General features: G+C 30.2%; 1 long non-coding RNA gene across 2 annotated transcripts; it reads left to right on the forward strand.

The window, feature by feature from the left end:
- Window positions 1-218: 218 nt before the first annotated feature.
- On the forward strand, window positions 219-33,330 carry LOC147803292 (uncharacterized). Of its 2 annotated transcripts, XR_015428846.1 has the most exons (4): window positions 219-1,741; window positions 2,727-2,856; window positions 17,763-17,836; window positions 32,983-33,330. It is a non-coding gene; the product is annotated as an uncharacterized LOC147803292 (long non-coding RNA). The 2 variants fall into 2 exon arrangements; XR_015428847.1 differs by lacking the exons at window positions 17,763-17,836; window positions 32,983-33,330 and adding an exon at window positions 7,590-7,875 and having other exon boundaries at window positions 222-1,741.
- Window positions 33,331-56,299: the final 22,969 nt, after the last annotated feature.

A 56,299-nucleotide genomic window follows, 5' to 3' on the forward strand; every position in this document is an offset into this window, starting at 1 on the left:
TACAGTGTTTTACTCTTTTTTTCATTTTCTGCTTCGTGTTTTCCATTTCGGTGTGTTTTCAATTCATATTTTTAGGTATTTTTCATTGGTTTTCTTTCAGTGTTTTACTTTCTTATTCATTTTTTGCTTTGTATTCTCCATACTATTTCGGTGTGATTTCAATTCATATTTTTAGGTATTTATCATTGGTTTTCTTTCAGTGTTTTACTTTCTTATTAATTTTTTGCTTTGTGTTTTCCATACTATTTCGGTGTGTTTTCAATTCTTATTTTTAGGTATTTATCATTAGTTTTCTTTATGTCTTTTACTTTTTTTTCATTTTTTGTTTTGTGTTTTCCATTTCGGTGTGTTTTCAATTCATAGTTTTAGTTATTTATCATTGGTTTTCTTTCAGTCTTTCACTTTTTTTTTTCATTTTTTGCTTTGTGTTTTCCATTTCGGTGCGTTTTCAATTCATATTTTTAGATATTTATCATTGGTTTTCTTTCAGTGTTTCTTCATTCTCTTTTTCAGTGTATTACATTTCTTTGTATGCTTTTCATCAGTTTTTCTCCCATGTTTTTCGCAATTCTTTGTTTTACAGTTTTTTCTCAGTTTTGTTTAAATTTAAGCTTTCTATTTTTTTTTTACTACATCTGATAAATTCCATCCGTGATTTCTGTCCTCGTATTTTTCAATATTTTTCATTTCTGACTTTTTTCATTTTGTTTTTTTTTTTCATATTTCTAATTTTCAAATTTTATCCTGTCAAATTTTCAATTTATTTTTTCGTTTTTTCTAGTCTTTTTCAGTTCTGGTTTTTTACAATGTATTTACCATTTTCTTCTTCGTATCAATTGCAGTTCAATTGTCTGGTCGTGTTTTGTCTTCTCTTTTTTTTATCATTTTGTTTTCAAAATTTTCGTTTCTTTTGTTTTCTACATCCAGTTTTTTTATTGTTTCAAATTAATGTCGAATATGCTAATCAGCTATTTCAATGCCAGCTTCAATGCTACTATGTTTTCAAATTGTATACAAAATGCTTTTTAATTTCTTTAATTATGTGTTATAATTTTTTTAGCGGTGTATTCAATTTTATTTGCCAATTTCGTGATCCAGTTTTTCGATTCGTGACATTTTCATTCAAGTATAACTGTTTATTCAATTCGTGCTTTGACACCTAATTTCGTTTTTCGTACTAGTCTTTTTTTTTTTTTTTTTTTTTTTTTTTTTTTAAATGTGACAAATTCTACGATCCATGTGTTTCGTCTTCTCTCTTTTTCTAATTTTTTCCTTACTTTTTTTTAAATTGGTTTCAGAATTTGTTTTCAATTTTGATTTCTCTTTTTTTTTATTTAGTTTTAGCTTTTCATTCAATGTGCCTACCATATTTTTCTGAAGTAATTTTCAGTTTGTTTTCTGGTTTTTATCTAATATGTTTCACAGCACTTCATTCAATTTCTCTCATTTTTTTTCCCTACAATGTGATTTTCAATATCATCCCGGTTTTTGGTTTTGGCATTCATAGATTCAAATATCCACTTCACATTTTCTCCAATTTTTTTCACGCTTCCTGTGATCAGAAAAAAAACAGTTGATTTAAATTCTAATTTATTATATTTCAGCTTTTAAAGATTTGCTCACAATTACCCGACATATAGTGTATGCTTGACTCACTGGAATCTGACAGATTGACTCTAACAATGCCTGGCTCCTTTTCTTTAAGCAGAAGAGGAATTGTTGCTTTTGAAAGATAAAGACTGTAAGTAAAAAGTTCCTTCCTTATTTTTCTTTCTTAACTGTTTCATACATTTTAAATTTGATACACCAGTTTTTTTAATAACTTATTGGAGATAATAGCTCTCTTAAGATCTCCAAAAAAACGCATTCTTTAAAAGCATCATGAGCAAAATTTCTTCTTTCCTTCACGCAAAAATTATTTTGAGTGTAACCGGATACTATTCATTGTCAATTTGTGTTTGGTCACTTTATCTTTATGTTAAGATTGACTTTTTCTCTCTCTCTTATAAGCTTGGTCTGTTAATGGAAATATCAGAACTCTCTTCGGGTCTCTCTTCCTTAAAATTCAATTTTTAAAAAATAATATTTTACAGATTTTAAAAATTATTTGTTACGCTATTTTTGGTTATCATCTTTAATTTATAATTCTTGCCACTCTGCTGGGACATTCAGCATTAAAAATAAATTTCAATTAGTTAATATTTCATTTAGAAGAAGAAGAAAAATTCACATACTTGAATATCTTATTTTTCTTTTACACCATAATAAAATAAAAATTTAAATTTTACTTATACAATTAATAAAGCATATACTGTGATATATAATGCAATAAAAATATAGTGATTCTTTAAAATAATTTAGGTATTAATTATAATTATAATCATACTGAATCAAAAGTGAAAAAAAAAATGTAATGAAGACACTAAATTTTAATATTACTTTAATTTAAGCAAATAATATGGTAAACTATTGAAAATTATCAATGAATTGAAATAACAAATATAAATATAAATAATTCTGTTATAACCATATGAGCGTGAATTATTCAAAAGTATTCACTCTTAAAAATTTCAACTGGTACAGAAAAATTCAACCTTCTTTTGGTTCTTTCTTTCATAGATTCAAATATCCACTTTACATTTTCTTTTCAATTTTTTTTTCGTGATTCCTGTAATCAGAAAAAACGGCTGATTTAAATTCTAATTTATTATATTTCATCTCTTAAGGATTTGCTCAATTGCTCGACATATAAGTAAGAGCCTGACTCTTTGGAATCTGCAGATTGATTCTAACATTGCCTGCCTCCTTGTCTTTAAGCAGAATAAGAGGAATTGTCGTTTTTGGAAGATAAAGATCGTAAGTAAAAAGTTCCTTCTTTATTTTTCTTTCTTAACTGTTTTATACATTGTAAATTTTATCTACCAATAATGTAAAAAATTTTTTTAATAATTTATAATCTTCCAGACAAAAGGATTTTCCAGTCCCCCCCGTTTTCTTTTTAAAGAAGAAAACATTTTTGAAAATGATCAAATCAGAATTTTTAACTCCATATAAATGCTATTGGTAATGAAGTTTTACCACTTTAAATGAATAGGTTTTCTAATAAAAAAGTTGGTTTTTATATTTTATTACTTTAAATTTAAGATAGCAATTACTTTAAATTCAAGATAGATGCAAATTAATCTAAATTCGAAGATAATTTAATATTTAGAGAATAAAGAAATAAATCATCAAACTTTGTCGAATTTCTTGCAAAAAGTGAAAAATAAAAACAACAAAACCAGTTTGATTGTCTGATAAGAGTAGGAAATATTCATAAGAATCAGGTTTCAATTACTCTGTTTTATTTCGGCAGTCAAACAGGTTTAGATTCCTTTAACCTCGCTTTCCTTTTTAAAGTGATTCGCTGAACTCCGATAGTTTATTTTGTTTCTTTCTTCACTAAAATATTAACTGACGAACACTAATTCTTTAATATTTTTTACTTCAATTTTTACAAAGATTTCAAAAATATGTATTAAAGTTGGTAATTACGAAACACTTTTTAATATTAATTTTCTAACAATTATACCATTACGATTATTCCATATAGCTAATAATACAAATTATTTCAGAACGATTGCTCTTTATGTATATTTTTTTATAATTCTTCTTAAAATTTAGGCAAAATAGTATATAGCATTAACATATCTAATATTTCACAGAAGAGAAAAATATCTAAAAATCAAAACATGTTTGAACGCGATAGAAAAGAAAGTAGTTTAAATGTGATTTAGAAACTCCTAGTTTAATCAGATACTGGTTTTGATGTTTTTTCCTCCCATCTTCCTTACTTTTGATTCAACAGTTTTTGATCGTATGTTTTCTTTCCTCTTCGCTTAAATAATAATGTGAGTGCACTAATATGCATACCTATTTTTTTCATTCTTGACAAAAATTTTGAAATCAATATTAAAGGTGATTATGGAAAACTACTACACAACAATCCTCCAAACTTTACAACTCTTTTTCAAACAATGCTTTTCAATGTTACTGTTTTAAAAAAGGAATAATTAACTAATATATTTAATTAGTTTTGCTGAAAAAAAAGTTATACAAGCGTAGATGAAATTTGCAATAGTGTACTTCAAGAAGAAAAGCATGCTTACAGTTTTTCCAGTAAAACTAGGAGATATACAATGAACATATACAAGGTGGTCCCGAATTCATGGTACAGAATTTAAGGATGGGTACAGTATATTGTAACAATCATTTATTGTACGCAAGGGACGCGGTAAGGGGCAAACAGGAGAAATAAAAGGAAAGAGAAATGGAGTTATCGGTTGTTTGCGTTGCATCATGTTGAACGGCTGCTAGTAGAAGTCTAGCAGCCGTTCAACATGATGCATCTCAGTAAAGGAAAGCCCCATTCTCAATTATACTAACTTCTACAATGGGCGACTTTACGTATGTCGAAAAAGCCGACATGCATTGAATGTGCGGCCGTGCAAAAGGGTTAACGGCAGAGTTGCGCTACGAATATATCTCGCACAGTTTTGGTATCGACGAATACCGGCTCACAGAATTTTTCTGCTGTTACATCGCCAACTGGTTTTTTCCACGTCACCAGACATGAAGCTGGTCAACGAAAGACTGTATGCAGTTCAATCCTGGGAGAAAGCATCATGAACTTTGTGGATGATAGACACCAGTTAAGTACAAAAGCTGTTGTTCATCACATTGGTCTGAGCCATGAGACAGTTTATAGAGTTTTAAGCGAAAATCGCTTACTGCTTGTCTAAGATAGATACTCTTCCAAACATTTGTCTGGAGCTGTGGCGGTAACTATGGTAACGAGGTATGATTATTTCAAGTAGGGGTGCGGGGTCCCTCTTTAGGACTGGTTTCGGCGAGAGAAAAGGAGACCTCTTCGTCGAAGCTACCCTCCCTAAAATGCCCTCTTCTTGTTTCCATTGCAGCAGACTTTGTGGCGGGAAGAGTACCTATCTTAGACAAACAGTACACCCCTTCCATTTTCAGCGAGTACAAGCTTTGAATCAGACAGATAATCCTCTCCGCCTGAACTACAGCCAGTGGGGGGTACAGCAATGCAGGGGTGCCACAGGCTACTAAAATGCAACTATTTGCTACTATTTTCGGCTTTAGGCGACAATGGCGACTTTTTTTGCTTGAAAAGGCTAAAAAAGCAACTATTTTCAGGAATAGGCGACTATTAGGAGACTTTTTTTACTCTTGGCAAAGTTTTTTCGCAAAAATGAAAGTTACTTTTCAGAACATTAACAAAAGAAAGCAAACTTTTATACTACAATCATTTATGTCCTAAGAGGCAAAAATTTAAATTTCCATTGGATTTAATAAAGTACTTGTTATATTTTCTCTCTGAGGGGCAGTTTTGTTACTTTTAATTGTTTTTTTCCTTCTATTAACATTCATATTTTATTGTAATACGACTTTTATTTAGGTATCTATTTTCTAATATGTATACCTTTTATATTTGTACAAATTTCTTTTTAATTGGAGCATAGTTAGGACTGGGCGATAAATCGATGTATCGCGAAATATCGATTTAACGCATATATCAGTAGGCCGATGTAGTGACTTTAGGCGATGCATCAGAAATCTGATTTAAGCCGCCGGAATAAGATTACAATTGCGGTTTAACGATTTAATATGCAAGGATCCTTGACCAGGCTAACGCTGTTACCGTACTAACGAAGACGATTTTGATTTCGTCTAGCTGCAGAGATGTAGATAGCGTTTTGCTAATAAGATGATGTTAGTTTCGTGATGTTGAAAGACGAAGAGCGAATTGAATCAGAACTCCCGGTTTCGTGCGAGGATCTGCGTTGTAATATAGAACGCAATGCGTAGTTTCTTTATGTCCATTTTTGTCTTTGGGATTTTGCGTTTTTTGAGGATTATTTTCAATGGAACTTAAGTCATTTTGCGATCGTTGTGCATTTTATTTCGTCAGAAATAATTGTCTGGTTTCTTGTAAATTATTTTCAGTGGGACTTTTGCAGCGATCGTTTCGTTCTGCATTATTTCATAACGATTCTTGTCAATTATTTTTAGTAGACCTACTGTTACTTTGCGATTGCTGCACAATCGCTGTTATCTTAAATTTTCGTTCTGAACTCAACAGATCAAATCATTGATTTTTTTCAATTATTGTTTATTTTAAGCGATACCATTTAATAGGGGTATTTTGTATTTATAAAAAGCTAGTTTTTTTTAATTTATTAAATGCAGGTAAGTATAATAATTTGATTGTTTTTCAACCCATAAATGCTCAGTCGTTTTTTATTATAAAAAAAATTAAAACCAAGCTTACCTTTATTTAATTTGCTTTTTGAGAAAATGAAAACAAAGTTTTTTAAAAAAATTTGGCTATTAGTTAAAACAATTTTTTTTAAAAATTAAATAGAAAGTTTAGTAATGTTTTGAGGTTTTTAATAATTTAACATTAGTACTTAAAGTATTTTTTTTAAAATTTCAATTAAAATTCTTTCAATACTTGTTTGTTTTATAATTTGTTAGATATTCAGTATCATTTTTAAACAAATAAATCTTTAGTCGATTTTATTTTCAAAAATGAAAATAATAATAAATAAGTAAAAATATTTTTACATTTATTAAGTACAGAATTTGACCATTAGTTAATACTACTTTTTATTATTTTAAATAAGTAAATAAAAAAGGGTCTAATAATGTTTCAAAAGCATGTTTTTTTTTTTCAACATATAATAAATTTTTTTTTTCTTCTAAAGTGAATATTTCTTTGGTTTATTTTCCACTTCCGTTTTTTTTCCTTCTAATTTTTAATGCATGTATGTAAAATAATTTGTTACAGTATTATTATTTTTAAACCAATAAATCTTAAATTATTTTTAATTTAAGAAAAATTAAATAAAGCTTGGGTTTGCGTTTACTTTGACTTCTTTATTAATTTAATTGAAAAAATTAAGCAATGATATTGATGTCATAGTAGAATAAGTTTAAAATTAATATTTTCTTTTGTAATAGATTTATTCCTTTTTATTTATTTTTGATTGATTTAAAGATCTCCCACAGGTAATTTTTGAACATATGCTACATTGCGATACATTACTATATCGTGATGTCTAACTGACGATTTATCACGATTTAAAATTTCTGACATCACCCAGTCCTAATAATAGTATTTGACAATTAAGCTATAACTTTAGTTATTTGGCTACTATTTTTGATAAATTTTTGTTCCTGTTCAGGCAACTATTTTCATAGTTTGAGGCGACTATTTTCGTGCTTGAGGCTACTAAAAGCAACTATTTTTGTTCTTTTTTTACTGTGGCAACCCTGCAATGTGCGCTGCAGCCGTACTTCATACTTCATGTACTATTCAATGAGGCGACATTTACAACTCAAAGGTGTATTTAGTGCGTGCAGTTCCCATGGGTGGGCAACCAAGAATCCACATTCAACGCGACCACATGCGTATCAATAACGATTCTGTATGAATGCGTGGGCTGGTATTGTAAACGACTTTTTGATTGGCCCACACTTACTACCGACATGACTTAATGGCGAGTGTTATCTGATTTTTCTAGAGCAAGTGTTATCAGAACTACTGCAGGATGTTCCGATCGAGATTCGTAACTGCATGTGGTTTCAGCATGATGAGGCGCCAGCCCACTTCTGTTGCTTTAATATCCGGAGCTGCTGCACGTGTGCGTGAAATAACTGACGTCCTTGAACGTGTGCGCCAATCGCTCCACCGACGCTGTCAAACACATTATGATAGCAATTTTGTCAAGTTATTGTAAACATTACACTTGTCAACGACGCTTTCAATAAACAATTTGTCTTTCCTTTCGACTCTTATTTTTTGTGTTTGCGTCACTTGCAGCCATACATTCCTATACAATAAATGATTGTTACAATGCCCTGTACCAACCCTTAAAATTTGTACCATGAATTTGGGACCACCCTACAATATTAAAGATTATATCTATAAAAATACCGCAAAATACTTAATTGCAAAAAAATAAAAAATTACATTCTTCTATTATTTAATAATATTTTTCTAATAGCTTTAACTCAAAAATCTTCTGATATAGATTAATTTTGAAAAAGACACAGAATATTTTTTAAAGACTATTTTGTCCTTCCGAGTATGAATCCACGTCCTACATAAAATTTATTCTTTACAATATTAGTCGAAAAATGCTGAATTTTTACTATAGCCTTTTCAAATGATTGATGCAATAAATAAGTAAAATATAAAAGTAATTGCCTTACGTTTTAACTAATATTAAGAGATTTAATAAGGATTTAAAGTGTTTGATTCGAGTATAAAAGTTTCACCTTATTAATAAAAAAATAATTGTTGAATGTTCATTTCATTGCAACAAAAAATACAAAATATGTAAAAAAAAATTTAAATGTCATAAAAAATATGTTATTTACTCTTAGATGGTTCACATATGATTATTTATGCATAAGGATTAATTTACGATTATGATTTACAATTAATTGGCACTAGTATATGTATATCTTGCTAAGGAAGTCAATTCTAAGCTCACAACTGTTTTATTCGTCAAAAATATTAAATATGTCCTATAAGGTTAAAAAGAATTATTCAGAATGTTATTTTATTGTATAAAAACACTAAAATGCTTATAACTGTTAACATAATTACAAGCTGACAAGTAAAACGCACCTGGTAACCAAAGTAAACGCATCAGTGCACCTGGAAAGTCATGAATTTCGGTAATGAACAAAATTTGCCATAAAATGTCATGATTTAACTATTTTTTTAAAAAAAAATCATGGAAATTCATGGATTTAGATCGCCGAAAAATCTAATTTTTAAAATGGAATTTATCCCCCCCCCATTTCATGGCGTTCCGAATATCTGAATTTGTAACAAAAAACCCACTCACAGTCATATTTCATTAAAATATAAAATGTTTCTACCATGTTCTTTAAAAATAATGCTGTTCTTGAAAAAATGAAAGAAAAAACATCATTTCTAGAACGAATTATCTTTTAAACTTCTGTGATTTCAGAATTTTTTTATTTTTTTATTTTATAAATTTCAAATTCAAGCTGAAGCAAGCCACTCATTGGCGAATTTTATTATTACAAAATGAAAACAGAAAAATCCGGAGTATTTCTTTCCTTTTCGATGAAAAGTATCTTTAGAATATAATTCTGCAGAAAAAAGTATTTGCTTTTGTATTTTTTCAGCTATTTAATTACTTCAACTCTTTCAATTATCTGTTTTTTTTTTTAAATCTATAAATATGAAGATGCAGAGTATAACAAATTTGGTTATACATGTCATTTCAGTTGATGTTACTTTAATGCTATTTTAAATTTATTGTTGTGTTTTGTTGGAGAAAATAGTAACTTCGTGAAGTCATGAAAGTTTCTTGAACTTAGTCATGAAAAGTCATGAATTTGAAAATCTAAAATGTAGCAGATACCCTGTTGTAGAAAAAGGACTGTACAGCCTAATTTTAAAAATACGCTTTTACTTATTTCATTTATATCAACTGTCAAAAAAATGAAAGAATAGGAATATTTCAAATACGGGCTCCTTTTTCTTCCTTTTATTATTAAACATAATATAAGATCATAGCGCAATCATACGTACTATACAAAATTCATTCATACGAAAAATTTCATAACCGAATTAGGTAAACATTTTAAGACCACGTTAAGCAAAACCTTTTACATAATTAGATTTAAAAATCACAGATATTAAAAAAATGCAATTATGAAATTTATATGGAACCAAAAGAATACAAACAACACATTTAAATACAATGTTCACATCCTTGTTTTTTACTCTGTTAAAAATAGAACAAGTATGGAATTTCGATTACTAATTCTTACAGTTAAAAAAATTATTCTTCCTAATTTTAATTTGAAGGTTCATATGCTTTGTTTGTAGTTGGTTTTGTGAATTCTGTACTAATACGAGTTACAGAAAATGAAAAAAAAAAGCATTTCTACGGAAGTATTATTTTAGTTAAATGTGCAGAATATATTATTTGTAAACTATTTTAAAAAAGCAAAATATAGTTACTTTCGTTTAGATCGATCCTTTTGTTTAGACATAACCATTCAGTCTGTGCAAGAATTTTCTAATATATTTGGAGACTTCCTCCATCTTTAGATTTAATTGTAAAAACACCTAATAATCCTGATAAAATTTTGGTTTACACGTCAGGCAAAAATATCTTTGTTATAAGAGTTTCGGCGTCCATCTATATTTTACTTGGTGCATAGCGCTTTTAAAACGTGTTTAAAGGTGCTTATTTTAGATTTTCGTTTTTTAAAAGCCCTTAAAGGTGCTTTTTTTCATTGAGAGTTTTTCAAAAATGCTTAATTTTCCCTTTTCAAAAATAAGATTTTTTTCTTTACCATGTCTATTTTCGCCACATATGATGCAAAAGCGTGCTTTATCTCATAGTTCTATTCAACGTTTTCACAATTCATTCCACCACAATCTATTTCGGCTTACCGTCGTCCGTAGGATATGAAAGTGCCAATCATTTTACTTGTTTGATGAAAAACTTGGGAAACCGCATGTGCCCCTACTGATCCGGGTTCGGTAAGATTCTTGCACTCTCATGGGCAACTCTGTTGCATTTTGTAAGATATTCTCAATTTCAGGCTTCATTTTCCACCCTCTGAAATCGAACCGAAAAATCTCTCGATCTTTTTATGGTGGCTAATATTATCAGGAAAAAGAGTTCTTTGTCAGAAACTAGTTACTTTATCATGATCGTGTAGTGTTTTTGAAAATTATTTTGCATTTTGTTAATACATATATAGTGCTTGAAAATATTTTTGAGTGCTTAAAAAGTACTTAAATGGTGCTTATTTGTCATTGAAAGATTTGGTTACGCACCCTGCTATAGCTTTACGTCAAAATTTAACACCATCGAGAGATCTCCTTTAAAGAGATCCAAAAAACTTTTTTATTTACAGCACCTGTACTAAAGCTTCCCAGTATTGATGCCCTATATATTCTTACATGTAATACCTATGAAAATTGATTCAATTACCATATTGCCTTTAGTGTCTATAATTAAAATGAAGCATCATTGTTGTCAATAATATGGCTGTTTTTTTACATTTCTCCACAATTAATTAATGGCTTTTCTCTATTAATTATACTTAATTGTTCATAAAATATATAGTTCTGCAGTGGACTGATCGTTAAGACACGGTTCCCAGCAGATCACTGAAGTCGAGCATCACTGGCTGCGGTCAGTGTGCGGGTGGGTGACCACTTGGATCAGTCTGCGTAGGAACCGAGGGTGCTCGTTTAACTGTTCTACCGTAAAGTGCTCGACCTCGCGTGCAGGTCGTCTGGCTTCCGAAGCGGAGGTGCCATCTCCTCTGCAGAGGATCAAAATTGTGATAGCACGTCTTCGGATTATCCTCAGGGATGTTTCCCAGGCCGTCGCCAATAGCCCATTGTGCAGCTCTAGTGTGACGTAAACGAACAACGACATAAAATATATATAGCTTACTTTTTTTTTAATTTCATTTAGTTCTTACTACCAAGTTGTTTCATTTTAGTACACCGTTTATTTTTTTTATTTAAATTTGTACAGATTACCAAAATTAAGCTTCATTGGAGTCGATAATAGTATGGTGATTTTTCACCGTTCTTCGAAAAGAACAAGTACCTTTTCTTAGGACATACTTTTTTTTAATTTCAATTAGAACCTATTACCTAGTGCATCGTAGGTGTCAATAATAGTACGGCAATTATTTATACTTGTCCTATATAAATTAGTACTATTTCTCCAATAATTTTGATTTTCAACACTTATTTTTCATTTTAATTACTTTTATTTTCAAATTATTTCGTTTGATAGATTCACGTTTTAAAACATAGCTATAAATAAAATAAACATGAATTAAATTTAAAATTTGTGGTTTATTATTTAATGTTTAAGAAAAACTCATTTTGACCTTTTTTGACACTATCATTTGGCACTATCACTTGTAAAATGTAACCTTTTTTGTAAAAAAGTAGGCTAAAAATTATTTTGACTGTTACTTTTTTTCTAATTGGTTACCTAACAAAAACTTTTTGTTGGGCTTCCGATTTCCTATTATAGTTTAAAAATTGGTGGTGAAATTTAAGATTGTGGCTAAGTAATGAATTAGCTAAAATTTGTTTTACCCAATTTATTTTTGGTGGGTGTGCTAACGTACTGTAACGATTCTTTTCGGTATGCTAATGTCTGATTAGAACATATTTTGGCTCGTGTGTTTTTAAGTTGACTTTCTTTGGTCATTTAAAGATCTGTTGGGGATTTAATTCAAACTTGTGGTTTTATAAGTCATAAATCAACTAAAATTTGTTTTGGACGTAACTTTTTTTTTTTCGCTTGTGAGCTTTTGAAAAAATGTATCGGATTACTGCGAACTTTCGATAACTTACAATGACATATATAAGCTTTCTAGGTCCAAAGTAAGCTGAAACTTTTTTCGGGGATTTAAGTAACGAAAAATATTTTAGGCTAACGTATGCTAAAGATTTCCAACAATGTGCTAAATTTGGTTCATAACCTTACTTATTTGACAAGTTTCAAACATTCTTTATGCGTCATTGAATTGCTAAAATTGTTTTTGCCATAATCTATTTTTGTGGATGGGCTAACGATTTTCTAACATAGTCTTAACTTATTTAAACAATATTTGAACTTTGTGGTTTCTAGGTCAAAAGTTCGCTAAAAGATATTTCTAGTTTAAATTTTTTTTGTTGCTTATTTGAATAAAGTTTGCTGGCTAAAAGAATTTTTTGATGTGTTTGTGTCGGCTAACGATTTTCTTCCACGGTCCAAAATTTAAGAGCGAAATTCAAGCCTTTTGCTTTTTTGTCAGGCTTTAAAATTTTAGCTAATTTTTTGCTAACAATTTATTACAATTGGCCAATATTTGGAAATAGAACTCAGACTTGTGAGTCTCTGTTTCAGAAGTTATCTAAAACTTTTTTTTTGATCCTAAATTATTTTGGCTAACGAAGAAAGGAAAATTTATTATGGACTAACAATTTTCTATCATGGTCTAACGTTTGATATTCAAAGTTTCAAATCAAATGTTAGCTGAAATTTGTTTTTGCCATTCTTTTTTTAGTTTCTAAACTAAAGAAAATATTCGTTGAGCTAACAATTACGTTCATTGAGCTAAGATTTAAAAGGCAAAACTTAAAATTGCGGTTTCAAAGTCAAAAGTTATATAAAATTTGTTTTGGCCTTATTTTTATGCGATTTAACTAAGAAGAGTTTTTGTTATATAACGAACTTTAAAATTTCATTGATTTTTAAATCAAACGGTGATTAAAACTTGATTTCGTTAAATAATGAACATTTGAAAATTTTAACTTTAAAAAAAATTTCCTTAAAATCCTATAATGAATTTATTTAATTTTTAAATTGTCCTTTTCTGTAATAATCAACACAATAAAAAACATAATTTAAAAATATTCAAATTACTTACTTTAATAAATACTTCTTCCACTTCTTTTTTTCACTGAAATTTAATGGAGAAATTCTTACGTTACTTCATTCTTTTAATATCTGAAGTTTTACTTAACAAAACATATGAAAAAAAAATCTCAACGTAAAAATTTTTCAAGGGTGTGGAATCAAGAAAGCATCTAATATTATGAAAATAGCTAGTAATTTTTTTGATGTAAAAATAACTTTCTACAATTCGATAATTAATTAAAGGTGCTCTATGCACTAAACCAACAATCTTAGCCAAAAAGTTACATAATATTTAAATTTTAAAACCAAAAAAAGTAGTAAATCTTATGCTTTATTTAAATTAAATTTGAGCAAACATATAATTGCATACGAGAATGAGACGAAAAAATATAAAATTTCTTACATCATCTTTTCGAAGCTGCATTTAGTATGAATTATCAAATTTTGACTACAATCAATTACTCTTTTGAGATCGTAGCTATAACAAAAAGGATTTTTGTTTAAAACAATTGCATTGCCTGTATTTTCCTGATAATAGATAACGCTTTATAAACATAAATAGGTTAAAGAAAAATTAGGTGTAAACATTTTAAATAGAGCTTTTTATAAAGAGAAAATTATAAAAATTGAGCAAAGGCTGGAGTCAAGTTTCTGACATTGGTGAATTAACCATAAAAAACTATGACATGCATTTAAAAAAACTTGTTTTCACAAAGAATATACAGGACCTTACAGATGAAAATTTAAACGCGATTTTTTCTACATTGATTTAAATTTTTTGTTTTTTACACTATAATGTAAATGTTCTTCAGCTAAATTTTAAATATTGAGCCGAAGAAATTTTTACTTTTATCATTATTTTACTATTATATTATTTTAAGCATGATATAAATAAAAATAAATATTTCTCATCTCAAGTAAAGTAATAAATACTAATAGTAGTAGCTAGTAATTAAAGTAATAAATGCAATGTTAGTAGTATAAGTATACTTCTAAGCTAAAGTTCATGTTTAACTACAATGTTAAAATGAAATTGCTTTCGATATCTTGAAAATTCTAAAGCAATCAAATTTTAAATATATCTGTTTTCATAGTACTTAAGCATCACTATAAAACAATTTCAAACATTATATGTTAAGTTTTACTAATGAACATATCATATCTGCCTACTGTCAATGACATCAGTTAGGCAATGTGCTTTTATTTTATTATTATTTTTAAATGATAAAGTTTTCTGAAACAAATTTCATACAGTTTTATTCTGCCAATGCAAGTTATTGTTTACTTGGAATGAAATCACACAGGTATGCGCCTTTCTTCTAACTTCTACACAACAACCAATAACAGGACTTTGAGCTACGAGAGATTTAAAGTGCACCTTGCTGCAAATACGAGGGTTGCTACTTATATTTCTGGCCTTGACAACAGTAAGTGTTGCTAGGCGACCGCAGACGATTTTAATCGAAAGTTTGATATTTTTAAACATAAATACAGCAGTCGATTTACCATTACAGCTTCATTTGTGTTGTTGACAGTAAATTGAAAAGTTCTTCTCTTTCAAAAAATGGAATTGAATCGTGAACATTTTCGTACCGTTATGTTTTATAACTTTCGACGTGGATTGTCAAGACAAGAGTGCTTCGATGAACTTAATTCTTTATTCAGCCATAAAGCGCCATCCTACAGCACTGTAAAAAATTGGTATAACGAATTTAATCGTGGTTGATGTTCGATCCAGGACGAATCCCGTGCAGGTCGTCCAAAATCCGTTGTTGTGCCAGAAAAGATCGATGCTGTGCGTGAACTGATACAGCAAGATCGTCATATGACATACCGTGAGATAGAGGCGTCTTTGGACATTAGTATGACTAGCATCAATAAAATATTGCATGAACATTTGAGCGTAAAAAAAATTTGTTCGCGTTGGATCCCGCATAATCTGACAAACGCTCAAAAAAAGGCTCGTGTCGATTGGTGCAAGGAAATGTTGGAAAAATACATTCAAGGTACATCAAAGGCTGTGTATAACATCTACACAGGTGACAAATCATGGATCTATGCATATGAGCCGGAAACAAAACAGCAATCAACTGTATGGGTCTTCCAAGACGAGGCAAAACCAACGAAAGTTGTTCGAGGAAGAAGCACATCGAAACAAATGATTGCCTGTTTCTTCGGCATTAACGGTCATGTGGTAACAGTGGCGTTAGAGCAACGCAGGACTGTCAATTCTGAATTGTACACCACCATTTGTTTGCCAGAAGTCATCGGAGAAATTTGAAAAAAGCAGAAGAACAGGCGAATCATTCTTCATCATGACAATGCGAGCTCTCACACATCGACTCAAGCAAAGGCATTTCTGACGGAGCGAAAGATCGAACTGATGGGTCATCCGCCGTACAGCCCTGATTTTGCACCCAATGACTTCTTCTTATTCCCACACATCAAAAATAAATTACGTGGACAACGATTTTCGACCCCCGAAGAAGCGGTTTATGCATTCAAAACGCATGTTTTGGAGTTACCCCAATCGGACTGGAAAAAGTGCTTTGAAAATTGGTTCAAACGCATGCAAAATTGTATTGATCATCATGGAGATAATTTTGAAAAGCAATAAAACCAATTTCGATCCTACATATTTGTTTTTTCCTTATTTGGCCAGAAATATAAATAGCAACCCTCGTACACACCAGTAGCTTCGTTTTCTGTCAGGATCAAACTAACCACCCCCAATTTTCTACCAGAGTGTTATTTTCCATCTGCAGTGTCCAGCAGCACATCTCAAAATTGAATTATTCTTTTCTGGCAGATTAGTTTGTAAATCTAGCAGACGAAGCTAACATTTTACTAGAAAATAAAAAGTAAAACTTTACATTGAAAACACTACATTTAAAACTATTAAGAATTGAATATTTTTTAAAATTTTGATTATTTAGTTCGAAAATATTTTTAAGAAATTGTGATATCTTTTATAATTAAATTCAAAGGGTAGATTTCCGTATATATTGCGCCAAAAAATCACGGTATCACCACACAAGAATCGAAAAACGTAACAGAAGGAAGGTGATTAGCTAAAAGCGTTTAATTTAACCACTGTCAAGTAAAAATTTTATTCTTTCTCTTTAAAACAAAATTATAGTACAAAATATTTAAGCCCTTTTTATTTGAAGTGAACATTCGAGCATATACTGAAACAAAAATCTCAAGTTCAATGCTTTTTTAAAATTTTTAAAGATACAGCATGGCGCTTAACTATCTAAATATTTTGTTACATTGTATAAGCTCATAGAGCCAATAGGAAATGTTCATACTTTCTTTCAAACTTCCTGAATAAAAATTGCAACTCGTTTTCATTCAACTTTAACACACTTGGAATAGACCATATTATTGCTTATTTTTTAATCATATTCTATTATTTACAGATTAATATAAATAAGATGCATCAAAAACATGCAAATCAGTCTGTATTCAAGAAAAGAAAGATCTTTAACTCGTTATTTCACAATAAAACAGGAAATTTAAATTAAGAAACAATAGTATTCGTCTTGTGAATAAAATTTCAAACATTCTAAAATGTAATGGTTTTAACTGAAAATAAGCCGATTAATTAATAATTATTTTATCATGGCATATTTGTTTACAGAAAATTATTTTTATCTTTATCATTGTTGCAGAGAAATTTTGTCAGATGCGAATAACCAAGTAAAAATTTTCTACTATGAAAAAAATTTCCAACTGAAAATTTCCTACTATAGACTGGACTACGTATGCGAAACAATGCATTGCTTTTAAGTCAAACTGTTATTAAAACTTGATTTTGCTCTAGTTTTATTTAGTTTGATGGGTCAATACTATTTATTAGGACTAACGTGTGCTAAAAATTATTCAGTAAACTAACTTCTGAAGGTAAAATTTAAACACTCTAACTCAACAGTTAGATCTGACCTTTTTTGGTCGATAGGCTAACAAAAATATTTATTAGGTTAACGATTTATTACTAACTGCTAACCATCGAAAAGAAAATTTTAATAATTCTTATTTTATGTTATAAATTAACTAAAACTTCTTTTTCTTAGTGGGCTAATTTTGGCTTTCAGAGGTATGGGAGTGTAAGTGCTTCATTTAATCACTTTTTTTTTCCTATAAAATAAATAATACTTAGAATCACTGCTAATTTATACAATGTCTATATCTATTTATATGTCTCTTTAGAAATGTTTATAATTTCATTTGGAATCTTATTCTTTCTTCATTTTGCAGATCTGTTGTATTGAACTTCGTGAAGATTCATAGGATTGACTTCTTCGGTATTTTGTGATACACCACTAGTTCTGGTAAGAATTTCATTATGCTTCAGCAATTTTAGGGTTTTCAAATATGCAGGGTAATTCAAAATGAATATAACGATTACAACCGGCTATAACTATTAATTGAAAAAGGATTTACGCAGAATGTAGAAGGAACTTCAAAATTTTGTATAAATGCGTGACAGATTTTCTATGTGACTTCAATTGGCACACGGACCATGTCTAGGCAGTAGTCCATTTCACGTCATATATTCTGACGCATTTGTTCAGTCGCCGACGCAATCGCGCGTTATTTGAGTTCTTCAATTGTTTCTGGGCATGGGGAGCACATACATGGGACCACATAGATGGAAATCGCAGGGTATCAAGTCCGGAGATCTCGGTGGCCAAGAGTAGAAGACATCGTCGCCATCTCCTCCTTGAACGATTCAAAGGTTTAGAAGATGTTGATTTAAAAGTGTGCGAACCATCGTACCCCAGTGTGAGGGTGCTCCATCTTACTGAAAGATGTAATCCGTAGAATCACCATCTAGCTGTGGCACCATACCTTAAGCATGCTAAGATAACGTAACACTTCGCTCACAGAAGAAAAAGGAAGGTACAATTTGCGTGATGAGATCGTGCAGAACATCTTACCTTCAGCTGAGTCATGTTCAATTACAGTGGAAGGCCTCTTCGTACCCCATATTTGACTGTTGCTGCCGGTTAACCATCCAACTTATGTGGAAGGTTTCTTCATCTCTAAAAATGAAACGATCAGCCATTGTTTCGTTCTCCATGCTTTCATCATAATCCTTCATACGTTTGCCGTAGTTTTCCTACTTCAATTGCTGTAGCAGTTGAATCCAGTACGGTTTCGTTTGCAGGCTCTGTCTAAAAACGCGCCACACCGTTGTTTTGTAACTGCTTTCGAGCGCCGATTTTCGCGGGTTTCGTTCTTGCTTGCGGAGAATTTTTTTCAACATTAACCACTGCTTTTTTTATTTTACAAACATCCCGTTTCTTCAAACATCCTATGCCAGCCGCTGTGGCTCAGGTTATAGAGCGCTCGGCTGTCCAATAAGGTGAACCGGGTTCGAATCATAGCGATGATCTTTTCTTGTCGTTGATCATTTTTGTAACATTTGATATGAGTATTAAAAATAGATGTAATATATTCATTGTATCATTTAATACAATTAATGGAACATCTCAGTAAGGAAAAAGTAACGCTACATACTTTTGGGAATTTTAAAATTCATTTAGAGCATTTAGCTATAAAACTACAAAGATCGTCAATTTGTAACGGTTTACGAATTCCGCATCCGGCATGCACCAGCCCCAATGCTGACGTGAAATATCCTCAGTGGTAGGCGGATCATGGGTTAGTGTCCATTTGTCGTTAGGGTAACCGTGGGAGGTTCTAGTTGTCTTCCTCTCCATGTAACGCAAATGCGGGTTAGTTCCATCGAAATGTCCTCCACGAAGGCAAACTTTTGCCAATACTTGATCCAGGAGTTTCCTTGCCTTCGGGATTGGGTTCAAAATTACAAGGCTACGGAGTTGAACATCAGTAGTCGTAAACCCAAAAATTGGGTCGGCTGTTCAACGACAGTTATAATATAAAATAAAACATCCTATGCCATCTGCGTATGTTGTTCCTATTTTATAACGATGACGAAATCTTCTCTGCACTGTGATAACAGAAGGAAAACTTTTAAATTCTAACACGCAGCATGCCTTCTGCACGGGACTGGTCATTCTCACTAATAAACTCGCGCATGCTTAGGATTCCGCTTCACTGCTCCTTACATCAAGAAATTTTGATGTTCCATCTACATTCTATGTTAATCTTAGCGATAAATTATTTTTTATTAAATAGTTATAGCTTTTTGTAATCGCTATATTCATTTTAAATTGCCCAGTATAACTTGAGGCATAGGATGCATTAAATGAATAAGAGATTAAATAAAGACAATCACGCACTTAAAAGTAATATAAGCATAACGTGGGGAGAGTAGATATCGTCAACCTTCGTCTAGGAAAAGTCACCCCAAAATAGAATCGAGTCAATATGTCTTATACATTAATGAATTGGAATTATATTTCTGTAGTGATACACTACCGTACTCACCCACCAGAATTATATCTGTGATAGAATTCGATGAACGTATACCACTAGTTGATTCATTGTTGTCTTAATAGCTGTATTAAAATCACCGTACTTTTTGTTGATCGTGAGAGCTGTATTAAGTTCACGGTCGTGGCTGCTCCTGTGTTGCCATTAGCAGTCGAGTGTTTGCAGGCCGACGTTGCGTGTGATACAGACTGAGTAGCAACAACTCAAGGAGGTGGATACGGTCGCAGTCACAAATAGCAAGTCGACTGTTTAATCTATCGAAGTAGGCGTGTTAAAATCGAAGTGGGAGTTTCTGTCATGGTAGGCGTGTTCACATCACGTCCGAGGTTTACCAAAGTGGGGAGAGTAGATATCGACAACGTCAACCTTCGTCTATGAAATTACAAGGCTACGGCGTTGAACAATAGTAGTCACAAACAATTGGGTCGACTGTTCAACGACGGATATAAAATAAAATTAAAAATTCCGTGAACTTGAAAGGCAAAGAAAAATTCAGAACAGTCTTCGTCTATAACTATTCAAATGCCTTGGCAAACAAGAATGTGTAAAATCTGAAAGATAAAAAGAACTCCAGACTATAAATTTTATCAAACCAACGCGGAATTATGGTTTCTTACAGAGCACTATCATTAAAATGAAACATTACACTTTCTAGGTCAAAAGTAACCTAAACATTGTTTTGCATGTTACTTATTTTTAGTTGGTATGCCAACAACTTAATTTACTTTTGCGTTGTATCTATTTTATAGTGGTTTAGAAGGAAAAGTTTATTAAAACTTGTTTCGGCAATGACTTTAATGAATTAGTGGTCTAAATTAAATTTAAGGTTTGACGAAAGTTAGTTTTGGCCGTTTCTTTTAATTGATGATTGTAGAGCCGAAATTGTTTGTTGGGCTAACAAATTCCTTCAGTGGACTAGTGTTTAGATGCGAAATTCAAATTTGTAATTAGATCAGAATATCGTTAAAAGGTTTAAACGGTAAGGTTAACAAAAGTTTATTCCACTAACGTAGTGCTTACGTTTTCTTACCATGATTAACGTTTGAAGGCAAATTTCAAACTTCTTCAAATTTCAAGCTGTTTTCTTGACCATAAATGAGCAGACATTTGTTCTGTATTTAACTTATTTTGGTATTTGGATTAACGAAAACTTAAGCAGGAAATTTAAGTAAAGTAACAATAGCGTTCGTCTTATGAATAAAGTTTCAAACATTCTAAAATGTAATGGTTTTAACTGAAAATTAGCCAATTAATTAATAATTATTTTATCATGGTATATTTGTTTACGGAAAATATTTTTTTTTCTTTTCTATATTCATTGTTGCAGAGAAATTTTGCCAGCTGCGAATAACCAAGTAAACATTGTTTTTACAAGCAACTAACTACAATAATTATTTGCAAGAGTTTTATTGGTTTCTTGAAGTTTCTTATTTAATATATTCGGTTTTTCAAAGATATTGGCTAAATAACTCACAAATGCTTTACCATCGACTGTAAACAGATACTTCATTTCAGGTTTGTCGCCTTAAAAATTCCTAAGTCACATAATATTTATTGACTGCAATTATTTAAGAATTTATTATTGTATCTTTGTAGTATATTTCTAAGTCGTATTTTTTTTCTGATTCTTATTTTGTTATCCTAAATTTGGTAGTTTGAAATTCATTTGGCACATTGGTGATAGTGGCAGCACAGATCCTTGTATGGACTTATTCCCTAAATTATTTTAAGAAGTCTTTTTTACCTTAATATATATAACTAGGAGACTCCGCCCCCTGCTCGCTAACGCTCGCCAACCCCCGAGAATTGCTACGCAATCCTATGTGATTCACGCCGTGAACCATGGCTCGCTGCCCTCGCTCGCCAATGAACACAATGTTCTAGCACAAAGACATAATATATGATCATCAAAGACATAGTATTTTATCATCAAAGACATAGTATTGTACTTATGTAGATGAATTCTACCAATGTTCTTATTGGCTTTTAAAAAGGGATATTAGCTATTTAGATTGTACATGGTGAAAAAATCAAGACATTAGCTAAATAAGAAACATATTAGCAAAATAAATTATCAAATATTGCTTCACTAATATTCTGCATTTTAAAGCGTGAAAATTCAATGCATAAATAAACGCGAAATATAAAAAAATTCAATGCAGTCAATACAAACACTTAAACGTTTTTTAGACGTTTAGGTAGCTCCCAGTAGAAAAATATCAATTCAACAGCGGTCTTTTAAAGCATTCTCACTTCAATTAATTAATTAATTTCTAATTGGGTATAATATAGCCTACGTCACAGGTTGAGTTGTTCCTACTAAATTTAACCCATGAACGGCATTTTCTGCGAGCCTAACTTCAAGCCACAAATAAACAAACGAAGTGTTCGATCGTTTAAATAGCTGCTCGCCAGATTTTATTATATTATAAAGAAAAGTTATTGAAACTAAATAAACAACAACAACTGAAACAAATAACAACAACTACTTATAGCAATAACTAAATAAACAACAACTAAATTCCATTCGTTTAGCATTGCGTCATATGTTGTTCCTACTAAATCGAAGTAGTTGTGTTTTTTTCATATTATACCCAATTGAGTTTAAATTAAATATTGTCATGTTTTTAGTGCATGAATCTGAATTGAACAACCTGATAATGCTCACTCTGGTTATTGTTATCCGGTTGCTCACTACGTGCTCTTGCGCGCCGAATCCAATCAATTAAAAATGAAAACTGTTGCCAGCGCGAGAAAAGAAATATCATCGGTTTTATTGATACATACATACATACGTACGCATTAGCGTTTTATATAATACTAGGAGGCTTCGCCCCCTGCTCGCTGCCGCTCACCAACCCCCGGAACTGCTTTCACAGTTCATTTCGGATTGCTTCGCAATCCAATGCTCGCTTTGCTCGCTCATTGGATACGTTCTTAACGTCTAGTTTTTGTATACTTTTTTGAATACTGAAGTTCCGAAAACTTTTCACTGTAGAAAATTCTAAACCTGTACATTTCAATATTAATTTGAAATTGCAAACAGCTCACATATTTTTCTTAATCACACTATTCTAAATTTCAGTTGTTGAGAAAAGTAACTGCTGTAAGTTTTGTTTTAAAGTCTTTCCCACCAGAGGGCTAAAGCCATTTGTTGTAAAACAATATGAAATAGTAGTCTGCCACTGAACGCCGGATGTAAAGCATCGGCTTTGATGAAGATAATTTTGTATTTTTAATTCTCTGAAGGGCGCCACCTTAATAATATGGAATTTGTAAAATAAATGTAGATATTTTTGATTGTTGATGAAGCCCATCATTTTGTGTTTTTATCAGTGTTCAGAAGCAGAACGACTATAAGTTTTTTTATTTTATCACAAAAAAATAAAATGTATAAAAAGCAAAGAAAAGAGTAAGAAAATGAGTATAGTCATAGAAAAAGTTAAAATTATAATAGAGTATTTGTCAGTTAAAATAAAACTTTATGTTTAAGTCATTGCTAACAATTCAAATTTCTCCGAGGCAATTCTAAAGTATAAATTAAGGTAGTATTGTTAAGTTGAAGCACAATATTTTTAGTTTTGATGTCAACAATACAATTCAATTTTTCACAAAAACGATTGTTTCCATTGTTAAGTTCAATGTCAACAATTCAAATTTCTCTGAGGCAACTCTTAACCTCTAAATATTATTTTTTTTATGTACACATTTCTAAATGTCAGTATTCAACCACAAAACAATTTAAAGTCCTCAAATTTAGCATGAAGTTGTAAAATGTATTGAAAGAGGGTTATAGCGATAATGTAAGTAGAAGTAAAGTTAGTACTGTAAAATTAAAACAATATTTTTAATCAATGAGCCAAGTTCTTCAAGAAGCAGTTGTAGAAGTAGGTTGTTTATTTAAAACTTTTTATAGAATTTCTTCAAGAACACAATTGTTAAATTGGGCATTTGGCGATACAACACTTTTAGAATTTAAGGATTTGTTACGTCAAGCACTCAGGTATCATAATTTTGATCTAGTTGCGTTTCTATGTCATTTTGATTTATTTAACTTTCAAAAAATTCTATGGCTGGCAACAGCATTTTTATTTTTTAAGTTGTTTATTTTTATTTCTTTTTAGCGAAATGACTTTTAACCTAACAGAATTCTTTGTCGACTGGTTTCTCTATGAATGAAGAAAATAAAGTAAATATTTAACTGCTTTGAAAATAATCTTATTTAGTTGTACAAAGTACTTCAGCCAAAATTTGGGAGCCACGTAAGAGAATTATATATATTAGATCAGAAACACATCATTAAAAGGCAGAATGCTTTGGTGTTTTCAAAACAAAGCAAACGTTGCCACCGGCGGTAAAGAAATACAGCCAAAATTTGGGAGCCACGTAAGAGAATTATATATAATAGACTAGGAGGCTCCGCCCCCTGCTCGCTAACGCTCGCCAACCCCCGAGAATTGCTACGCAATCCTATGTGCTTCACGCCGTGAACCATGGCCCGCTGCGCTCGCTCACCAACGAACACAATGTTCTAGCACAAAGACATAATATATTATCATCAAAGACATAGTATTTTATCATTAAAGACATAGTATTGTACTTATGTAGATGAATTCTACCAATGTTCTTATTGGCTTTTAAAAAAGTATATTAGCTATTTAGATTGTACACGGTGAAAAAATCAAGACATTAGCTAAATAAGAAACATATAAGCAAAATAAATTATCAAATATTGCTTCACTAATATTCTGCATTTTAAAGCGTGAAAATTCAATGCGTAAATAAACGCGAAATATAAAAAAAATTCAATGCATTCAATACAAACACTTTAACGTTTTTTAGACGTTTAGGTAGCTCCCAGTAGAAAAATATCAATTCAACAGCGGCCTTTTAAAGCATTTTCACTTCAATTAATTAATTAATTCCTAATTGAGTTTAAATTAAATATTGTCATGTTTTTAGTGCATGAATCTGAATTGAACAACCTGATAATGCTCACTCTGGTTATTGTTATCTGGTTGCTCACCACGTGCTCTTGCGCGCCGAATCCAATCAATTAAAAGTGAAAACTGTTGCCAGCGCGAGAAAAGAAATATCATCGGTTTTATTGATACATATATACATACATACGTACGTATTAGCGTTTTATATAATATAGATAGATAGATTGTTGGACAATGCATTTTGACAGAAAAGTCTACTACTAAGCGCAAACTACTCATTGTCAATAAAGAACACTATCATAAAATTACTGACTTTATTAAATATTAGATACATGATCATTAAATTAATTCTTAACTGTTATGTTTAAGCGGTCAAGATTATTAAGTACACTGAATGTTTCTACAACATCATCTCTAACACATCATGTATTTAAGTACTTTATATTACTTTTCTAGTTGATTTTTATGAAAACAACAAGCATTACTTACGATATTACTTTATAAATTTCAATGATAGTTACACAAAATATTAAAATTTACAAAAAAATTGCTAGATTATAAATAACTTTGAAATTGAAGCGATTAATTCTTGCTGTCGACCACAAATTAAATGGCGATATTTGTTGCAAACGGTTCTAAAACTTATCCAGATTGCATGGTTTATAAATGCTTAAGATTGCGTTTGAAATTATTAAATAAAGTACGAAGAATTAACTAGGACAAAACATTTATTATAAATAAAACAGGTAATAACTAACGACAAGCACATAACATAAACGTTCCATGAAAATTATAAAACAAAAAACCAACTGATGCCACTCACAGCTTTTAAAAATAACTAAATAATAAATAATGCCGCGGTGGCCAAGAGTATCATTTCCAACATTCTCCCCCCTTGCAAAATAGGAATTTTGCAATCTATATCATTTAATTTTAAAATTTAACTTTAAAGTTCAACCCAAAAATTAATAGTTCATAAGTTGAGTTTTTCAGGAGGGTGAACTTCTCTTCCAAAACGTGTTTTTTTGAATGACCCTTGTAATATTTTTCCACATTGAATACGGGCTGTGTTATTGTCTTCTCCTTGAAAACTTTGGCTATTCTTTTCATTGCAGTCTGCAGAGGAAAATATATCCTTCTCAGAATTTAATTCCAGTGGAAAGAGACGCTGAATAGGTCTATGAATAATTCCCGTTGATGTCTTTAATTTCACCAGACGGATGATGTTGTCCTTCCCTGGTATCATTTCTATCACTCGACCTAGCATCCAGTCTATTCTCTTTTTGTTATCATTTCCAATGAGAACTATGTCATGTATCTTGATATTTCCTCTCTGTCCCCTAGGAGTGTTACGAAGAAAGCCTAAGTATTCTTTCTGAAACCGTTTTCTGAGTGTTTCTCTGACACGCTGTAAATATTTCCATCTTTCAGTCAAACTTACAGACTGAATCTCATCCAAGTCTCCAACACCATTACAAGATAAGCTTTGGATAAACATAGATGGTCTTAATGTTACTAAGTCTTCACTATCTTCTGAAACATAGGTTAGTGGTCTGTTGTTCATCAAAGATTCGCATTCGCAAAGCAAAGTTAAAAATTCTTCGTATCCCAGGCAGGCATGACCCAAATTTTTCCGAAGAACATCCTTTAAAATCTTAATCAACCTTTCCCAGAATCCACCCCACCATGATGCTGTGGGAGGATTGAATTTCCATTTTATCTTCTGTAAGGCACTCTTATTTTCTATTTCAGCCCAATCCAATTGCTGTAAAGCGTTATTCAAACCAACGAAATTTGAACCATTATCAGAGTAGGCCACTTCAATTCTACCTCTTCGAGCAATAAAACGACGGAACGCTTCCATAAAGGCATAGGTGCTTAAGGAAGTAATCAGTTCAAGATGGACGGCTCTAAAAATAGCGCACGTGAAAATCACTATCCAAGATTTTACTCTACCTTTCAAAAAAATAGGACCAGCTAAATCTACACCAGTCACTTGAAAGGTTTTCACCATTTTTGTTCTGTCTTCTGGTAACGGTGGAAGAGGTACTTCAAAAGACTTGACGGCATTTCTCTGACAAATTATGCATCGTTGTACGACAGATCGTATGGTTTTTCTACCTCTAATAATCCAAAATCTCTCTCTGAGGATAATCAATAAGGTCTGAGTTCCAGCATGCTTGTACTCTAAGTGTAGTTGTTCGATCATACGCAGCACTATCAGATGTTTTGACGGTAAAATTATTGGAAAGGTATATTCTTGTGAATTTTGTGAATCCAGAACTCTAGACTTCATTCTTAAAATACCATCCTCGTCGAGAAAAACTTGAAGGTTTTTAAGATCTTTCTTTCGCTGTTCTTCATCGAAGGCATCTTTCTGTATTATATAAAATAATGTTTTTTCAGCCTTTTCAAACTCTTCATTGGATATGTTTTTCTGATAAGTTTGACTTTTAAAATGAGTAGGTCGGAATCTCAACATCCAAGCAATGGTACGTACAATCATGGAATATTTTGAAAATCTATTACCCAATTCCGAAAGTATTGTTTCCATGTTGGTATTTTCGGCTAAAATAACAGTTCGCCTCCTTTCTCTATCAATTTCGTCGATGTCATAATCAGGGTCAGCTGATGGCCAAAACTCGGGAGATGTTTTCAGAAATTCAGGACCAGTCCACCACTGTGATTTTAGAAGCTTTAAGGGAAAACAACCTCTCGACAACAAATCAGCAGGGTTTATAATTCCTGGTACATGTTTCCAAACACCTGATTTGCTGTAATCCTGTATTTCTCTAACTCTGTTCTCGACAAATACAGACCAATTATTTCGCCTTTTTATCCAAGATAAAACAACTGATGAATCAGACCAAAAGTATGTGTTCAAATCTTTTATGTCTAAGGATTTCAATGCTAATTGATATAATCTTACACCGAGTACAGCAGCCATAAGTTCAAGTCTAGGTAATGTCATTTCTTTCAATGGTGCTACTCGGGATTTCGCCAAGATAAGATACAAAAGAACTTCTCCTTTTTCCTCTGTACGTAGAAATATGCAAACACCATAAGCAGTTTTGCTAGCATCACAGAATGTATGTAACGAGCTTGACGAGTTTATGATAATTCTTCTTGGTAAAAGACAGTCCTTTAAATGATGTACTTCATTAGTCCATTTATTAAACTCCCCTAGAATTTCTTTAGGTAAATCCTCATCCCAATCAGTTTTTAGTTTCCAGGTTTTCTGTAGAATAAATTTTGGGATAAGAAGTGCTGGCGCAGTCAAGCCGATTGGATCGAAAATTTTCTGGATACTCGATAATAACATTCGTCTTGTAGTTGCTCCATTCCAACTCTCTACCCGACATCCCAATTCATCTGATGGACGGTACCATTGAAGACCCAATACATTTTCTGGACAATCATCTACATCTATGCTACTTTTCCAGCCTCTAAGATTAAATCCGACAGAAATCATCAACTCCCTAACATTGTCAATATAATGTTGAATTTCATGTTCTTCAGATACACCTGTGAGACAATTATCCATGTAAAATGTTCCTTCGAGTGTTTCGGCGATCTGGCTCAAATGATCAGGTGGGTTCTTTAGCAAATCTTTCAAACAGGCAGAAAGGAGAAAAGGAGAGCTACAAACCCCAAAAACTACTCTGCAGTGTCGAAATTCAACTATATTATTATTTTTCCACCAGAAAAAACGAAGGAAATCTCTGTCTGAGATGTCAAGTTCAATTTGTAAGAATGCTTTCTCAATATCTGAAGTTAGTCCTACAGGAAACTTTCTGAAGTTTGTTAAAACTAGTGGTATTAAGTCTAACAAATTCGGTCCAACTTCTAGGCAACCATTTAAAGAAAGTCCATTTTTATCTTTGTTAGAAGCATCAAACACTGGCCTAGTCTTGGTCGTGCTACTATCCTTAAATACTGCCCGATGTGGTAAGTAATGAGTTTTTCCCCAACAGTTTGGCGTAGGCACTAACTCGATTATCCCTTCATTCAACCACTCATTTATTACATCATCATAATCTTGAAATCTTCCAAGTTTCTTTAATTTTCTTGATGTAAATTCGAGTCTTTTCAAAGCAGCTTCTCGATTGGATTCTAGAGGAAGATGATCGTCAACAAAAGGAAGACGCACAACATAGCGACCAGTATTATTTCGTCTGGTAGTTTGCTCAAAAAACTTGGTTACCTTCTCATTTCTTTCTTCTTCAGTAATTATTTCTACAGGATCTAAAATACCCAATGTTTCTAACTTCCAAAATTTAGAAATTTCAGAGGAGCATGTCATGGAAGTCAGTAAGGTAGAAGTTTCGAAATTGGAACCTTGTTTGCTACCAATTAGAGTCCATCCTAGAGTGGTTCTGATTGCCAATAAATTCTTATCAACCGAAACCATATCAGGAGTAACAATTTTTGTCCAAGCATCAGCTCCTAGTAATATTTGAATGTCTTCTATACTTTTGGCGTCTTCAACTGAATAATCACTAAGTACTATATTTTTATTCTTGAGCAAGTTATAAATTTTCTCATCATTAAATTTTGGTATAGTAGTACAAATTTGATCAGTGCCAATTAATTCAAGTACCAAATCAGATTCAGAATCTTGAGCTGACAATTGAACTTTGAACAAATTATGTGTCATTAATGGTGTTTTCTTCCCACCAAATAGAACTTGTGATAACGCAATTTTCCCGCATGTAACCAATTTACAATCTCTCGCACATGAGTTTTTAATGTAACTCTTTTGAGAGCCAGAATCACATAATACTCTCACAGGAATCCTTTGGTTAGCAATAACAACATGTGCAATCAAAGTTTGTAAATACGAAATCGAACGATTAGATGAAGTGGATAAGGTATTTGCAATTTCCGGTTCTTTTTGGTCAAACTTCGTAAGATCATGATTAATAGAATTAGGACACATAATTGGGTAATGCGTCTTTTTGCATATTACGCATTTCACAAGAACTCTACAGGTAGATGAGCGGTGACCCGTTCTTAAACATTTAAAGCAGGCCCCTTTCTTTTTTAACATTGCACTACGTTCTTCAAAAGATGAATCTAAAACGCTAGCACAATCCTGTGAATTATGACTTGTTCTTGAGCAGAAAATACAACTCCGATCTTTAAATTGAGAATTTCGGGCTGATACTAATGTAGTTGCTGTTGGGATATCTCTAGGTTTATTTATCCTAAAACTACTTTTAGTAACATTTTCAAGAGAGTTCTTTCTTAATTTTAATCTCTCTTCACTTTCGACTTCAACTTTTAAAAAGTTAAGCAATTCCGTTAAGCAATCGGAATGGTCAGCCGTTGAAACATTTTTAGAAACACGATAGCGATCCCATGTTTTAAAAGTGATATCTGGTAAAGCTGATTCTACCAAAGGAAACAGCATGGCTGCATATTTTTCTTTCGTTACGCCCAATGAATCCAGAGCTCTAAGTTGGGCTTCTAAAGAATCATATAATTCAGCTACAGACTTTACACTTTCTTTCTTTAATACTAAATTTAAAATTTCGCGTACGTAATATTCAATTAAAAATTCATCCTTCCCGAATCTTGATTTTAAAAGGTTAATCGCCTTTTCATAATTTTCTTTCGAGGAAGGAAAATTTTCGACTAATTTATAGGCCGGAGAATTTGGTTTCATGCATTGGAATAAATACTCAAATTTATCCTCATTATCCAGATTATCATCATTATGAATTTTTGAAAACTGTGACCAAAATCCAATCCAACCCTTAAAATCGCCATCGTATTTCTTCAGCTCAATTTTTGGTAATCGTACTTGTCGCTTATTGTAGATAGACAAATGAGTATCCAAATTACTTTCAGGTTTCTCTAAAGACTTAATTAATTCCTGAATCTTATGAAATTTAATAGAATACTCATTTGAATTCATTAGTTCTTCTTCAATTTCGGCATCATTAACGTTTTCTTTCTTTAAAAGATCATGATAAATTTTATCGTCTGCTTCTCTTAGAACTTTAAACTTTTCCGTAAATGATAGAAATCTTGCCGAAATATCTGTTTTATCTTTAATTTCACTATCTAATAATTTAATCAGTGAATCATATTGTTTTGTAAAAACTGACCTTAAAATTCTTCGTTCCATAACGCCAATCTTTAGTTCAAATTCAATTTACTTGTCGTGTCCGTGTTCTGGGCGCCAAATGTTGCAAACGGTTCTAAAACTTATCCAGATTGCATGGTTTATAAATGCTTAAGATTGCGTTTGAAATTATTAAATAAAGTACGAAGAATTAACTAGGACAAAACATTTATTATAAATAAAACAGGTAATAACTAACGACAAGCACATAACATAAACGTTCCATGAAAATTATAAAACAAAAAACCAACTGATGCCACTCACAGCTTTTAAAAATAACTAAATAATAAATAATGCCGCGGTGGCCAAGAGTATCATTTCCAATCTTAAAGAAGTTACAACTCAACAGTTGAAAAAGTTTTTCCAGTTTTGAATCGTTCGCTAACAAAACTAACACTTCCGCAAATCTTTTTTTGCGTTTTCTGTCATGAAATTACATTGGCTAAAAACGATATTAAATAATATTAAATTTTTTTCTTTCTTAAATAAGTGTTTATCTATTAATAATATGGGATGCCCTTTCACAAAAAAGTAATAAAATAGATGAATGTTAGATTGGACGCTATCTAACATTATATAATATGAGATATAATATTAGAAGATAGCATTCAGGAGACTAGCGTTTTCTAGCAAATTTAGTATTCTATTACATCTTTCTAATGTTACATAATATCCTTTCGCTACCTGGGTAGCGACATTTAAATATTCTAGCTAAAGTGAACTTTAAATTTTCTGAGTCAAAACTTTTTTTTGGTATGTTGTCAAAAAATTTTCTGAGCTAGTGATTTTCTGCATGAACTAGCGTTTTATGATAAAATTCAAGCTTGTTTATAGTTAACAAACAAAGGCCATATTTTTCGATAAATTGATTTTCTAACAAATGTTTTTTGATTCTGCCTGCAATTTCCTATTATGGGTTAAAGTATAAAAACGAAAGTCAAACTTGCAGTTTCTAAATCATAAACTAACTAAAACTTGACATGACTTTTTTGACCAGAAAATTCTCTAGAATTTCTCACAATGCGCTCCTATTTGGAGTAAAAATGAATTTTTCTAAATCAAAAGTAAGCTAAAAATTTATTTGGCATAACTCCTTGATCTAAAAAAATTTTTTTATTGGGCTACGGATTTCATATAATGGCCTAGAAATTGGTAATTTCGTACAAACAATTTTGATGGGCTAACATAGTACTAACGTTTTTATGTAATACTTGAACTCTTAAAAGAAATATCGCGGCTTTTGGATCATAAATTAGCTTTCATTGTTTCATTATATAATTTATAAATTGTTTTAGACTTCTTTCGGTGTTTTAACTAACGAAAATACTTGCTGGGCTAACGGTTAGTTGAACAATTTAAATTTGTGCTTTCTTGTTCGAAAGTTAGCACCCAGGCTCTTTATAATACAATACCACAATAGATTCTTTAAAAAATTGTTTTGAGAAAATTTCGGATTGAAAATTTTCTACCATGGGCTACGTATATTAAAAAATTGCATTGGTTTTAAGTCAAACGGTTATTAAAACTTGATTTTACTCTAGCTTTATTTAGTTTGATGGGTCAACACTATTTATCAGGACTAACGTGTGCTAAAAAATCTATTCAGTAGCCTAACGTCTGAAGGCAAAATTAAAATTCTCTAACTCAAAAGTTAGATTTGACCTTTTTTGGTCGGTAGGCTTAGAAGAGCACTTTATTAGGTGAACGATTTATTACTACGGGCTAACCATTGAAGAAAAATCTTTAATACTTCTTATTTTATGCTATAAATTAACTAAAACTTGTTTTTCTTAGTGTGCTAATTTTGGTTATCAGAGGTATGGGAGTGTAAGTGCTTCATTTAATTATATTTTTTTCCCTATCAAATAAATAATTCTTATTGACATTATATAAACTAACAGTGATTCTTTCTACTTATAGCGTCTCTTTAGAAATGTTGATAATTTCATTTGGAATCTTATTCTTTCTTTGCATTTTGCAGGAGAGTTTGTATTGGTCTTCGTAAGGAGTCATGGCATTGACTTCATTGGTATTTTGTGATACACCACTAGCTCTGGTAAGAATTTTACTATGCTTCAGCAATTGTAGGATCTTCAAATATACAGTGTACTTCAAAATAAATATAGCGATTACAAACGGCTCTAACTATTTAAAGAAAAAGAATTTATCGATAAACATTACACAAAATATAGAAGTAACTTCAAAATTTTGTATACTTGCGTCACAGATTTTCTATAGGACTTCAATTGGTCACACGGACAATATCTAGGCCAGGGGTCCCCAACCCTATGCTCGCGGGCACTATGGCGCCCGTCGATCGATCTAGGTGAGCTCGCTGCTTATGCCCAACGATAAAGTAATTCCATTTTCCCTTAAAATTCTATGCAAATGCATACTGAAGTACTCTGGCTCAGTAAAGGCAAAGTACTTGATAGATTTCTACATTTAATTGAAGAAATAAAAAATCAATATTTTTAGAGCTAAGAGATCCCTCGCACATTTATCTCTCCTAACCGACATGATGGAAAAACTAAATAATTTAAACTTTGGAGCTACAGAGAAAGGACAAACATATAGCAAGAATGACAGGGGCTCATTCAGAGATAAGTTATTTTTGTGTATATCACATTTGAAAATGAATTCTCTTCGGTATTTTCCAAACATGAAAAAATGATAGGTGACAGTTAAATTGGCTTATCAACGCTTCAAGCTCAATTTAAAAAGCGCTTTCAACAATTTAATATAATCGAGCCTTTGATCACCTTTTTTTGTAAATTCTTTTACTAACCAAATAAACATACCGTAATAGCAACATACCTGTACATTTCAGAATTTCTTCAAGCAAGGCGAGAAGAAGGGGAGAGAGAAGTTTTTGATCTTCAGGATGACATTATCCGCAAAACTATTATATCAGATGAGAAATTATGTAATATATGTAGTTGACAGAAATAAATTCCATTCTTAAAAGGAGCAGCGTGGTGCCATGCGACTTAAAGAATTCTAATCAACGGTGTGATTAAGGAATTTTAATGGGACAAAGGGCATGAAATTGTAAGTTACAAGTCACAAAATAAAGCATTAATACAATCAGGGAGAAAATAAAACTTAAGTGGGGGAAATTCGAAACCTACATGTTTTCGGTTCGAGAGATGGGGTTAAACTACCTTAGAAATGCTCTATTTGAGTCTCTTTAGTGTTCATAGATGGCGTTGGCAGGGGTTTCGATTGTCACAGCAGCATATAAAACAGTCATGTCAAAGATACGGCCCGCGGGCCGCATCCGGCCCCCGGTTCATATCAATACGGCCCGCGATTGCGATGTGTCACAGAAAGAAGAATCGTGTTTTTAGAGCTTTTATACACTTCACTCGATTCCTCTATGGAAGTTTTAAAATGTGCACACTACATTTATAAGTAATTTCTAGGGCAGTGCGTGCCTAGACAAGCGAGAGAGATAGACAGTAACGCCATTTCTTAGCAACAAGCGGAATCTTCGAATGGAATATACTTAGCAGCACAACTACGGATGGCGCTCCTGCCATGGCTGGCAAGCATTCGAGAGTTGTAACTAAATTAAAACAGAAAGCATCAGGGAATTTTGTGGGATTTCCATGTATCATTCATCAGGAATCATTGGCATCCAAACGTTTAAAAATGGACCATGTCATGAAACTTATCATTAAAATAGTAAATTTTGTAAGGAGCAGAGGACTAAATCACCGACAGTTCAGGCAGTTTTTACAAGATTTGGACGAAAATTTTTTTGATGTCCCTTATTTCACCGAAGTTCGTTGGCTCAGTCGAGGAGTAGTTTTAGAAAGATTTTTTCCATTACGTGACCCCATTCAAGCTTTCATGTTAGAAAATGGCAACCCAATTGATTATGACAATGATTGGTGGATTGATTGTGCCTTTTTGGTAGATATGAATTAACACTTGACTGAGCTGAATGTAAAGTTACAGGGTAAAAATCTGATTGTCACTCAAATGTATTCATGCATTCAAGTCTTTGAAACAAAGTTGAGGCTGTGGGAAAATCAAGTAAAAAATCAAACTTTGGATCATATCTCTCATTTAAAATCATTTGGCACAGTGAACCAAAGAAAATTGGATCAATATTCTCAACTTCTGCAAAATCTGATCACGGAATTCAACAATCGTTTTGAAGACTTCCACAAAATGAATGAAACGGAATTCCCAATTTTCAACAATCCATTCAATTTTGAAGCTTCACAGGCACCAGTTCATTTGCAAATGGAGTTGATAAATCTTCAATCGGACAGTATTTTGAAAGAAAAATTGAAAAAGAATAACGCTCTTACATTTTATACACAATATTTCAAGAGTTTGGATAACTACCCGGAATTAAAAAAGCATGCAGCACGCATTCTGTGCATGTTTGGTAGCACCTATTTATGCGAGCAGATGTTTTCCGTCCTGAAAATAAATAAGAACAAACATAGCGCAAGACTTACGAATGAACATCTTCAATCAATTCTTAAAATAATTATAACAAATATGAAACCGGACATCAATGAGCTTGTCAAAAACAAGAGAAGTCAGGTATCTGGATTCTCGAGCTCAAAATAATTACCATCTTTTATAACTTTGATATGATTTTTAATAACCGTATATTATAAACTATATAATTAGATAAATCAAATTTTATAATAATTCAGTACATTTTTTTTATTTGCATCTGGCCCGCCTACATATTCTAGATTTAATATATGGCCCTCTGCAAAATTGAGTTTGAAACCTCTGGTTTAGGATATTTGTGCTCCGTAGGCGCAATTCATTTACTGTTCAAGTTTGTTCCAATGCTTTGGGGATATTTTTTTCTTTTAACAAAATGTTTTAGTGTTTTCAACTTTCAAAAAAGTAATTGGTTATGATTTAATAATAGATTTTATTTTCTGAAAGCTTTTGTCTTCTCATCCAATGAATTATTTTTTCTCGGTAAAGCCAACCAATCACTATTTTCTTGAATCGCTAATAGCAAAATCATTACAATTGTTGCATTGATGCTAATTTTCTGAATTTTCTTTTAACCTTTCATAGCATGTTTTATTGAAAAGAAAAAGATTATTTTATGAACCATCTAGATGTTAACATTAAATGTTTCTGTTGGTAAATATTTGATTTTTGTTTAAAAATTCGAACTGTGTACTAATCACAATGTTGAAAGTTGGTATATGTTGCTTACATTCCAGAGATATTTCCTAAACTGTTTCTCCTTTTACCCTGAAAAGCTGGCAAAAACCAAGGAATGTATGAAAAACATGTTTAATGATGTATTAACTTAGAATAGAAATTTTTACTAATTATATTTCTTTATTCGAAAGAAGGAGAACGAAATCTTGTATTTTTGTTCTGCACTGTACAGATTTGAAGTTGGGCAACCAGATGACCAAAATTTTAAACTTAATATTAATTGAATAAGGTATCATTTCCAAGGTAAAAAATTTAAGATTTAGAAATAATGAGTTATACCTTAATATCAGTTTTCATTTAGTTACAGACTGTTAAATGAAGGGCAATATAATTTGAAATTTTTAACTGTGGTAAGTGAATCTCTAACAAAGTACAGTTTTTTTTAAAAAAAAATTCACACTAATAATAGAAAATGGAAGAAATAATAATTAAAGTGAACTGTAAAAAAATAGGTTATTAACAGGTACAAATGTGTAGAAACATTTCACACTTTGATTTACAAAAATAAATTGTCATGCACTTATGATATTTTACGTGCGATGCCAGGATGCATAATTAATTATACTGCGCAACTAAGATTTAACAAAATTATATTATTATTCTGTTTAAAGCAAGAGTTTAATATTAATAAGTATTTTTATTGTAAATTAATTGTTTTTACATCAGACACCACTGCTTTTCTTTTTATTACATTTGTTTTTATTTATTTCTCCTTCTTATTTTTCTTTTTCTTCATGAAATGAAATATGAATAGAAACCATCTAAATATTCCTTTTAGGTTAATTTACAATAATGTATTTCACCTCAGTAACCTAATAAAATTTGTTTAACTATGCTGCGCTTTAAGTTATAATATAAATAACTTAAAATTGATCAAGAAGTTTTTATATATATTTTTTATTTTAATTTAATTTGTTTCTTTCTTCGAGGTAAACAGCTCAGCTTTTATTTTTTGAGAAACAATTTAAATTTATTTAGAACATTTTAAATCAATCATTTTACTTAGAGCTTGAAAAATGTATGCAGTATTTAAAGAAAAAAATTTCAGCGGCAATTTCTTTATTCCAGGATCTTTAAAGTTAATAAATTTCCGGAAATATTGCTTAAATATGAGTTTCATTTACATTGTTGTTAATACACTTTGCGCAATTAAATTTAGTGATTTTTCAACTATCTTATACAAGATGGAAAATTGTATGATACACATTGATCCATCCATTCCAACAGGAGATAGAAGGCAATTTAAATTTTATTTTGGGTCACTGTCTTTGCTATTTGGTACATTTTGTGCATAAACTTCAAAACTAACACCTTTTTTATCCACTGAAAGTAATATATTTTACAAGCTTAACATATTATTTTCTTCACATCTATTCAAGATGTTATATTAAAAAAATAACATTTAAATAAAATACTGTATAATATTGACACTTTTCTAGTACCCACCTGCACTTTATGAGAGAAGAAAACACGGTGACCTGGAAGTTTTAAGATTCTTACTGGAAAACCTGGAAAAATCAGGGTAATTTGAAACCTGATTTGAGTGGCCACCTTGTTTTTAGCTCATTATTAAAAAGTTCAAGTTCTGTTTTTACTTATTTCAAAATACTTTAACAAAAAAAAACTTTATTTATTCTTTTAAATATATTTCGATAAATTTTATTATTTGCACTATATGCCATAAACTGAATTGGTATTTTTAAAACATATTATTTTTTTAAAAAACACAGTTCTATCTTATTTGTTTAACTCTGTTTTTTTCCTTAACAGAATGATGCCATGAAAAAAACAGAAAGAGGAACAAGAAATGGAATTAGAGGTTTGTTGTGAAAATTTTTAATTGATTTTGTCAAATATTTAGTCTTTTAATTTGTTAAGATTAATTAAATGATATTATTTCAATATATTGATAATAAATTTAGAGTGTGTTATTGTTTGAGCAATTAAATTTATGCTTATTTAGATACAAGAAAAGGAACTGAATGAAAAGCATGTGGAATTGAATGAGTTAAGGAAAGAAGAGTCCCAAATGGAAAGCAAACTCAATTCAAGCAAAACTCAATTTGATTTCTTCTTTACAAAGTAGCACCCTTTTAGATAAGCCAAGTAAATAATTTTATATTACTTAATACTGTTTATTAAATTTTAGCTTATTTTTAAAAACACTTGTAATTATAAAAGACAAATAATCCACTTTAATGTGATAACAGTAGTAAATTAAAAACAATGCATTAAAACACAAATGCATCATTCTCGCTTAATCGAACACATATATTTTCTCCATTTCATTTTGCTTATCGAAGATTGAGTTTGAAGCATTAAAATTTATCCACTGTAAAAAACACAATAAATCTTTTTTACTTGTCTCTACTTATTTGTTATTTATTTATTCATTTTTGAAATAAATTTAAAGCTCATTTTATAGTTTGCTTTTTGTGGAGGAAAAAAAACGATATAAACACAGCCTTATTTATCCTTCTTCTATTTAATTTTTTTTTTCAAAATAAATTTCAAGCTTATGTAAGCATGTTAATTTTTCGTGTATTTGCTAAAGTGATTATTCACGAAAATTGTACTTATCATATTCCTATGTTATGCTTTTCAATTATTTCCTTTCCTGCATTATTATGTTTTTGTAAATTGAGCTATGAGCTACTTGTTAAAAAAACTTGGCAGCTTAAAATATTTACAACTTAATTCGTCTTAGTAGATTTTCTGTTGAAAACAATTAAAGTTGCCTTGTTTGTGTATTTTTGTCCAGATCAAAATTAAAATTGATCCAATACAAGACCAAATACAATACGGCACAGGTTAATGAGTGAAGCTACCAAGGATATGGATAAGTGATTTAATTTTTGTCTGCCTGTTAAAGTGATAATTCACTTAACTACTTAATGACGAACTTGATATCTAAAAATACTTAATTTTTTGAAGACAATTACTTAACTTTCCGTGTTTATTTTCTTTTCTTCTAGATTAAAATTAAAATTGACCAAATACAAGAGCAACATAGGTTAATGAGTGAAGCTATCAAGGATATGGATAATGCGTTTTCATTTGGTGATTTCCGAAATGTATCAGACTTTTAATGGCTTTTCTATACCTAATGATGACACAACCCATATTTCACCAAATGTAAGTATGCCTTTAGTTTTTATTAGATTGTTTATCACTTAGAAACATTTATTGTGTTTATCTTTTATTCACATCATAAAGATCCATGTAAATTTTAATTATCATAATTTATTTACATATATAAAAATAAGTTCTAATTTCAACTAATTTCATATATTAAATACAATGCTTACATTTCTGTTCTAATTTTAAACTATAAAATTTTTAAAAATAATTATCAAGCATCTAAGTGTTAAAGGCAATTCCTTTTTTTTTTTTTTTACAAGATAGCAAATTTCTGGTATGTTGGGAGTATACGTCGTTTACGGAAGAAGAAACCTAAGATAAAAGCTTTTAAAATTTACAATACATTAAAAAAAATCCAGTCTTCAAAATTTTCCATTCAAACCTTTACAGAGTGAGTGGGATCTGCTAACTTATTGATTCCAATACATATGTCCTTGAATCTTAAAAGTTCTAGATTTATGGTATATTTTAAGAAAGATTTCCCTTATGTTTTTCATGTTTTTTTCTAGTCATAAGAATTGTTTTTCAGAAGAAAACCTTAATATGTGAGAGAAAAAATACTCTGAAAGAAAATGAAAATTAATTGTATATAACATATTAAAATAGTTTTTGAAAGGGGTAAATCCATACAGAATTATTCATATCTATCACATCAATTATAATGCATCAATATTTCTCGATCAATTAATGTCCATCTTCACTACTGGTGTATAAGTAGAGCCCTTAATTTTTGTAAAATTTTAGGGGTTCAAAAATTTGATATATACATTTTGATATATGGTATTTTAATTATTCTACTCTTGTGTGTTTCTTTAAAAGACAACGCCTTAGAGCGTCCCTTTTATTAATAAGTACTGGTCACATGACTTAGACCTTAGTCATATTTAGTTAGTTCTGATGGTTGTTACATTTGTGTTTGGTGCAGTATGACCAATTATAATTCTTCTGTCATTAAGCTTTTATTGTAATCCATAAAAAAAATAGTTGGAATTATCTCCTATATGGGCTTTTATTTTGTTTTAGTAAAATTTTTACTTTCTCTTTTACTAAATGCATTGTTTCATATTTCATGCATTCAATTATCTGTGTTACTTTCATAAGTAAAATGGGAAAATTTTCTTGCAGAGCATGATTAAAAATATACACTAATTGCAAGGGCAGAAATTCTGTTATGAGACTGTGCTTTTCAGCTTTATTCGATGTTCACTTTCTTTCATATTCAAAAGGCAGTTTTCAAGTATTTACTGTAATCAACTTGAAGAAAATAATGAATGAACTGTAAAGTATTCGATATAATCATTTTACTAATCCACAAATTTGCGAAAAGTGCCTGACTGCATCAGAGATGCATAAAAAATTTGTTTTTTTTTCTTCAAAAAGTTAGTTTTCAGTTCATACATCATTTAATCCCTCTTCTGGAAACAAAAATGGTTTATATTTCTCAGAAAATATTTGTTTATACAATGATATCTATTAAATTTTTATTATTGTTGTTTTTTGTTATTGAATTGGCAGATGTTAAATTAGTTAGATTATATAAGTTTAAATTTATTATTTTTAAATTTTTTTTCTTTATAAAATACATTAAATCGAATTTATATTTTCCAAATTATCAACTTTATGCAACTTTGTGGTAACTTAATTTGTTGGAAATTTGGATACTAATTTTTTTATAGGTTTAGTTTCTTCACACTACGAATATTAAAATCTATATGGTTTGTCTGAAAGTATTTGCAATTATTTTTATACTAGTACTTTTATTCTATATTAGACTGTATCAAACTGCATTTGTGATTTAGTTAGTTAAATAATTTTTAAAAATGCATGAAATATTTTTAAGGTCCCAAAAACCTTTGATGAAGTTGAACCAGCTGTAAGTACACCTGTAAACGAGTTTCAGGTAATCATATTTTCCCATTTATTTCTTTGAAGAGAAAATTTTAAAACTTTCTTATTATTCACAAAATATGCACACAAAATATGGTTAGTGTTCTAAACCTGTGGCCCCATGCTCTGTAAAGCATTAAGAGAATTATGTCAATTCAAGCATACTTATAGAATTAATTATTACTCAGCATGTAAATATGTGGAAATCAAATTGGAAAATTATTTTGAAATAATAATAATAGATTTTGATATCTCTGTAAGCATGCAGTTATGTTTGTTTGGTTTATTTGGTTTGTTTGTTATATAAATTCAGATTTAATTTGATTTGGGCAGTTGAACCCAAATTTAATGAAATTAATTAAATTGTAGTTGTTAACAATTATTCATAGCAAATTATATATTTTTAGAAACTAATTAATATCCAATGTTTAATTTTAAGTTTTACTTAAGGTATTTTTATATTTTAATTCAATTATATAAGATATAGTAGTATTGTTATAATGTATCTACAAACAATAGTCTCTCGAGGACTTAATATTTTGATAAATTAAAAAAAAATATTCATGAAAATAATAAAATGTTTCAATTTGATACAAAGTAACTAATTGAGAACTTAGTATTATTTGCATATTATTACACCTGAGTATCCCTCCATTTTCCCTCAGAGCGGTGATACCCTGAACAAATTTATAACACCTTTTAATCATAATTTCCCAAATTTTTATCAAGAAATTCTGGGTTCAAAGCTCAAAATGTTCCTGTTTTAATCATACTTTTTTTGAATTATAGATATTTTATAGTTATTTATTTTGTTTAAATGCTATTGGAATCTTTCTAGTATATATATATATATATATATCATTCCATAATCAATCTTCTATTTTTTCTGTTCTCTTTTAAATTGAAATTTGAGACTATAAAGCAAAACATTTTTTAACCAATCCTCAGAGTAAATATATGCATATCTAAAAACACATGTCAATGTTTATATGGCATATTTGTACATCTTAAAAAAGTGTATGAATTTTTTCCCACCTTAAAATTACTTAACAATGGATTTGAACCTGCAGTAAGTGAATAGGCTGCTCTTACCTATTGATATTAACAATTCTACTGCTGACATTTGCATTATGGCTTGGAGACCACAGTATAATTTTAATATATATATTTTAAAGGCTTTTATTATGTCTTATTTTATATGAAAATTTCATTTTGTTTTAATATTGTTTTGGAGAATTTTATTTTAGCTTATTATTAAATTTTTAATGATCCTTTGTATCCTGTATTTATCTTAAAATTGCTGGTATCTAAACCTCTCATTGATAATGGCAATTTTTATTTGATTCGTTATTTATTTATTTTTTTTTTGGAGTTATAAAGTTTTAGTTATAAATTATTTCTTTAAGTTAAAATACTGCTCTTTGCTTTTAGCTCTAATGAGTTTGTTACACTCTTTATATGACATTTTGTTTAGTTTTTGCATAATTAAAGTTCTAATTATTATTTTGTAAAGTTTGCTTTTTATTTAATTTAATGAAACTGAATTTATGTATGTTTCACTTTTATAGTTTGTTTCCCTTAATAATTTTTTAATGATAATAAATTTTTGATTGATAATTAATGCTATTCAGGAATATATAGTGTCTAGAATTCTCTCTTATTTTATAGGTTCTTTTGTGGATACTAATGTTGTAGCAGCATCAGCTACTGATCCTTTCAGTGGAGACTCTTTCGAAAGTGCTTTTAATGTAACTGCATCACTATCAAATAAAGTGAGAATTTTGATTTCAATATTTTAAACAATTTTTTTTATTTTGATTATTTCAAATTTATAACAGGTATTAATAATTGGTTGTTATGCAATAAATATTTTAGAAGAAATTCTAACTGCCATTGATTTTGTGTAATTTCGGCGAGTTTAGCTCTTGTTTCTGATTGCTGAAACTTATACAAGTACAATATTAATTAGTGAAATAATTATCATTTGAATAAAATTAATGTTATTAAATGTTTCTTTTTTCATCCTTATCGTTTTTGAAAACAAGACAACTTATAGAAAGTGAATTAAATGTTTTATTTTAATAATATTGTATATATTAGAAACTTTTAATACAATCGATCAAATATGCAGTTCAATCAGAATTTACAAATTATTACATTCTATGAATAATGTTTCTTATGGGGGTAAATTATGAAAAAACAGCTATTTGACTCTGCAAATGCATTGCTTTAGATAGTATTCTTGAATTTCTTTTTTTTTAAATTTTTTTTTATTGTCAAAACTCTATAGAAATAGAATTAAAACAAAATTTATAGTTTAAGGTTTATGAATTCCTTTTTCCTTTTTGTAAATTGGTTAAAAAATACATTTCTTATTAGTTTTAATTTAGTTTACTGTATTATACATTTTTAAACATAACAATTAATTTAAAAAAACATTTCAATACACATACATTCTATTTCACATATTTCTTTTGCTTAAAACTTATGATTCTTATAATATTAGAGCTAAAAGTTCCGTTATATAATGGGTTTAAAAATTGAGAAGAAATTTTAGATGTAATAGATTATATCTAGAACTACTGTATAGATTTTAGTGAAATTTACTATCAACATAATTAATGTAATACAAATTTAATGATCTCTCAACAAATATAATGCCTTTTGCATGATCAAGTGTATTACTCATGTGAGTTCAAAGTATGAAATAGTGGATTAAAAAAATTTAATTAAAAAAATAGGTTAATATGGTCCTGCATATGGAATAAGCCTAGAATTAGTTTGCTCCAAAACATCTATCTAGAATGAGATAATCTAGATATGAGAAAATTGAATTTCATCTATCTAGATATGAAGAAATTGACCTTTCATGCAATAGTTATTGGAGTGGAGGGCCAAGGGAATTGGTCAGAGTCACAGTTATTTAAAGAAAAGTGTAAACGTTTTGGAGCAGTTTAAAAAAATGTTAAAAGGAATGTGTCGAAACCTTCAGTGGGTTAATGTCGGAATTGGGCAATTTTAGAGTTCTTGGGGCAGTTGGTCATGATCATCTAGCAATATTGATTTCAGTCCCTTGAAGGATTTTTGGAGAGCACTCTGAAATTGCTCCCTAGAGTGTACCAATCATGCTTCATAGAGATCAGATCCAGAGACCTGATTATCAAATCTACTTGACCAAAGTCTGCACTTTTTTAGAAAATTATCTGCCTGATGAGCTCTGTGTTGTCATGTGTTACCTTAAAATGAAAATAGGGATAACCTCACCTCTGAAAAATCAAGCAAAGAGTATCAAGGGTTCTTTTTTATACCTTTTGCTAGTCAAAGTGCTAGTTTATAAAATATATAGGGGGTCTGCAGCTATTCAGCTTACTCGGACCACCAACACTAAGCTTCCATAAAAGTAAATTTCTTAATCATTACACTGGTTACATTAGAGAATAGATAGTGGCGCCTTTGTTCAAGAGTGAAACTCTTTCATATGAAGAGAACCAGTGGTTTGCCAAACCTTCTCAAGTATCTGAGAAAACAACCATTATATTTGCCTTTTAATTGATACAGTTGACCCAAATTTGATTTAGATCCAGATTTGATCAATTAGTTTTGTACAGAAATAAGATAGACTGTAATTTTCTTAAAAGTGAAAATATTGACTTAATAGATTATCCAGCAAAAACTTAAGATCTCTACTCAATGAAATATGTGTGAAATGCTCTGGGAAGAGAAATTAAAACTTACAGGCATCCTCAGACAATCATCTCTAGACCCTAAAAATAGTGTTAACTGCTTTATTCCCACCTTTTTTGTTTGAGAATGTATTGTATGTCTGTGAGAAGGGGGCCATAGTTTGGAACAATTTTTCATTTGTTCGATTCAGTAGCTCCTGTTTCATACCTTCCAAGTCCGATGAGTGTTGCACATGATCATGTGTGTGAATGTTATCATACCTGGTGAATGTTCATTATATATGTATTGTATCAACTTATATGCATTCAAATTTCATAAAGCATTATTATTTTCCGAGTTAATTAAAGAATGATTATTTAAAGAGTTATCCATTCTCTGGAAGTGATCCATTTGGGGGATTTGATACTGCTTTTACCCCTACAAACCCTGGTAAGTAGTTGTATAAAAATTTATTGCATTTTGGCAGAACTGAATCTACTTATTTATTTTTTGCTTTTCATTTTTGAAAACTCTAGCTTCCCAAGTTCTAACTCTGGGCAAAATTGAGTAAGCTATTCCCTGCTGCTAACTTGCTACCCAATAAGTAACATTGAGATAAGTTAGTTTTTGTTGCATGGACCGGAGTAGCCTGGTTGGTAGGTTGCTGAACTCATGTTCGAATCCTGCTGGCCAAAGAATCCCCGTGTATTAAATTGTGACTAGGACACTTTAAATTTGTTGGGGACACAAAGTCCTCCAAGTTCTCATTACAAATCAATATCTGCGGAAGTACTGAATTGGACTTTCTCTGGTTAAGGTCAAAATTATGATGCTTAGAGTGTGAATGGGTTCTCCCGGTAAAATAGGTTGTGACGTGTGTATGGCTAAAGTCGTACTCTTGGGCTTAGATGGCGCCACTGAAAAAGCAAGAAATGCTCTTTCTGCCTTAAAATAGCTTAGATTCTCATTGAAGAATTGCTGGTATTGCCAAGTGACATTTGCTACAACAACAGTTTTTGTTGCAACAATGCAACCTGTTCAACCTTTTAACTGATTTTCAAAGTCATGCGAATATTTTCATGCCAAGCGCAGTATTTTCATTGTGGGAAAATAGGTTTTCTGTACAGGAAAACAAACAGATTGGAACCGGAACAGAAATTGATGTTAGCTAAAGGGTTTAAGCTTGGAAAAAGCCATCGCTATTACTTAGATGGTTAAAAATTATTTTATTCTAATTATTTTAAAAACTGTAATAATACTTGTTTCTTGTTTTTAGAAAAAGATCGTTTTGATCCGTTTGGATTATCTCAAGCAAATTCTAATCAAGCTCCTTCTATGGTATGTATGACTTTTTGGTTTTAATTTGTTTATGGCAAATTTTCAATTGTTCAATGATTTCATTTCACTGGGTCACTGAAGTTTCTGAAAATTTTCTTAATAGATAACAGATAAATATTCAGATTATTAATGGGTGAAATTGTCTGCATTTATAAATTTTGGTTGCTTAATGTTTGCAACTTTATCTATTTTTATAAAAATTAACTTTATAAACAGGGGACTGTTTAGAAGAAATTTGGGTCCGTTAACGGACCCTTCACAAAATATCTTTTCATAAAAACGGACCCTTCACAAAATATTTTTATTTAAAAACGGACCCTTCACAAAATGATTTTTCTTTTAATCGGATCTTTCACAAATTTGTTTATCTTCATTATTATTTTGTTAATCGAAAAAACCCTTTCCAGGGCAGAAAACAAGAAAGATGGATGTAAACGAATTAAGTTTTGTCTTCGGCAGACGATTCTTCCATTATTCGTCCGGAATGAATATTCTGCGTTCAGCAGTATAGGCTAAATACCAAATATTTGTATGTTGCATCTCTAATTTAGAAACAGCAATTGTTGTTTATTTTTTAAAATTTAAGTTTTTTAATTATAATTTTACAGTGTTGAGCATAATCTTGTATGTCTTTACAATTTAAAAGCTCCTTGAAAAAGTTTTTTTTTTTGCAATAACGGACCCTATTTGCACAAATTCATAAAAGCGGACCCTGGTTGAAAGAATGTGAGTAATTTTTTCACAATTTCACGAAAAACGGACCTTACACAAAATGTCTGGACAGGCCCCTGATAAAAGCAGGGTGGCCCCCCACCTTGAAAACCTGGAATTAACAGGGAATTTTTTATACTGGAAAAAACCTGGAAAAATCAGGGAATTTTTAAGAAAAGCTAGATTTTTTTCTTCTTAATTTAAATTTCTTTACCATCCGTTATATCCACTTTATTCAGATTTAAAAATCGTCAAACAGTCAAAATATCATTAACTTAGCAATACTTCATTAAATTTCTCTCCACTATTACCCCGCTAAGCTAGAATGCCATATAAAACTCTCCCATGTTGCTAAATTAAAACGAATGGAGAAATCTTTAACCTCTTTGGAAATTATGGGACTAAGCAGTTAAGGAAAGTCAAAAATTGTGGGGGAGGTGGAAGAAGGGGTTAGTATATTTGCTTCTGCTCATAAAAAGAGGATTTTTCTGTTTTTTTTCTTCTAATCTGTGGGTTAAATTCATTTACTGTTCAAGTTTGTTCCGATGCTTTGGGGGTATTTTTTTTTTCCTTTAACAAAACGGTATTTTTAACTTTATAAAATTCTTCAAAAAATAATTGGTTAAAATTTAATGATAGATTTTATCTTACACTCTTTTTCTGAAAGCTTTTGTACTTCCATCCAATGAATTATTTTTTCTCTGCAAAGCCAACCAATCACTCATTTTCTTGAATCGCGAACAGTAAAATCGTTACAATTATTGCATTGATGCTAATTTTCTAGATTTCATTTTAACCATTTATAACATATTTTATTTTTAAAAAAAGATGCTTTTATGAATAATTGATTTCTAATTTAAAATTCAAATTGTGTATTAATCACAAGGTCAAAAGTTTGTAAATGTTTTGCTTACATTCCAGAAATACTTCCGAAACTGTTTCTCCTTTTACCCTAAAAACGAAGGAATGCATGGCAAACATGTTAAATGATGTATAAACTTACAATATAAAAAAAATAATTATATTTGTTCATTAGGAAGAAGGGAAACGAAATTTTGTTTTTTTTGTTGTTCTGCGCTGTACTGGTACAGGTTTCAATTTGGGATGACCAAAATTTTAAATTTAATATTAAGTAAACAAGGGATCATTTCCAAGGTGAAAAACTTAGGATTTCAAAATAATGATTTGTAAATATCAGTTTTCAATAAGTTATATGCTGTTAAATGAAAGGTTACATCATTTCAAATTTTTAACCATAAGTGAATCTCTTACAAGTACAATTTGTTTGTTTATTTTTAATTTATGCAAATAATAGAAAATGGAAAAAATAATTATCAAAGTGAACTATAACAAAACAGGTTATCTTGCACAAATGTGTATAAACATTTCACATTTTGATTTTTAAAAAAATTACTATGTAAAATTTACATGCGACACCGAAATACATAATTAATTGTATTGAGTCACTCGATTTAACATAATTAAAATATTTTTCTGTTTAAAAAGCAAGATTTTGATAATAAATATTTTTATTGTATATTAATAATTAATTATATTTACGTCGGACACCACTGCCTTTCTTTTTATTACATTTGTTTTTATTTATTTCCATCTCTTATTTCGCTTTTTCTTTATAAAATTAAGTGAAATCTGAATAGAAACCATCTTAAATATTCTTTTAGGTTAATTTACAATAACATATTTCTCTTCTGTAATCTACTAAAATTTGTTTAACTGTGCTGTACTTTAAGTTATTTATATTATAACTTAAAATTCATCAATGAAGTTTTTATTTATTTTCATTTTTTTATTTGAGCTAATTAACTCAGTTTTAATTTTTTGAGAAGCAATTTATCCTTATTCAGAACATTTTATATCAATCATTTTGCTTAATACCTGAAAAATGTATGTATTTACAGAAAAAAAATTTCAGAGCATTATGTAGTTATTTACTTTTTGTTTATTTATTTATTTTTTGTTTATTATTTTGTTTATTATTTTGTTATTTTGTTTATTATTTTGTTATTATTTATTATTTTGTTTATTATTATTATTATTATTATTTTTTTTTTTGAGTATAGGAAAAAATTCTTTTTTGAAAGAAATAATAAACCTACTTGCTTAGCAAATTACACAACAGCACACATCCTATTCATTTTTTAGGTAAATGGGATAAAATTGTTAGCAGTTATTGGGTCTGTAATTAGCAAATGAAACTAGAGAAGGGGTATTAAAAAGAGATTAAAATTTGTTCTAGAATTGATATAATTTTTTTTCATAAGTCAGGCGCATCTCTTATACTACAACCGGAGACTTATACTCTTGTTCACCGCTAGCTATGCCACTAAATACAAGTAAAAGTAATATTAGTTGATATCGCATGCTTTGAAACATGAAATAGTAAGATTGTAAGAGCTGTACAAAAGTATTATTTAATTTTATGCTATCAATAAATAAAACTATTAAATTATCATTTTTCCTATGCAGTCTTTTTTTCCCAGAAAAAATTGTTATAGGCTAATAATACAGTAAAAAATTGTTTTTTTTCCTTTTAATGCACAGTGAAATTTTTTTCAATAGATTTTTTTTTAAATTTTACATTAAAATAATGAAACTTGTCGGTATTCTTTTCCATATTACTAAAAAAAAATAACTGCAGCTTTTTTTATTCCAAGATTTTTAAAACTATTCAATTTAGGAAATATTGCTTATATATGATTTTTATTTACATTGTTGTTAATATATGTAGAACAGTTGAAATTAAAATGTGTGATTTTTCAACTAACTTTTACAAGATGGAAAATATTATAAAACCCATTGATCCATTCATTCCAACAGGAAATAGAAGACATTTTAAATTTAAAGTAAATATTTAATTGAAAAATAATGTTTATGATATTAAGATTAAATGATTTTCGGTCATTATAATATCATTAACTAATTTAAACTCACAATTTAATCCATTTAGTTTGAACTTATTGTAATCAGTTTGTTTAAAATAAATTGTTTTTCGATTGGTTATGATGTAATAATATTTAATATAAAAATTTGATGATTATAACTTATGTTTCATAAGATGGTTTTTCTAAGAAATTCATGTTAATTTTTCCTGCCTGACGCCATGGAATTGCCCATTTGTAAGAAGAAAAACAATAAAATAATCTAAACAAAAAAACGTGGGGTTAGATTGGAATTTTTAAACATTCTAATTTCTAATAAGAAAAAAAAATTTAAAGTATTTTGTCTAGCGTTTTTCTATAGAATATGCTACAAGAAATTTGACAACTTTGCATCTGCGATTACTGAATATCTCTTTAAATAATAGGACTAATTCAAAGCAAACAACATTATTTAAACATTTTACTTAAGATATTGGTTTTGAAAAAAATATCAATGTATTTTTATAAAGAGCACTGTTAGGATAAAATACATTATAAAATGGCTCTATGTTGAAATGTAAATAAATGTAAAAATTTACTGATGTGTAATCACCAGGAGTTATTTTCCTTTGCTTAATTAAAATATATTAAACAGTACTTATCCAAGGGTTTTTTGGGTAACTCAGTATTTTTTTTCTATTTGGAACATTTTGCACAAAAACTATTTAACACTTAAAAACATTTTTTATTCATTAAAAATATATTCTCCTAGTTAAACATATTATTCTCCACATTTATTTAATATGATATATTAAAAATAGCATTTTAAATAACATTGACGCTTTTCTTGTACCAACCAATATTTTAAGAAGAAAAAAAAACACGCTGACCTGGAAATTTTAAGATTTTTACTGGAAAACCTGGAAAAATCAGGAAAATTTGTAATCTGATTTGAGTGGTCATCCTAGTTTTCTTACAATAAGTTAACTTTTGAAAGCAAATATCAAACTTGTAATTTCTCAAACATTTATTCTGGCCTTAACTTATTTTGGTATTTGAGTTAACAAAACCTTTTGTTGAAGTAATTATGAATTAAACTCAGTTAATGTTTAGTGGAAAAATTTAAGCTTGTCATTTCTAGGTCAAAAGTAAGCTAATAATACTTGATTTGGCAGCACCTTTTGTTTTTAAGTTGGAAGGCGATTTTCCTTAATTATGATGATTAACGATGATTTTCCTTGAGCTAACGTATTATTACAATGACCTAACGTTTGATAAAAGTTAAAATCTGTCGTTTTTTGGTCATAAATTTGACGGAACTTTTCTGGTCGTAAAATTTTTTTGGCTGGTGAACTATCGAAAAAAAATGATATTGTCATCGTAACGACATTATTTCAATCTTACGATTCTAAATTTAGTGAGCTATCATTTGGAAGAAAAATTTAATTTTCATGGTGAAAAAGTCATAAATTCTCTAAATTGAAATTCATCCCAACAGAGTTTTGATATTTGGCTTGTTATATGACTTGTTAAAAGTAAGAAATTTGTTTCTTCAATTTGCTCTATCTTGGAATCTAAATATTTTTGGAATCATCAATGACAGAATTTTGTCAGCAACTTGCCGTAATAATGAATTTCTTATAACATGCCGAACTTGTTGAAACAAACTTGTTCTGTGCTTAACACTTTATGTACCTATTAATTAAAAAATTATCAAAAGAGTGAAAAACTTTTTTGTCCCATTAAATATAGTCTATTTTACACTTAGACAAATATTATTTTTTTTTAAAAATTGAATGTTCACTTCTAATTTTTCTTAAAATTCTTAGTATGGATTTTACAACTCATTGTAAAATTTAAGTCAAAAATTTAATACTTTGTTTCTTAACTAGTTGAAAATATTAATGAATCAGCAAGAAAATATGAAAGACTTGCTTGCAAAATTGACCTCGATAGAAAGCTGAGAATTGAGGAATGAAATTGAGAAATAATAAAATGGCTTCGTAGAACGAATGACCAACATATAAATAGTTACATTGATGTTAAACTTCAAATAATCGTGTGTTGGCAATCAATAATAGTAAACGTAAAGTCATATTACATGGACAGGCAAGTCAAAATGGGATATTTTGTTCTGTTTCAATGCTTTATAGAAATATTATTAGTTTAAATTAAAAGTCCGATTGGTACATAAAGGGTTATACAGTGTCGAAAATTTATAAATATAATTTTTCGAATGATTTGAATTGATATGATCATAACTTCATTAAAATCTTATTACTTTTTATTTTTGAGTTTTACGGATCAAATTCTTGTCTTTATGATGAAGATGACATATAATTGGCAGGTTTTTTTAGATACACCATAGTTCTGGTAATAATGTGATTTACTAATTCTTTTTCTGATAAATGATGGGGGGGGGAGTATAAGCAATGCTAACTTACGACATTGTAATAGGCCTACTTCAGGAAAAATTCATACTTGAAGTAAGTCATAAGTTGCAATTTCTAAGTAAAAGTTGAGTAAAACTAGTTTTGGTGGTATAATTAACAAGTTGACTAACGAAAACAAATTATGGGCCAGATGATTTCTTAGGATGAGATTAAAATTCGAACTTTCTAATCATAAAGAAAACTAAACGTTGCTTTTTCCGCAACTCTTTGGTAGGTAAAATAGCATATACTTGGGCTAACAATTTCATACAAAGGGCAAACGTCCGCTCTCAAAATTCAAACTTGTCTCTTGTTAAAACACTTTACTTAAGATAATTACATAACATATGTGTAGAGATAAAAGTGTAAATAATGTTTTGGTAGAATTTTTTTTTTTTTGTATTGTAATACTCAATGTTTAAAAATTTATTTTTTCTGTAACTTGCGATTGGTCCTGTAGAAGTCTTAAGCGTCCACGGTCAGAATCTTAATTGCTGAAGATTGGTAGCGAAGTTCAAACTTTTTCCTGCGTCATCAAGGGGCCAATTTTTTTTTTTTTTTTTTTTTTGCGGCCTCTATTACGAAAATTTTGGGCGAACTACTTGCAATAAATCGCTAACGTTTTGCAGCAAAATTCGAACTTGGGGTTGCGATGACAAATTTAACTTAAAGTAAATTTTGCATAAATTTTTTGATTTTTTTTTTTTTTTTTTGCTGAGCGAAATAGGACAAAATTAGTAAGAAATTGTTATCAGCCAGGAGCATTTTTTATAGGGGCCACTTTTTCAAAAATTAGAAATTTAAAACGATTAAAAAAGCAATCCATATTATTTATGTAATGCATTTCTCAAAATATTATACACAGTACACGATTCATTTCTTAAGTGCTTAAAAAAAAGTTCTGTACCTTTTAAGTAATTTTATTTAAAATGTAAGCATAGTATGAATAACGTTTTTATCTTATAAAATTTAGGGTTTAATCTTTTAAACCAGTAATGCTGGATAAAATTTGCGTTAGTTTCGAATCGTAATGTTTATTAGATACTAAACAAAACTTATATTATTGGGATTAATATAGCGCAATATATTTCATAAAATTATTTTTTTATTTACCATAAATTAAAATTTGATGCAGAAATTAACTTAATTTCGAAATGAATCTTTGACAACGAAATTCAGTTCCCCTGAAATACTGATCTAGTGTAAAATAAAATTGTTCAGAGTTTCATTATTCAAAAATGGAAAAATTATTAAGAAAATTAGACAGAAAAAAAAACTGAAAAAATAGTTCCTTATTTTTAAAAAAAATTAAAAGCCGAAAATTTTGGAAAAAAGCGACGATAGAAAAAGTCTATAAAAATACACCAAAAAATGCGCCTGGATAAAATCGCCGTCAAGAACAATAATTTAGAATAAATTAAGAATTAATTCTAATAAAAAATCGTTTTTAATTCTCAAAAGAAACCTTATACACTGTAAATCTCAGTTTTTCGCATTGCAGTGAGTGGAGAAGATAAGAAAAAATAGTTTTATTCGTCATTAAAATCTTATTTAGTAATCTTGTAACATCCAAGAATAAAAGAACTCTTCGGAGACCTGGATTGGTAGAGCGTTGAGACCATGTTTAAGTGACCGTGAGTTTGATTTCTGCCGGCGAAGACTCCCCGTTTAATAAATGGTGACTGGTGCACGTAAACACTGTTGGGTCACAAAATCCTCCATGTCTCCATAACAAAGCAAACTTCTAGGGGAACTGAATTGGAGATAGATCATTCTCTGGTTCAGGTCAAAATTATGATTTGTGGATGGATGGATGAGTGGGTTTATCCTTTAAAAAGGCTGCGACGTGTATGAGTCTGAAGTCGCATTCTAGGCTATAGATGGTGCCACTAAAAAACAGGAAACGCACCGTCTGCTTTAAAATTCGCTTGGTTTCACAAAGCAGGCTTGCTGGTATAGGCACATGGCAGCAAAGACACAAGAATGCGTGGAATGAAAATTTCGGTGCAAGTTCGTGGTCATATTTCTTGCGTAATACGAGAAGTCGAAATCACTGATTTTGGATCACATGGTGCAATTTTGGCGGGAAAAGTAGCGTCAGTGGCGAATGGCACACAATTGTTTAATATTTACATATTTAGTCACCCTGTTTTCCTGTGTCGACTGATAATTAATCCCTATACTTAGAGGGCCATCTTTGGTTGAAAGAGGTATGGGAAAGAATTGGGTAATAAAATTGTAATAAAATTTTTATTCGAACAAATAAATTATAGTAACCACATATTGACTCGTTAATTAATTATTATTTTAAAAGGCTGATATTTTATTTATATCTTATTGATTACTTTGCATTTTATAGGACAGGATGTTGCCTTTATGATGCAATAATTTTCCGTGCACAAATAATAATGCTGAAAACTTCGTGGCGTGACTACCACTACAATTATTAATGTCCCCTTCACTAGTATATAAGACATGTTAACTTGATTTTATCTTGAGGTTTCTTATAAAAGATGAGGGTTGACATTGTCAGTAACATACTTCTCACATTGGAAACCTTCGGACGTGAACTGGACACGCCTCTATGGACAGTAACATCCACTTTGAATTGAATTGACTTGCTCTTCGTGATTGAGATATTATTCTCCTCACGCTGTTGTTAATCGGTCTCGATCACACATAACGGGGGTCTGTACACACTGCTAATGTAAATACAGAAGCAACAGCGCGCACAACCGTGATCTTAATACAGCTTTCACCGCTCAAAGTCCTGTGATCTTAATAAAGCTTTCCCAACCTCTCGCAAAAACAGCAAGGGATCATATAGTGATGTCCATTAATTGGATTTTATCACAGATAAAATTCTGGTGGGGGTAATGGAGCAAAATTACCACTGCGTTTTTTCAATTCCAATTCAGAACTCTGCTGCCATGCAATTAAAAAAAATAAGTGCTTAGTGCTTTACGATAGATTCCGAGAAAAGAGACTTGACAACCTTTTTCTTTCTATTGCTAATGCTATGAACGCTAAAATACAGGGTCAGTAGCGTTTTTACAAACTGCTAAAAGGTGCTTATTTTTAATTTCCGTTTTTCAAAAGCCCAAGGTTTTTTTTCTTCTCATTGGCTGTTTTTTTTTCATAGATAGTTCAATAGATTTTTCTTTACCGCGTTGATTTTCGCCTCGAATTATACAGAAAGACATGATTCTATTAAAGTTACAATTCATTCAACCCCAGTCTTTTTCGGCGTACCGTCAGTCCGTAGCTTATGTAAACGTCAATCGTTTCACATGTTTGATGAAATACTTGCGGGTCCGCATGTGCGTATACTGAGCTGGATTCAGTGGGGAAGATTTGTGCCCTCTCATGTACAACTCTGCTGCATTTTGGTAGAGATTCTCAATTTCAGACTTCATTTTCCGCCTTCTGAAATCGAACTGAAAAATCTCTCGAATTTTCACTAATTTCTGGAACCAACTAAGCATAGTTAAAAAAAATCTCTCTAATAGCGATAGAAAATTTTTTTTCTCTTCTTAATCTCATCGTTGGTCACGTGCTATCATCTTCGTCACTGCCAAGCTAAATGCCTTCTCGAGATATTCTATCTTTAGATCAGTAAAATAATCTTTGAACTTGACTTGGGGTTCATTCACTAATTACGTATTTTTATTAGGTCCCCCGAGTAGTCAAGAATTCCAAGGCTTCATCACCTCAAAATTTCCATCTCCCTTTTATTCAGTAAATTTATGAGTTAGGTAAATTGAGAATTTCAAGCATAATATTTTTACTTCAGGGACCGTCCACCAATTGCATAAATTTTTTTGCAAACTTTTATTGTACTTTATTCCCTTTTTTTTTTGCTTATTACTTTCAATTAATTATTATATTATTACTTTTAAAATTGTCACTTTTAAGTTGTTTTATGATATAACTATATAATATTTAGAGCCAAGGTATGAAAGAAGCATTAAGTGTGGGGCTTTTATGTTTTAAATGCTGCAAAAATCTTTATTTAGTTATGTAAAAAAAGTCA

This window comes from Parasteatoda tepidariorum, chromosome 9 (genome assembly GCF_982258835.1).
Source record: "Parasteatoda tepidariorum strain Cologne lab strain chromosome 9, Ptep-v5.0, whole genome shotgun sequence".
Lineage (NCBI taxonomy): Eukaryota > Metazoa > Arthropoda > Arachnida > Araneae > Theridiidae > Parasteatoda > Parasteatoda tepidariorum.